This window comes from Salmo salar, chromosome ssa05, assembly GCF_905237065.1.
Source record: "Salmo salar chromosome ssa05, Ssal_v3.1, whole genome shotgun sequence".
NCBI lineage: Eukaryota > Metazoa > Chordata > Actinopteri > Salmoniformes > Salmonidae > Salmo > Salmo salar.
Genome location: NC_059446.1, coordinates 36,450,209 through 36,501,372, shown reverse-complemented (window position 1 = coordinate 36,501,372; position 51,164 = coordinate 36,450,209). Strand labels below are relative to the sequence as shown.

At 42.3% G+C, this 51,164-nt stretch overlaps 2 protein-coding genes across 6 annotated transcripts; one reads left to right on the top strand and one right to left on the bottom strand.

Moving 5' to 3' along the window:
* Positions 1-4,985: 4,985 nt before the first annotated feature.
* Positions 4,986-8,175, top strand: cd40lg (CD40 ligand). Of its 2 annotated transcripts, none has more exons than XM_014199851.2 (5): positions 4,986-5,406; positions 6,101-6,235; positions 6,364-6,385; positions 6,523-6,594; positions 6,743-8,175. In XM_014199851.2, the coding sequence occupies exons 1-5, from the start codon at positions 5,224-5,226 to the stop codon at positions 7,108-7,110; spliced, it is 780 nt and encodes a 259-aa protein (XP_014055326.1). In that variant the 5' UTR covers positions 4,986-5,223; the 3' UTR covers positions 7,111-8,175. The 2 variants fall into 2 exon arrangements, with proteins under 2 accessions (XP_014055326.1, XP_014055325.1); XM_014199850.2 differs by having other exon boundaries at positions 5,002-5,406; positions 6,523-6,606; positions 6,743-8,173.
* Positions 8,176-17,192: 9,017 nt separating this feature from the next.
* On the bottom strand, positions 17,193-48,500 carry LOC106604746 (rho guanine nucleotide exchange factor 6). Of its 4 annotated transcripts, none has more exons than XM_014199721.2 (22): positions 48,191-48,500; positions 46,879-46,962; positions 44,480-44,564; positions 39,059-39,171; positions 38,682-38,886; positions 38,515-38,567; positions 38,276-38,370; positions 37,968-38,063; positions 37,552-37,674; positions 36,228-36,366; positions 34,412-34,471; positions 32,500-32,646; positions 31,119-31,205; positions 30,932-31,013; positions 29,911-30,026; positions 29,422-29,610; positions 28,279-28,299; positions 27,067-27,160; positions 26,142-26,228; positions 21,519-21,618; positions 21,043-21,097; positions 17,193-20,824 (listed from the first exon to the last, which is right to left on the bottom strand). In XM_014199721.2, exons 1-22 carry the CDS (start codon positions 48,353-48,355, stop codon positions 20,702-20,704), a joined length of 2,319 nt encoding a protein of 772 aa, XP_014055196.1. In that variant the 5' UTR covers positions 48,356-48,500; the 3' UTR covers positions 17,193-20,701. The 4 variants fall into 4 exon arrangements, with proteins under 4 accessions (XP_014055196.1, XP_045574083.1, XP_014055197.1 ...); XM_045718127.1 differs by lacking the exon at positions 48,191-48,500 and adding an exon at positions 47,130-47,221; XM_014199722.2 differs by lacking the exon at positions 28,279-28,299.
* Positions 48,501-51,164: the final 2,664 nt, after the last annotated feature.

Below are 51,164 nucleotides of genomic sequence, written 5' to 3'. Positions count from 1 at the left end.
AAGAATTTGTTCTGTAAGGTCCTATTATCTGTAAGGTCCTACAGTGAATTTCAAACACAAAGACCAGGGAAGTTTTCCAATGCCTCGCAAAGAAGGGCACACATTGGTAGATGGGTAAAAATACAAAAAAGAAGACATCGCTTTGAGAATGGTGAAGTTATGACACTTTGGATGGTGTATCAATACACCCAGTCACTACAAAAATACAGGCGTCCTTCCTAACTCGGTTGCCGGAGAGGAAGGAAACCGCTCAGGGATTTCATCATGAGGCCAATGGTGACTTTAAAACATTTACAGAGTTTAATGGCTGTGATAAGAGAACTGAGGCTGGATCAACAACATTGTAGTTCCGCCACAATACTAACCTAATTGACAGAATGAAAAGAAGGAAGCCTGTACAGAATACAAATATTCCAAAACATTCATCCTGTTTGCAACAAGGCACTAAAGTAATACTGCAAAAATGTGGCAAAGCAATTAACTTTTTGTCCTGATCACAAAGTGTTATGTTTGGGTCAAATCCAATATAACACATTACTGAGTACCACTCTCCATATTTTCAAGCATAATGGTGACTGCATTGTGTTATGCTTGTAATCGTTAAGGACTGGGGAGTTTTTTAGGATAAAAAATAAACGGAATGAAGCTAAGCACAGGCAATATCGTAGAGGAAAACCTGGTTCAGTCTGCTTTCCACCAGACACTGGGAGATTGTCCTGCAGAGATGAGTCTGCAGGACAGTAACCTAAAACACAAGGCCAAATCTACACTGGAGTTGCTTACCAAGAAGACAGTGAATGTTCCTGATTGGCCGAGTTACAGTTTTGACTTAAATCTGCTTGAAAATCTATGGCAAGACCTGCAAATGGTTGTCTAGCAATGATCAATAACAGATATGACAGAGCTTGAAGAATTTTGAAAAGAATAATGTGCATATATTGTACAATCCAGGTGTGCAAAGCTCTTTGAATTACCCAGAAAGGCTCACAGCTGTAATCGCTACCAAAGGTGATTCTAACATGTATTGACTCAGGGGTTTGAATACTTCTCTAATCAAGATGGTGTTTTTAGTTATTATTATATTTTTTATTTATTTATTTTTTACAAATGTTGAAGTGTTCTTTCACTTGACAGAGTATTTTGTGTAAATGGTTGACAAAAAATGACAAATCCATTTTAATCCCACATTTTAACACAACATGTGGAAAAAGTCAAAGGGGTGTGAATACGGTACAGTATATACAGGCTCATGTTCACTTGAACTGAGGGCACCACTGGGACTGTTCTACCCGGAATCCCGTTGGAATTACATGACACTCTGGGTTAATTCAACTGTGAGGCTTTGCCAGTAGTGAGGATTTTTGTATTCAAACATTTCCAATCTTACATCCACTGTAGCTCTAGCTCTTACCTTAATTTCAACCTTACTTGAACTTTAACCTTAACTGTAGCTCTAGCCTTATATCTTCATCCTCAACCAAGCCTCATGTCAGACTCACATCTTTTGCTTTTAATGCCTGCCTAATGTAAGCACATGGATTTCAAGTTAGAATGCGGCCCTCGCGTAAGAGTGGCATGCCACCAGAGAGATTAATACTTACACCACTAGGGGAAGCCCTACGTCATATTACATTACTGAGAGCCACATAACATCTAAGTGTTTTTTGTTGTTATAACTCTCAAAATCAAATCCAAATGTATTTGTCACATATGCATAGATAATAAACAGCGAGTAGCAGCAGTGTAAAAACAACCGGGGAGGTCAGTGTAAATAGTCCGGGTGGCCATTTGAAACCGCCTAGTATATAGGTCCTGGATGATAGGAAGCTTGGCCCCAGTGATGTACTGTACCGTACGCACTACCCTATGTAGTAACTTACGGTCGGATGTCTATACTGTAGAATGTATTGCTTGGGCAGTTGTGTATTGCAGGACAGCTTGCCAGTCTGTATGTAAATATGCTTCAATATTAGTCTCAGTATTGTTATAATACATGACATTGTTGAGATATTTTTTTTATTCAAGTTTTTACATAACCAAGCTGATGCCAATACAGTGTTTTTAGTAGTTGTTTTAAAACTGTTGCCAATGCTGCACTCCAAATTGTGTGTCGTTTCTCTGCTTACCAATGTGCATTATGAAAATAAAAGTTGAGTTTATTTGTAGTTTGTCTAAAGTCCTCTGTTACTGCTGGTGCAGAGTGAATGTCAACTCAAGACATCCTCTATGTCTGCTTCTCAAATGGCACCCTATTCTTTTTATAGTGCTCTACTCTTGACCAGGGCTCTAGTCAACATGAGTGCACTACAAAGGGAATAGGCTGCCATTTAGGACGTAGACTAACACTACAAATGAACCGGCAGATGCCCTGTGTTGACGTTCTATGGAAACTGCTTGACTCAATAGAATTAGTAAATGGAAAGAATCTTGTCTGAGAAAGCCCCAACTTGACCATAGTCTTCCCCTTCTCTAAGTTCCACATTGTGATTCCTAAGAGTGTGTAGGAGTGCACGTGTCTGTGTGTGCATGCTTGCGCCTCGTGTGTCTGTAAGTGAGAAAGGGAGTGAGAGAGAAATAGTAATGTATGCCAGCATGAGGGCGGCAAGTAGCCTAGAGTGTTGGGCCAATAACTGAACGGTTGCTGGATCGAATCCCCGAGCTGACAAGGTAAAAATCTGTCAGGCAGTTAACCCGGTAGGCCGTCATTGTAAATAACAATTTGTTCTTAACTGAGTTGCCTAGTTAAATAAAGGTTACATTTAAAAGATTTGATGGATGAGTCATGATACCTGCTGATGCACTATAGAAGTCCTGCCCCCTCACGCTGATGGAGAGAAGTGTCATTTGCACCCAGGGGTACAATTTCAGGGAGAACCAAGTAGAAAACGTTAGTTCTTTCTCTATAACCTTGGTTCCATGGGGGATGTCAGATCCTGATCTGACATCGGCTGCTAAATGTTTAGCAAACGGCAGCTAAATGTTTTCCCACAAATTTAATGACATAATTAAGGTTTGAATTAGCGCAAATGTATAAAGATGCTCATTCCAAGCGCTGGTGTAAAAATATACATTTTAACAGAGATTAATTAAATTAGTCTGATTGGCTTATCCTGCCGATGATGACACAGGTGCTGCATAGACATACAGTACAAGATTCATAAAGTAAAAAGTCAGAGAGCGAGAGCGTGTGTGTGTTTTTGGTTTTACCGTCCTTGTGGGGACCAGAAGTCCTCACAAGAATAGTAAAACAAGGACAATACATTTTGCCTGTCCCCACAAGGAAAAAGTTTATTTTAGGTTCAGGGGTTAGGGTTAGAATTAGGGTTAAGGTTAGGGTGTGCGTGTGCGTGTGCATGTGCAAGAGAATAGAGATATGAGAGAAAGAAAGTGTCGTTGTATTTGCCAAATTTAAATAAGTTTATTCATATGGGTGAAGAACAAACATCTGTCATGTTAAAAAAAAAGCTTCACAACAACTGCAGGCCATCAAGCCATCAGGATCTAAAAGGTTGTCGTCACCTCTTTGAGGTCTGTTTCAAGGCAGGCCACAGTGGATGACTTTGTGCCCACAGCCCCTCTTTGAAATCCTGCATGGGAATGCAGAACACTGTTGCATTTTCAGTGACACCCTTAAAACCCTGTGTATCTTAACACGTTGTCTTCAAGCTAGCAGTCTTTCCATTCTCGCTAGTCCTACGGTCCAAATAAATACTTAACTGTGAAAAGAGGCTGGTGTCACCCCCTGACCTTAGAGATCCCTTTCATTCTCTATTTTGTTAGGTCAGGGTGTGACTAGGGTGGGCAATCTATGTTTTCTATTTCTTTGTTAACCGGGTATGGTTCTCAATCAGAGGCAGCTGTCTATCGTTGTCTCTGATTGGGGATCATACTTAGGCAGCCTTTTTCCACCTTTAGTTTGTGGGATCTTGTTTTTGTACTGTTGCTTTCCAGCCCTACAGAACTGTTGCGTTTTTTTGTTTGTTTTGTATTTGTTGTTTTTTCGGTGTCATCAATAAAAGTAAGATGTACGCCTACCAAGCTGCACCTTGGTCCTTCCATCGACGAACGTAACAACTGGGGGTGGCTCTTAAAGCAACATACATCATTTTAAAGAAAACCAACCATCCAGCTTTTTTTAGGTGTGCCAACATTGGCCACACAAGCATTGGTGTGGTTGATACTGACTAATTCTGCAACCTCAGTGGAAATCTCATGGACAGATAGAGCTAAGGAAGGCAGGAAGAAAGCTATGCATCAAATAAGTAGACTATTAAATGAGTGTACGTTGACGTATCAAATGTGAAACCTCTTTCTGTAACCAGGGCAAACAGTGCGGGTTTTGGAGCACCTGTAGATGAAAGAGGGGCTGATTTCCACTTAACACCAATTTGATGACACAGTTCAAATGTGCATAGACATTGCTTTTGTCTATTAATTTGGATTGCATCCGATCAACTGATTCAGTGGTGTAAAGTTTCAGCTTGTTATGTTGTCCACTGTGAATCATGATGGTCGCCTAAAGTCTTTAGGACGTTGTCTCATGGTCCCGAGGAGGTTTTGTCTAGTTCCTAGTTTGTCCCGAGGACGTTTTTAGGACGTTGCCGAATTTCCTCAGGACATCCCCTGTTTGCTGGGTAGATGTGTCTTTAGGTGCTGTTACCCTAGTTGCATTTTTCTTCGGTTACATGGACAAATTTCGGCCACAATACCGTGCTCAGCAAATTCATTGATTGCGCAACATTCAAACAATTCTTCGGGAGATTTTCATGGGCATTTCTGATATGCTGTTATCATATCACACACCAACCACTTCAAGAAGGGAACTGTTTGGAGTTAATCCTCAGGGAAACCTGGACTTGAGAAACCAACAGGTGAAAGGTCAAGGAATGAACACTAAATATAAAACGGGGTTGTCTGGGGTTTTTCTCTCTCTGCATTGTTGGTAAGTAAGCAATTTCACTGTTTGTCTACACCTTTTGTTTACGAAGCATGTGAAGAATAAAAGTAGATTTTTTTTGAGGGGTTGATGCCTTCAAGTCATACACACTGTACAGACACACGCATTCAGAGACACACACACACATCTTAAAGTTGAGAGATTCCAGGAAGTGAACTCAGAAAAATACACTAGCTAGTGACAACTGACGGTAGCTGTTCAGATGTGTATGGTGTGTGAAGGCAGTCAGATCTCTCCTCTCTGTATCTAGATCCCTCTGCACCAGCATGATCAACACTTACCAGACCAGCATGCCTCCACCACCTATTCCCCCACGGCTAGGCTCTGTCATGTCGGCACCAGGACCAGGCCACAGCAAACCTCTCCTCAGGTTCCTCATTGGCATGATAGTGCTTCAAATGGTTCTGCTACTGGGGGGATTCGCCTACCTGTACCACACGGACAACAAGGTAAGAACTCACCTCTCTTTAAATATATAGACACAGTTATACGTCTAAGAGTTGGTCTAGCTTTCAGGTTCATTGGTGTTGGGCAACGTTTCTTAGTGCCAAGTTCAGAACTATCATAGATCTTGGATACAAGTCTATTTTTGTTATGCAGCCTATTTGAGAATAACATGTTTCGCTGTAGTTACTTAAAAAACAATAAATTATAAAAGACAGTAGGCCTATTTTCCTAAAGTTTAATTTTAAAATATTCTCAAGAATGTGCGCGTAAGTGGCAATGATATAAATGTATTTTGTTATGTATAATAACTATGTTATAGCGGAAATCTATCCTGGGGTGTCTTACAGAGTGGAATATTGTTTGACTACAAATAAGACCTCTTGGATCACTCTTCAAAAGCGATGGGGTTTAACGAAGAGCATCTTTTCAACATAAAAAAAATATTTCAGTGATAACCTATGCCTATTCTTCAAGCACAGGGGGTCTATCAGGAAACTTCCCAGGATCCGAATAAAACTTCAACAGAAACATTTAGAAACAGCAAGTGCACAACAACCGCTTAGTCCTAACGTTTCATGACTTTGTCCCGATGTGAACTTGAAAGAGTGAAATATGATCATCCTTAAGCAGTGCCAATATTAAGATACATTTAGCTAGAATAGAGTTAACGTTTATTCCTGCTTTGTTGGGGCTCAGTATCACGAGGACCTTGAACGCAAGTACCTGGATGATATGATCGTCCTGAAGAGACTTGAAGAGTGTGAGAAAGACATCCAGTCGGTGCTGGACTGTAAGAAGCTTGTGGAGAAATACAAAAGCATCCTGGCAAAGGTAGGCCGAGGTTGCCGAGACTCAAATTAAGATATCTGAGGTTTCATGAGTACATTTTGTAGAAGAAAAAACATGCAGTATTAACATATGATTAAGCAATGCTGTGCTTTCCTGTCTCTCCTCTCAAGGTCTCACAAGAGGAAGGAAGAGGTATGTTCAAATCTTTTATAGCATCTACGTATGTATAATTTTACTTTACTTGCTACTCTACCAAGCTCACCTTCTGTCAGCAGAGAACCTTCTCTTCTGAGAGGGTGAAGACTAACTGTTTGTCTGTTCTGTTTCAGCTGCTAAACTCACTGGGGATGGGCCCTCGAATGGAGCCATGGCACGCATGGTAGTCAAGCAACCTGTTTCTGGTACGCCCCCAAGTAAGAGATGTTACTTACCACAATAATTCTAGGTTTGTTTTGTAGGAACATAGTGGCCTATGTTCCTACAAGATATACGTGTTTCAGTATAAGGTTTTAAAATGCACTTAAACATGGAAATTGTCTGCTTGAACAGCAAAGTATCTGGAGTGGAACATAGGCCACTCAGTGCGGAGGAACGTCCAGTACTACATGTCCAGCTGGCTGAAGGTGCTGCAGCCTGGAGACTACAACATCTACTCCCAGGTGGCCTTCTCCAAATGGCACCCCAAAACCCCTCTGGCCAGCCGGGTGAAGCTGAGGAAGGGGGAGACGGGAGAGGAGAAAGACCTGATGACAGCCTACTGCAGCCTGGGGGACCAGGATCATACAGACGTGTGTACAGCTTTCCAGGGAGGAGTGTTCAGTCTGGAGCCAGACGATCAGCTTAGTGTGTGGGTGACGGACCCCAGCCTAGTCAACTATGAGGAGGGGACTACCACTTTTGGATTGTACAAACTGTAGGCTGGTCATCACAATGGACATTGCCTACAGTATGGAGATGATGGACTGCGTTACTTTGGATTATGCATGTTTTTGGAGCAATGAATGGAATCAAGGCCATGTGAGTGGTTGGAGTGGGACAGGACTGAATACAATCTGCTAAATGGATCTAAACACGGACTAGACCAGTGGTTCCCAAACTTTTTATAGTCCCATACCGCTTCGAACATTCAAACTCCAGCTGCATACCCCCTCTAGCACCAGGGTCAGCGCACTCTCAAACATTGTTTTTTGCCATCATTCTAAGCCTGCCACACACACACTATACGACACATTTATTAAACATAAGAATGAGTGAGTTTTTGTCACAACCCAGCTCGTGGGAAGTAACAAAAAGCTCTTATAGGACCAGAGCATAAATAATAATAATCAATAATTTTGCTCTTTATTTAACCATCTTACATATAAAACCGTATTTGTTCATCAGAAATTGTGAATAACTCACCACAGGTTAATGAGAAGGGTGTGCTTGAAAGGATGCACATAACTCTACAATGTTGGGTTGTATTGGAGAGAGTCTCAGTCTTAAATCATATTCCACACACAGTATGTGCCTGTATTCAGTTTTCATGCTAGTGAGGGCCGAGAATCCACTCTCACATAGGTACGTGGTTGCAAAGGGCATCAGTGTCTTAACAGCACGACTTGCCAAGGCAGGGTACTCTGAGCGCAACCCAATCCAGAAATCTGGCAGTGGCTTCTGATTAAATTACATTTTCACAGAACCGCTTGTTGCAATTTCGATGAGGCTCTCTTGTTCACATATCGGTCAGTGGACTGGACTCAGGGCATGAAAGGGATAACGAATCCAGTTGTTTGTGTCATCCATTTTGGGAAAGTACCTGTGTAATTGCGCACTCACTCAGCTATAATCACATTTGACATTGTCTGTAAGCTTGAGTTTATTTGCACACAAAAAAATCATACAATGATGGAAAGACCTGTGTGTTGTCCTTGTTAATGCAGACCGAGAAGAGGTCCAACTTCTTAATCATAGCCTCAATTTTGCCCCACACATTGAATATAGTTGCGGAGAGTCCCTGTAATCCTAGATTCAGATCATTCAGGTGAAAATTACCCAGATATGCCAGTCGTGTGAGAAACTCATCATCATACAAGCGGTCAGTCAAGTGAAAATTATGGTCAGTAAAGAAAACTTTAAGCTTGTCTCTCAATTCAAAAAAACGTGTCAATACTTTGCCCCTTGATAACCAGTGCACTTCTGTATGTTGTAAAAGCGTTACATGGTCGCTACCCATATCATTGCATAGTGCAGAAAATACAAAAGAGTTCAGGGGCCTTGCTTTAACAAAGTTAACCATTTTCACTGCAGTGTCTAAAACATTTTTCAAGCTGTCAGGCATTCCCTTGGCAGTAAGAGCCTCTCGGTGGATGCTGCAGTGCACCCAAGTGGCGTCGGGAACAACTGCTTGCACGTGTGTTACCACTCCACTATGTCTCCCTGTCATGGCTTTTGCGCCATCAGTACAGATACCAACATGAGCAGCAGCTACGTTTGGCTACATACGGACCGTTAGTGGAAGTCCCACAAGAGAGTAACGGTTAATGCGATTGGATGTTAATTATTTGACTAGGCTAGCTGCATTTGACATTGTTGTTATTTCGCTGAACACTAGATGGTTTCATTTTATTTTTGGCAGTGAAATGAGACTACTCAGGTGAGGAAAAAAACCTCACCCAAATGTATAGCCCCTTTGGAAAATATAAATGGACTGTTTGAAAATGGGAAGAATTTTTTTGTATATAATAAAGGGAATCACATTTTTATTTGGCGTACCCCCCAGTTTGGGAATATCTGAACTAGATCAATTTAAAAATGTGAATCTTTTTACCAAGCCTGCGGTGAAACCCACAAATCCCTGGAACTGGAATTTATTGCTGTTGATTGGATAACTTACTATTAATATGGCAATGACTGTGTATTTATTGTGACGTATGGTGTCTGTATAGATAATAAATTATTTTTTCATTGAAAACATTCTTGATTATTTAATGAAATATAAGCGCATATCTCTGTGCTAAGTTTCCACTTGGTTTATCACATACAGTATGTCTGTGCTACGTTTCCACTTGGTTTATCACATACAGTATGTCTGTGCTACGTTTCCACTTGGTTTATCACATACAGTATTGGCTCAGTGCTTGGGTTGGAACTGATGCAGCCTGTGAAACCTTTAATTTCACAAGACCTCCCATCTCCCTGCAGTTTTGTGGGTTGCTAAGTGTAATGATCAAACCAATGGTTGGTTGTTTGGCTCAAGAACACCACCAAATAGGCTAATCAAGAGCATGAGACATCACCACAGACATATCAAAGGTCATGCACTTTGTAAGGAGGCATTACGGTGCTCCACAGAGCAACAAAGTTTATGAAACCAAGTTGCAGCCTTGCACTCAAACCTTCTGCATCCTTTTGCATCCCCTCACATCAAACATAATACAGTGACCTTCCAGAACTATGCACCACAGCAAGAAGATCTGTGCAGGAAAACCACAGACTGGAAATAGATCAGTGCATGTGTGGAAGAGGTTCTTCACCAGACCATAACATGATGATGCTTTGGCAGAAATGTGAGATCTTAACACTGACAGTAAGCCACTTTGGAAAGTAACATCTATTCAATGACTATCATGTGTATAAAAAAAAGGTAAGTGTGGTACAAAGGTTAAAACTCCACACAGCCCTGCTGTCATATATACCATTCCACTCCAGAGATCGAGTGAGTGAGTTGTTTAACAGCATGGAAAGTGTGAGTCTACAGCACAGAGGTGCAGAACACCCTGCCAGAGGTGTAGAGGGGAGATGGCATTCACAGGATGTCATCTCTACTCACCCATGTCATCTCTACTCACCCATGTCATGGGTCTCTCAACATAGAATATGCTACAGTGACTAGCCTATGTACCTGTAGTGCAGGGGTCATCAACTAGATTCAGCGGTGTAACCCATTTTTTCATAAATTCATAAATGTTTTCATAATTCATCCAGCCACCTGAACATAATTATAAATAATTTGTACTCTGCAAATTGACAGAAGAATCCCGAATAGATATTGTATTGGACAAAAACATGATCATTTAAAATATTGATTACATTGGTAAACGATTATGTCTCTCTGTGAGTGGAAATACTTGAATAGATTTCCTGAATTAAAATTATTTTGAGATGAATTCCTGTTGATTTTACAGTATTTTATGTCCAAAAATATAAATGCAAAATGCAACAATTTCAATGATTTTACTTGAGGAAATCACTCAATTTAAAGAAATAAATTAGGCCCTAATCTATATATTTCACGACTGGGCAGGGGCACTGCCATGGGTGGCCCTGGAAGGGCATAGGCGTTGAGTTTTTCGCCACAAAACTGATTTATTACCTACAGAAATACTTGTCAGTTTCATCAGCTGTCCGGGTGGCGGATCTCAGACCATCCCGCAGGTGAATTAGCTGGATGTGGAGGTCCTGGGCTGGTGTGGTTACACGTGGTCTGCGGTTGTGATGCCGATTGGACATACTGCCAAAATCTCTAAAACGACATTGGATGCGGCTTATGGTAGAGAAATGAACATTACATTCTCTAGCTACATATCTGGTGGACATTTCTTCAGTCAGCATGCCAATTGAACACTCCCACAAAACTTGAGACATCTATGACATTGTGTTGTGTGATAAAACTGCACATTTTAGAGTGGCCTTTTATTGTCCCCAGCACAAGATCCACCTGTGTAATGATCATGCTGTTTAATCAGATTCTTGATATGCCACACCTGTCAGGTAGATGGATGTGGACACCCATTCAAATTAGTGGATTAGGCTATTTCAGCCACACCCGTTGACAGGTGTGAAAATTGAGCACATAGCCATGCAATCTCCATAGACAAACATTGGCAGTCTTATTCTAAAGTGGATTACATTTGTTTTTTCCTAATCAATGTATACACAATACCCCATAACCACAAAGCAAATATTTTTTACCAACATATTAAAAATTAAAAACTGATATGATATTTACATAACTATTCAGACCCTTTACTCAGTACTTCGTTGAAGAACCTTTGGCAACATTTACAGCCTCAAGTCTTCTTGGGTATGACGCTACAAGCTTGGCTCACCTGTATTTGGAGAGTTTCTCCCATTCCTCTCTGCAGATCCTCTCAAGTTCTGTATGGTTGGATGGGGAGAGTCACTGCACAGCTATTTTCAAGTCTCTCCAGAGATGTTTGATTGGGGTTCAAGTCCAGGCTCTGGCTGGGCCACTCAAGAACATTCAGAGACTTGTCCCGAAGCCACTCCTGTGTTGTCTTGGCTGTGTGCTTAGGTTCGTTGTCCTGATGGAAGGTGAACCTTCTCCCCAGTCTGAGGTCCTGAGCGCTCTGGAGCAGGTTTTCATCAAGGATCTCTCTGTACTTTGCTCCGTTCATCTTTCCCTTGATCCTGACTAGTCTCCCAGTCCTTCCCGCTGAAAAACATCCACACAGCATGATGCTGCCAACACCATGCTGCACCATAGGGGTGGTGCCAGATTTCCTCCAGACATGACACTTGGCAATCAGGCCAAAGAGTAAATCCTGGTTTCATCAGACCAGAAAATCTTGTTTCTCATGGTCAGAGTCCTTTAGGTGCCTTTTGACTGAGGAGTGGCTTCTGTCTGGCCACTCCACCATAAAGGTCTGATTGGTGGAGTCCTGCAGAGATGGTTGTCCTTCTGGAAGGTTCTCCCATCTCCCCAGAGGAACTCTGGAGCTCTGTCAGAGTGACCATCGGACTCTTGTTCAACTCCCTGATCCTTCCCTTCTCCCCCGATTGCTCAGTTTGGCTGAGCAGCCAGCTCTAGGAAGAGTATTGGTGGTGCCAAACTTCTTCCATTTAAGAATGATGGAGGCCACTGTGTTCTTGGGGACCTTCAATGCTTTGGTACCCTTCCCCAGATCTGTGCCTCGACATAATCCTGTCTCGGAGCTCTACGGACAATTCCTTCAACTATGTGACCTCATGTAGACAGGTGTGTGCCTTTCCAAATCATGTCCAATCAATTGAATTTACCACACATAGATATACGTACATATATATACACACACACACACACACACACACACACACACACACACACACACACACACACACACACATATATATATATACACACACACACACACACACATATATATATATATACACTGCTCAAAAAAATAAAGGGAACACTTAAACAACACAATGTAACTCCAAGTAAATCACACTTCTGTGAAATCAAACTGTCCACTTAGGAAGCAACACTGATTGACAATAAATTTCACATGCTGTTGTGCAAATGGAATAGACAACAGGTGGAAATTATAGGCAATTAGCAAGACACCCCCAATAAAGGAGTGGTTCTGCAGGTGGGGACCACAGACCACTTCTCAGTTCCTATGCTTCCTGGCTGATGTTTTGGTCACTTTTGAATGCTGGCGGTGCTTTCACTCTAGTGGTAGCATGAGACGGCGTCTACAATCCACACAAGTGGCTCAGGTAGTGCAGCTCATCCAGGATGGCACATCAATGCGAGCTGTGGCAAGAAGGTTTGCTGTGTCTGTCAGCGTAGTGTCCAGAGCATGGAGGCGCTACCAGGAGACAGGCCAGTACATCAGGAGACGTGGAGGAGGCCGTAGGAGGGCAACAACCCAGCAGCAGGACCGCTACCTCTGCCTTTGTGCAAGGAGGAGGAGGAGGAGCACTGTCAGAGTCCTGCAAAATGACCTCCAGCAGGCCACAAATGTGCATGTGTCTGCTCAAACGGTCAGAAACAGACTCCATGAGGGTGGTATGAGGGCCCGACGTCCACAGGTGGGGGTTGTGCTTACAGCCCAACACCGTGCAGGATGTTTGGCATTTGCCAGAGAACACCAAGATTGGCAAATTCGCCACTGGTGCCCTGTGCTCTTCACAGATGAAAGCAGGTCCACACTGAGCACGTGACAGACGTGACAGAGTCTGGAGATGCCGTGGAGAACGTTCTGCTGCCTGCAACATCCTCAAGCATGACCGGTTTGGCGGTGGGTCAGTCATGGTGTGGGGTGGCATTTCTTTGGGGGGCCGCACAGCCCTCCATGTGCTTGCCAGAGGTAGCCTGACTGCCATTAGGTACCGAGATGAGATCCTCAGACCCCTTGTGAGACCATATGCTGGTGCGGTTGACCCTGGGTTCCTCCTAATGCAAGACAATGCTAGACCTCATGTGGCTGGAGTGTCAGCAGTTCCTGCAAGAGGAAGGCATTGATGCTATGGACCGCCCGTTCCCCAGACCTGAATCCAATTGAGCACATCTGGGACATCATGTCTCGCTCCATCCACCAACGCCACGTTGCACCACAGACTGTCCAGGAGTTGGCGGATGCTTTAGTCCAGGTCTGGGAGGAGATCCCTCAGGAGACCATCCGCCACCTCATCAGGAGCACGCCCAGGCGTTGTAGGGAGGTCATACAGGCACGTGGAGGCCACACACACTACTGAGCCTCATTTTGACTTGTTTTAAGGACATTACATCAAAGTTGGATCAGCCTGTAGTGTGGTTTTCCACTTTAATTTTGAGGGTGACTCCAAATCCAGACCTCCATGGGTTGATAAATTGGATTTCCATTGATTATTTTTGTGTGATTTTGTTGTCAGCACATTCAACTATGTAAAGAAAAAAGTATTTAATAAGATTATTTCTTTCATTCAGATCTAGGATGTGTTGTTTAAGTGTTCCCTTTATTTTTTTGAGCAGTATATATACACACACATACATATATATATTTATATATACATAAATACATATACACACATACATATACATATATATACACACACACACACACACACACACACACACATATACACACACACATAAATATATATATACACATACATATACATATACACACATACATATACATATATACCTAAATATCTATACACACATATACATATACATAAATATATATATATATACACACACACACACACACACACACACACACACACACACACACACACACACACACACACACACACACACACACACACATATACATAAATATACACTGCTCAAAAAAATAAAGGGAACACTTAAACAACAAAATGTAACTCCAAGTCAATCACACTTCTGTGAAATCAAACTGTCCACTTTGAGCAGACACATGCACATTTGTGGCCTGCTGGAGGTCATTTTGCAGGGCTCTGGCAGTGCTCCTCCTGCTCCTCCTTGCACAAAGGCGGAGGTAGCGGTCCTGCTGCTGGGTTGTTGCCCTCCTACGACCTCCTCCACGTCTCCTGATGTACTGGCCTGTCTCCTGGTAGCGCCTCCATGCTCTGGACACTATGCTGACAGACACAGCAAACCTTCTTGCCACAGCTCGCATTGATGTGCCATCCTGGATGAGCTGCACTACCTGAGCCACTTGTGTGGGTTGTAGACTCCGTCTCATGCTACCACTAGAGTGAAAGCACCGCCAGCATTCAAAAGTGACCAAAACATCAGCCAGGAAGCATAGGAACTGAGAAGTGGTCTGTGGTCCCCACCTGCAGAACCACTCCTTTATTGGGGGTGTCTTGCTAATTGCCTATAATTTCCACCTGTTGTCTATTCCATTTGCACAACAGCATGTGAAATTTATTGTCAATCAGTGTTGCTTCCTAAGTGGACAGTTTGATTTCACAGAAGTGTGATTGACTTGGAGTTACATTGTGCTTTAAGTGTTCCCTTTATTTTTTTGAGCAGTGTATATACACACATACACATATATATGGTCAGAAACAAAGAACTTTCTTCTGAAACTCGTCAGTCTATTCTTGTTTTGAGAAAAGAAGGGTATTCCATGCGAGAAATTGCCAAGAAACTGAAGATCTCGTACAACGCTGTGTACTACTCCCTTCACAGAACAGTGCAAACTGGCCCTAACCAGAATAGAAAGAGGAGTGAGAGGCCCCGGTGCACAACTGAGCAAGAGGACAAGTACATTAGAGTGTCTAGTTTGAGAAAGACGCCTCACAATTCCTGAACTGGCAGCTTCATTTAATAGTACCCGCAAAACATCAGTCTCAACGTCAACAATGAAGAGGCGACTCCGGGATGCTGGCATTTTAGGGAGAGTTCCTCTGTCCAGTGTGTTCTCATTAGCCCAACTTAATCTTTTCTTTTTATTGGCCAGTCTGAGATATGGCTTTTTCTTTGCAACTCTTCCTAGAAGGCCAGCATCCTGGAGTTGCCTCTTCCCCGTTTACACTCACACACACAGAGGGAAACAAGTATTTGATCCCCTGCTAATTTTGTACATTTGCCCACTGACAAAGAAATGATCAGTCTATAATTTTAATGGTAGGTTTATTTGAACAGTGAGAGACAGAATAACAAAGAAATCCAGTAAAACGCATGTCAAAAATGTTAGAAAATTATTTGCATTTTAATGAGGGAAATAAGTATTTGACCCCTCTGCAAAACATGACTGAGTACTTGGTGGCAAAACCCTTGTTGGCAATCACAGAGGTCAGACGTTTCTTGTAGTTGGCCACCAGGTTTGCACACATCTCAGGAGGGATTTTGTCCCACTCCTCTTTTCAGATCTTCTCCAAGTCATTAAGGTTTTGAGGCTGACATTTGGCAACTCGAACCTTCAGCTCCCTCCACAGATTTTCTATGGGATTAAGGTCTGGAGACTGGCTAGGCTACTCCAGGACCTTAATGTGCTTCTTCTTGAGCCACTCCTTTGTTGCCTTGGCCGTTTGTTTTGGGTCATTGTCATGCTGGAATACCCATCCGCGACCCATTTTCAATGCCCTGGCTGAGGGAAGGAGGTTCTCACCCAAGATTTGACGGTACATGGCCCCGTCCATTGTCCCTTTGATGCGGTGAAGTTGTCTGGTCCCCTTAGCAGAAAAACACCCCCAAAGAATAATGTTTCCACCTCCATGTTTGATGGTGGGGATGGTGTTCTTGGGGTCATAGGCAGCATTCCTCCTCCTCCAAACACGGTGAGTTGAGTTGATGCCAAAGAGCTCCATTTTGGTGTATGTATGCATGTATGTATGTATGCATGCATATATGTATGGGAGAAACTCTCCAAATACAGGTGAGAAATGTCCTCTGGTCTGATGAAATAAAAATAGAACTGTTTGGCCATAATGACCATCGTTATGTTTGGAGGAAAAAGGGGGAGGCTTGCAAGCCGAAGAACACCATCCCAACTGTGAAGCACAGGGGTGGCAGCATCATGTTGTGGGGGTGCTTTGCTGCAGGAGGGTCTGGTGCACTTCACAAAATAGATGGCATCATGAGGTAGGAAAATTATGTGGATATATTAAAGCAACCTCAAGACATCAGTCAGCAAGTTAAAGCTTGGTCGCAAATGGGTCTCCAAATGGACAATGACCCCAAGCATACTTCCAAAGTTGTGGCAAAATGGCTTAAGGACAACAAAGTCAAGGTATTGGAGTGGCCATCTCAAAGCCCTGACCTCAATCCTATAGAAAATTGGTGGGCAGAACTGAAAAAGCATGAGCGAGCCAGGAGGCCTACAATCCTGACTCAGTTACACCAGTTACACCAGGCCAAAATGTTATTGTGGGTAGCTTGTGGAAGCGTTTGACTCAAGTTAAACAATTTAAAGGCAATGCTACCAAATACTAATTGTGTATGTAAACTTCTGACCCACTTGGAATGTGAAATAAAATAAAAACTGAAAAATTATTCTCTCTATTATTCTGACATTTCACATTCTTAAAATAAAGTGGTGATCCTAACTGACCTAAGACAGGGAATTTTTACTAGGATTAAATGTCAGGAATTGTGGAAAAACTGAGTTAAAAAATATTTGGCTTAGGTGTTTGTAAACTTCAACTGTATGCATATATATATATATACACACTTTTGAATAAAAATAAAAAGTTATCGGCAAACTTTAGGTGGCCAAATAAAATCAGCCACGGGTCGCCAGTTGATCTCTGTTGTGGTGGAATAGGCTTAACAATGGACTTTCACAACATGAATGAATACTGTTAATAAAACTATGGTTTGCGTTACATTTTTATTAAAAGAATGAGCATACTGAAAGCATAACATGAAAGTATGCAGCCGCTACAAAAAAAAAAGACTTACAATAACTTCTAACAGTCATATTTTTGCATAGAATAACTTTTTTTAAACAATACATGTGGAGCAGTCTGACAAGTCTGGATGAGCAGGATGGGATAGGTTATATCCCTCCAAGTGCTCACTTAGGCTTTCAGGCATTAAACATTATAAGACACTGTATGAAAACTATTCAATACAAATATTGATGTAATAATAATAATAAACGATAATAATAATAATCATCTTAGCAATAAAACATGAACAAATGATAATGAATGACATTTGTACAGGTGACAAAACATGCAGAACTGAGCTGACATTGACAGTGGGACCTGAACACAACAGAGTGTTCCAGTATGCTGCTGTCCATCCTGACTAAAGAGAACACACTGCTGAGACAGGCCCATTTTGGTTAAGGGGCAAAGGAGGAGTCATCACTGCACATTATTTCTTTATACATCCTGGGCCTACTTTGCCCAACTGACCGTTTCAGAGTGACACTGTAAAGCAGGGATCATCGACTAGATTCAGCCAGGGGCTGATTTTTTCTTGAGTGTCTGGTTGGGGGGGGCCTGAACTTACTTACAAATAATGTTTAGACTGCAAATTGACCGTAAGAAGCCCAAACAGATATAATATTTAACCAAAACATAATTTAAAACCTTACATTTGTATACGATCACAGGTCTCTATTATACGTGAGAATACTTGGGAACAGATATCTAAAATGTTTATCAATTGGTGCTGATTTCATGGTGTTTTTACAGTCTTATGTACAACAATGAAAATTTGAATAATAAAAAATACTTGGGGGGGCCAAAATAACCCAGTTGGGGAACCCTGCTGTAAAGTAAAACAGTCAAACTGAAGCAGTAACTTATTGCAACTTTTTTACTGTTACTATTGCTCTGCAGTGCAGTAGGAGGTTGGCATCAGGTGTTACAGTGTATGCACTACATATAATCCTGGGATGAAGTGCTGTGATTGCAATGAATCATTTCTCACCTAAGGCCTTGACACAAGGCAGGGATTCCCAAACTCGGTCCTGGGGCTCCCCCTGGGTGCACGTTTCGTTTTTTTGCCCTAGCACTACACAGCGGATTCAAATAATCAAATGGTTATTTGAATTAGCTGTGTAATGCTCGGGTAAAAAAAATAAATGTGCACCAAGGGGGGGCCCTATGACAGATTTTGGGAAACCCTGCCATAAGGCACCAAAGTCCAAATCCACATTGAATTGTTATAATACCCTTACCTGTCCCCATGAACATCTAACCAGTGCCATCAGACGCATTGAAATGTGAAAACATGACATAAAAACCAACCTGGGAAATTTGCTAGAAAACCCATTTAATCCCTGTCACTTAATTTATCCCTTCATCGTAAAGAGGATCAGGAGGCACTTGATGACTTCCTCTCCTACACTACTCACACTGTCTCATTCTATACACTCTCCAACAGCACAATCAAAGTAGGGACATCTTTCCATCTGCCTGGATTAGCTCCAATATGGGAAGGAAGCATGATAATGACTATGAGACCAGACCGGTATTCCTAATGCGTCTGAGAATAGAAGTGCTGATCTCGGATCATTTTTTCCCCCTTTTAGATCATAATTAATGTGATCATACGGACAGGAGGGGCTTGATTATAGATCAGCACTCCTACTCTATGATGCTTTGTGAATACGGGCCCAGAACACTGATGTTAAATGTAATGAGACTCGGGAATTTCTACCAAACTCACAATGTGGGAAATAGCCTACTACATACAAATAAGAATGTTCCTGTAGTACCAAATTCTGAAAAATCAAACTGGGTTGTTTTGTCTTCCCCAATGAACAAAGGACAATGTCCAATAAATAAGATCACTTAAAAACTTTTTTCCCCTTAGCACCAGAACAAGGTTAACATTCTGTAGAGGTGGTTTCTGCAGTGCGGGTTGGATTGAATTCCAGCCCAGTTTTAAAAAAAGGCAGAAACCCATAACGACCGCCCCAAGTGGGTTCCCAGTACCATATACATACACTTTTCTACACAATTAAATGTTTTAATGGAAAATAAATAAGCAATATATATTATTTAACCCCCGAACAAAGCAAAGCTATGAATTATTAGTACATGTATTGAATTGTTATTTGTATATTGTTATTTGTATTTTGTTTCGGTAAGAAAGTATGTGTGTATTCTATACACAATACACTTTTAAGAAATAAGGCACGAGGGGGTGGGGTGTATGGCCACTATACCACGGCTAATGGCTGTTCTTAGCACGACGCCACGCCTGGATACAGCCCTTAGCCGTGGTATATTGGCCATATACCACAAACCCCAAATGTGCCTTATTGCTATTATAAACTGCCTACCAATGTAATTAGAGCAGTAAAAATAAATCTCATACCCGTGATATACGGTCTGATATACCACGGCTGTCAGCCAATCAGCACTTCAGGGCTCGGACCACCCAGTTTATAAATATCTATATCCCTGATAGCTTGGACTATATATTGATTAGCATGTCTAATGCGTAATACTATCTTAGAAACACTGTACATCCATGCAGATTGTAAGGTACACAGTCAAGGACCTTATTCGATAAAATGAATACCAGCTTGGAGCAGTTTTGAAATCCACTCTCCATGAGCTAGAAGACCGTTTTGATAGTCTATGGAAAGGTCTCACCTATCTGAAATGAAAAGCTAAAGCCTACAAAATATCTTGGAGATGCAGAGTCTCACGTCTAGAATGTGCAATCGCAAAATGCCAATCGTGTTCACTAAAGCTCGATGCAAGCTTCTCTCTTTTCCCACAAGGCTGCGGGGGTGTCCTCAACACTAAACTAAACAAACAAACGACAAACAATGCTGTAACAGATGTAGAGTGGGACAGATGAGCCCTAGTTATGGTGGAGGGAGTCGCTCTCCCGCTGAAACAAGTGCATGCAAGAAAATTCCCATTGTACCTAAAGAAGGCTTCTCGCACCCATTAGATTTCCTATTGAAATGTAGACACAGTAGTCCAGAGTGGCAACGCAGCTGGTGACACTGCAGTACTAGTTATTTATCCTTTGTCCAAAATGGTTCCATCAGAGTTGACCAATTACAGTGGCAGCAGAAGGGATGCAACCAATCAGAATTTTCGATTCTGTTTATTTCCCTCCCATTGGTCTCAGTTAGCTTTTCCGGGTGCTTGAGTAAGACCCATGGTCATGACTTTAAAATCCTCCAACAGGGTTGGATCAGGAAGACAGATAATGAATAGTTCAGCATGTGAGGCCAAATATCAGAACAGAGAGTTGTTCCAACCAGAGTCCAGCTAAATTAATCCAACCCTTCTGTGTTGTAGAGATGGAAGCATGGACACACTGCACACAGTCACACACTGCTCACTCACTCACACACACACATATGCGGGATAGGTAAATGGATAGGTGTGTGGGGTTGTTCAGTGGTCTCCATCCTCCCAGGCACAGTCGTTCTTCTGCTTGGCCAGCTTCCTGACCACTCTCTCCAGCTCCTTACGAGACTTCTGCTCATCCTCCAGACATTGCTTGATCCACTTACTCTCCTGGCGAGACACATACACAAATATCCATTGAACCTCAGCAAAGACGTGAAAACACACGCATTCACACACACCTACAAGCAGGAACCCACAATCACAAAACATGTACCTGCAGATAGACAAGCACGCACCCACAAACCACAACACCAACACTACTGAACAAAATGGCTTGTCAGACTTTAAATGTGTCAGAGTGAGTTTTAAATCAACAGTTATTTTACCTTCTTTAATTCATGGACCTCATCCTTTAAAGCGTACACCGCATCAACCAGACTCCTGCAAGTCAAGAAACAAAAGGTTATCAGAAAGCCAGACAATAGCATATTATTTTCATGTTACAATATGTACAATATGATAAAGGCTTTGGAATTTGAGTGTTCGAGGTAGTTGAACATAATTTCACAAATATTAAAGTCCCAATTTCATGCTTTTCAATGTTGACCACAATTTATTGCTATTCAACGTTCAAGACAAAACCCCTGTTTCGCCAACACTTCAAGGTCATCACGTAAAGACATTCATTTCTCAATTTTAACTGAGAAATAAAATACTAGTGTCCTACAGCATCCTTGAAAAAGCTTCGGATTAGATGTTTTGAAACGACCGGCTGAACGATAACTAACTGCAGATCCATGTGCATACACAGTAATGGAATGGCCTTATAAGAGTCTATTCTCCTGAGTGATGGCAGTCTTACTTTTCCTCTATGATGGTCTGACCGTTGTTCTTCATCTCTTCCACCATCATCTTCTCTTCCTCCGGCAGCAGGACCTGAGGGACAGAATCTTTCCTCACCGCTGCAGATACACACAATAATACACACACACACACACACACACACGAGTAAGCCTTTGTCATTGCCATGTCTATCTATCGGCCATTAAAAGGTGCGGTACACACACACATCTTGGACGTGTTGAAGAAAACTGTCTGTATCACACACACACACACACACGTATTACGCGAGCCTACCAGACTAGCTAAATGCCTTTTATGCTCGCTTCGAGGTAAGTTACTGCAACACTGAAGCATGCATGAGTGCACCAGCTGTTCTGGACAAATTTGTGATCATGCTCTACGTAGTAGATGTGAGCAAGACCTTTAAACAGGTCAACATTCACAAGGCCGCGGGGCCAGACGGATTACCAGGATGTGAAATCAAAACATGCGCAGACCAACTGGGAAGTGTCTTCACTGACATTTTCAACCTCTCTCTGACCGAGTCTGTAATACCTACATGTTTCATGCAGACCACCATAGTCCATGTGCCCAAGAAAGTGAAGGTAACCTGCCTAAATGACTACCGCCACATAGCACTCACGTCAGTAGCCATGAAGTGCTTTGAAAGGCTGGTCATGGCTCACATTAACACCATCATCCCAGAAACCCTAGACCCACTCCAATTCGCATACCACCCCAACAGATCCACAGATGAAGCAATCTCAATCGCACTCCACACTGCCCTTTCCCACCTGGACAAAAGGAACACCAGGATTGAGGAGTAACTGATTACACAATCTGTTACATGTAAGGGATTACAAACAACAACAAAAACAGTAACCGTTACGTTACCAGCAAAAAAGTTGTAATCAGATTACAGATACTTTTGAAAAACTAGAATACGTCGAGGATTACTTTTAAATTCAGAAAGGATGTTTGAAAAAAATCTTTGACACTTCTCTGTTTTCTCAATGACATTCCAATCAACATTGAAAAAAGGCGCAAGTATAAGTTTGTTCCACCTGAGCGTGTCTGACCACAAGTCAGAGACCACTATGATGACACACCAAATGTGTTTGATGGATCAAACTCCTTATTGATTTACCTCAGCATAACCCAAAAACTTTGGGTAATCTATACTTCCATATTTCCAAGTCCTATTCTTGAAGATCAAGGGGTATAACATTTATTGGAATGACTGGAATTCTGATAGATCTTTACATTAAAAACCAAAGTCTAACTTAATCGTATTACTATATGTAGTAGAAGGCGATGGGTTAGAAGAAGCCTACATAACCAACCCATAAAGTCAAATTTAACATCCATATATAGCCAGCTATGTAAACTTTAACATTGTTTTATCCTGCAATAGATGTTGTTCAATTGGTAACATACATTGTCTTCTTCTAATGCCTCTTAAGGGGAAAGTAAAGTAACTGAACGTAATCAGATTACGTTACTGAGTTTGGGTAATCCAAACGTTACGTTACTGATTACAATTTTGGACAGGTAACTAGTAACTGTATCTGATTACATTTAGAAAGTAACCTACCTAAACCTGAGGAACACCTATGTGAGAATGCTGTTCATGGACACTGAGCTGTAGTCAAACACCATAGTGCCCACAAAGCTCATCACTAAACTAAGGACGCTGGGACTAAACACCTCCCTCTGCAACTGGATCCTGGACTTCCATGATGGGCCGCCCCCAGGTGGCAAGGGTAGGCAACAACACATCTGCCACGCTGATCTTTAACACGGGGGCCCCTTAGGCGTGCGTGCTTAGTCCCCCCTGTACTCCCTGTTCATCTATGACTGCGTGGCCAAGCACGACTCCAACACCATCATTAAGTTTGCTGACGACAACAGTGGTAGGCCTGATCACCAACAACGATGAGACAGCCTATAGGGAGGAGGTCAGAGACCTGGCAGTGTGGTGCCAGGACAACAACCTCTCCAACATGAGCAAGACAAAGGAGCTGATCGTGGAACACAGGAAAAGGAGGGCTGAACACGCCCCCATTCACATGGACGGGGCTGTAGTGGAGCGGGTCCTGTAGTGTAGCAGGTCCTTGGTGTCCATATTACCAACAAACTATCACGGTCCAAACACATCAAGACCGTCGTGAAGAGGGCACAACAACGCCTTTTCTCCCTCAGGAGAGATTTGGCATGGGTCCCCAGATCCTCAAAAAATTATACAGCTGCACCATCGAGAGCATTCTGACCGGTTGCCTGGTATGGCAACTGCTCGGCATGGCAACTGCTCGGCATCTAACCATAATGTGCTAGAGAGGGTAGTTCGTGCGGCCCAATACATCACTGGGGCCAAGCTTCCTGCCATCCAGGACCTATAAACTATTGTCAAAAACTCCAGTCAACCAGGTCATAGATTTATCGCTGCTACTTTAGGGCAAGCGATAGCGGAGCACCAAGTCTATGTCCAAAAGGCTCCTTAAAAGCTTCTACCCCCAAGCCATAATCAAATGGCCACCCAGATTATTTACATTAACACCCCCTCCCCCCTTTGCTTTCACACAGCTGCTGCTCACCGTTTATGATCTATGCATAGTCACTTTACCCCTACCTACATGTACAAATTTCCTCGACTAACCTGTACCCCCACACACTGACTCGATACCAGCACCCCCTGTACATAGCTTCGTTAATTTTATTGTGTTACTTTTTAATTACATTTTTTTGCTTAAATGTATTTAGTAAATATTTTCTTAACCAACAATGCAGTTCAATAAATAAATAAATAAATAAATAAATAAAAGTTAAGGGCTTGTAAGTCAGCATTTCACGGTAAGGTCTACACCGGTTGTATTCGGCGCATGTGACAAATATATATATACAGTTGAAGTCGGAAGTTTACATACACCTTAGCCAAATACATTTAAACTCAGTTTTTCACAAATCCTGACATTTAATCGAAGTAAAAATTCCCTGTCTTAGGTCAGTTAGGATCACCACTTTATTTTAAGAATGTGAAATTTCAGAATAATAGTAGAGAGAATGATTTAATTCAGCTTTTATTTCTTTCATCACATTCCCAGTGGATCAGAAGTTTACATACACTCAATTAGTACTTGGTAGCACTGTCTTTAAATTGTTTAACTTGGGTCAAATGTTTTGGGTAGCCTTCCACAAGCTTCCCACAATAAGTTGGGTGAATTTTGGCCAATTCCTCCTGACAGAGCTGGTGTAACTGAGTCAGGTTTGTAGGCCTCCTTGCTCACACACGCTTTTTCAGTTCTGCCCACCAATTTTCTATAGGATTGAGGTCAGGGCTTTGTGATGTCCACTCCAATACCTTGACTTTGTTGTCCTTAAGCCATTTTGCCACAACTTTGGAAGTATGCTTGGGGTCATTGTCCATTTGGAAGATCCATTTGCGACCAAGCTTTAACTTCCTGACTGATGTCTTGAAATGTTGCTTCAATATATCCACATAATTGTCCCACCTCATGATGCCATCTATTTTGTGAAGTGCACCAGTTCCTCCTGCAGCAAAGCACCCCCACAACATGATGCTGCCACCCCCGTGCTTCACGGTTGGGATGGTGTTCTTTGGCTTGCAAGCATCCCCCTTTTTCCTCCAAACATAACGATGGTCATTATGGCCAAAGACTTTATTTTTGTTTCATCAGACCAGAGGACATTTCTCCAATAAGTACGATCTTTGTCCCCATGTGCAGTTGCAAACCGTAGTCTGCCTTTTTTATGGCGGTTTTGGAGCAGTGGCTTCTTCCATTCTGAGTGGCCTTTCAGGTTATGTCGGTATAGGACTCGTTTTACTGTGGATATAGATACTTTTGTACCCGTTTCCTCCAGCATCTTCACAAGGTCCTTTGCTGTTGTTCTGGGATTGATTTGTACTGTTCGCACCAAAGTACGTTCATCTCTAGGAGACAGAATGCATCTCCTTCCTGAGCGGTATGAAGGCTGCGTGGTCCCATGGTGTTTATACTTGCGTACTTTTGTTTGTACAGATGAATGTTGGTACCTTCTTTCTTGGGAGCAATTTCCAAATGCCTGAACCAGACTTGTGGAGGTCTACAATTATTTTTCTGAGGTCTTGGCTGATTTCTTTTCATTTTCCCATGATGTCAAGCAAAGAGGCACTGAGTTTGAAGGTAGGCCTTGAAATACATCCACAGGTACACTTCCAATTGACTCAAATTATGTCAATTAGCCTATCAGAAGCTTCTAAAGCCATGACATTTTCTGTCATTTTCCAAGCTGTTTAAAGGCACAGTCAACTTAGTGTATTTAAACTTCTGACCCACTGGAATTGTGATACAGTGAATTATAAGTGAAATAATCTGTCTGTAAACAAATGTTGGAAAAATTACTTGTGTCATGCACAAAGTAGATGTCCTAACCGACTTGCCAAAACTATAGTTTGTTAAACAAGAAATTTGTGGAGTGGTTGAAAAACGAGTTTTAATGACTCCAACCTAAGTGTATGTAAACTTCCGACTTCAACTATATATTTTTTTGATTGACAGGTTGAAAAAAAGACATCAATCACACAGACACATACAAACACGGTGGCGTGTGCTCGAACACACACACACACTATCCTTCGTCTCACCTGTGTTGTTCTGATGCAGGCTGGCCCCTGTGCAGTAGGACTCGATCACCTTCAGAATCTGTGCATCCTCCTCCAGAGCAGCTGTACCTGTCAATCAAAGGCACGCAGGGGAACAATAGGTCAGGTGCCTTCTGAACCACAACTGACTTTATATTCAAACCTTCAACATTCCACTGACAGTCAGGTCCAACAGATTTAGCTGCAGCATCGCTATGGGTTTATGCTACCATTTCCCTCTCATCATTCCATGCAATTTAAAGTTACTGTCCAGTGTTTCCAGATGTCTATGAAATATGACCTTTATTTCATTATAACATGAGCAAAACAGTTTTCCTTCCAAGAAATGGCAATTAAGCATATTAAAAAGCAGCTTTTCTGTGTTGGAACGGTGTGGGCGTACCCAAACAACAGAATTGTGTGGGTGTATGCCGGTCATAAAAAATATATTAATGACAACAAGTAAACAGCTAATTGGCCAGCTCAGCCAAAGAACCAACGTTACGTCATGTTAAACCAGGAAACAGAAAGCATTTTTGAAACAGTGTGTTTGAGATACAAGGTGGTGTCCCCCCCTCTTATTTACACTTTGGCCACAAATACGAGTTTAGGACGAGTCAACAACATTATTTGGGTACGAGTTCAACTTTAAACACTAATAAGAAGAAGCTGGATGTGTTTGATGAGTATCTGACTTTAACTCTCATCTTGAGAAGGTGCACCGACTGCGAGTTACCATCAACCACGAGATACACGTTTGAGCTAATATGCAGAGAATTACATTGTGTTGATTCACAGAGCTAGAAATTGGTCATTGGTTAGGCGGCGGGTGGAATTTGTCACAGAGTGTGAATCTGTGCTTTCCTAGGTGGCAACACATTTGGACACTAGGAAATTATACATAATAGTGTGTAATGATCAAACCTACTTTTCCGCAGGAGGAACTCATCGTCGGAAGGTTTTCGGTCCGTTTTGCGTTTCGGGAGGAACTTCTTAATGGGCCTCGGACTTTTACCGGAGTCCTGTAGGAGTCGGGGAGAAGTGTTAGCAGGGTAGAGTACACAGTGACAAACGTCGTCAAGCCAGGGGAAAAAGACCACGGTAACTGCAAGCATACAGTAACACACATTGCCACCGTGGACAAAAACAAACAAGGTCGACAAAGTCTTACATATTGCATAAGCATGGGACGGTAATAACCAAAGAAACCTGGGTCGTGTTCAGTAGGACACGCAACATGAAAAGAAAATGTGTGTTTCTTATTGGACAAGTCTAAGTATCACTCCCTCTTTCAGTCAGGTTTCTTCCATTTGGTGGCTAATGAACATGACCCTGGTGTCATTTTAAACAGTTTACTTTTAAAAACAAAAAAATGGTCCTCTCTGAGTCATTAATTAACGTGATTTTCCAGCACACGCGTCACACACTTGGAACAAACCGTGTGGCCTATGATGTCATCGCGTCACCTAAAATGGATCCCCTTCACCCGTAACGAGCCAAAGATGAAGATCCTCATTGAAACAATGAATAATTCAATGTAATCCTTTCATTTGTAAACAATTCTATTTTAAAACCTGGAAATTTGCTTTCTTGGCATTATATTTAAATAATGGCATTTATTCATGCTTATTTCATCACATACCTGGCAAAGTGCAACAAGAAGCTGCCATATTGAAAATAAAGCATGCACACAACAGTAAATAGCATGTACAGTAAATCAATGAATTTATGCACGTGTCCAGTTCAATACAGCCCCTAACAGACTTTAAAAAAACACGACTATATTGTTCACATTTTCAAATGAAAGCCTATGACAAATTCACCATGATTATTTTTTTAAAGCTAAGGGAATGAGTGTTTCTGCGTCAAATTCCACTTGTACAAGTATGGCTTTCTGTTACCTAGAAATCAGGCTTTGTCGTTACCTAGAAAACAGATAGAGATCTCAGGTAGACCGTCTGCCAGAGGTTTTGGGTGACTACGGGGGATAAAAGACAGACAAGGCAGCAGAGAACACAGGAAACCAACAGCTTACAGCAGAGGAAGAGGAAAACAGAGCAATGTGTTGCCACTTCAGCACAAGGGCGCGCACACACACATATCCACACAGTAAGAGAGAGATAGATAGATCTAGCCTTACCTTCAATATATAAGACATTCTCTATAGAAGCCAGTTTGGGGGGAGGGAGAGAGAGAGAGAGAGAGAGAGAGAGAGAGGTGCATAAGAATTTTATTTGAGAATTTTGATAGAAGTAGATGAACATTTCAGTACCCCACCCCCCGTAGTGTGAAGAAAATAGATGAAAATATAACAGGGTAGAGGAGAGAGTTAAAGGGGAGATGGATGTATTCTCCAAAAGGGTAGAGAAGGACACCCAGTTATTAGCTGCTTTAACCCCGGGGGCAGAGAGCATGGTGGGTAATTTTCAGTGATGAACTGTCGCACTCAAGCGCACCACACATAACCAATTTTTGGTTATTGCATGTATGTAACGTCTTTTGTCCGTTTTTTTTTTTTATGGATGTCAGGACTCACAAAACTATAACAATTTTTAATAAAAATGACTATTCTGGCTAAATAAATGGAAATGGAATGAACTAGAGAGAACTTTAACACCTGATCATTCTAGCTCACCCTCATCTCACAATGACCACAGCTGTATCCGGTGTAGCCGACCACCAGGTCAAACACCACTCAAAGACAAGTCTTTACGAGAACGAATGTGGTTACCGTGTGGCTGGGTCCCGTGTGGCTCAGTTGGTAGAGCATGGTGTTTGCAACGCCAGGGTTGTGGGTTTGATTCCCACGGGGGACCAGTACAGAGAAAAAAAAATGTATGCATTCACTACTGTAAGTCGCTCTGGATAAGAGCGTCTGCTAAATGACTAAAATGTAAAAGTTACTTAACACGAATACACTCCCCACTACACAGTCATCCTATAGCTTCCAGGAGCACCGTTTGCCTACTCATCCGCTAAGCGCTCTGTCCACACAAACAGAGCTATATCCCAGAGGGTTTTTCCATAGTCCTATTAGAGTGAAGTTACTGTGAGACGTAAAGCAGTGTTCTGTACCCCAGCTCCTGAAGAAACCTAGTGTATGCAGGCGTTTGTCCTAGCCCAGCCCAACATCCTGATTCAAGTAACCAACTATTCATCCAGACCTCGATAAGAACAATCTGGAGGGTTAGTGCTGGGCTAGAGAGCTGCACACACTGCAGCTCTCCAGAATCAAGAGTGAAGAACCCAGAGATAAATGGACTATAAATCTGGGTTGGCCTACCTCCTTGTAGCCCAGTGCAGCAGAGGGCTTGAGGGGCGGGGCAGGACGCAGGCAGCTCAGGGACCAGGGTTTGGTGGTCTTGGGGGGCTCCAGTGGTCCCCGGTTGGCCTGGCTGGGGGTGCTGAAGATGGGCAGGTGGGACTGGTGAGTGGGAGTCCCCACCATACTGACCGGTTTCCCCCCCTCGTTCTATATCATCCATACACAGAGATAAGCCACAGTCAGGAAGAGGGGATGTGTGAGGTTCAATGGAAGTTTAATGCAAGTGCCAGCCATGTGTGAAGTGCAGTGGTAGTTCATAGTTCAGTGCAATGCGAGTTCTAGCTACGTGTGGACTGATGTGCATGTTGTCACACCACTGGCCATGTCTAAAGGGAAATACACCATTTTGTTTAGTGTACATTCTCTACACACAACAGCACTTCCTGTATCTTTGAAACAATAAATAATGCAGTGTGCTCTCCTTGCGTGTGTGAGTCATGTATTTACCCTGATTATGGTGCCCACAGGGCTTCCGCCTTTGGTGTAGGCATTGAGATGGTCCAGCCAGTCCTGCAGTTCCTGGGGGTTACTGCAGAACACTGTGACACGATCAAACATGCTCCCTGCAAAACACACACACACACACACACACACACACACACACACACACACACACACACACACACACACGTGTTGCTGGGAAGTTCCAGGCTAAACTACCTAAAGTTAGGTACGGGTAACACTTTGTTAGCGAGATGTTTCATTAAAGCCCACAAGTCTGACATGAATCATAAACGCCCACCATGGCACAGTGTCGTGACTGGATGACAAACTGGATCATGGTGTCATGGTTACAAAAAAAGTAAGCCTCAGTACAAAACCACTGGCAACTCTGAAAAATACGAGGTCAAATCATGACGTCAGTGATTTTCAGGTCGGAAAGTTGGAGCTCTTAGAAAGAGGCCCGAGTCCCAGAGTTGGAATTCCGAGTTGGATCAAATAAAATTTTCCCCAGTCTGAGCTTGTTTATTTCAGAGTTTCCAGTTGTTTTGAACTCGGCATATATCATATCATGCGTCAAGTGGCAAGTAAATAAGACAACTCTGATGAGTGGTTCTCCCAGCAGTCTTGTCATGTTAAATGATAGCATTACATAAACACCATAGTTCACATAACTCACTTAGTATCGTTTCCTTTCCCCCCTCAGTGAATTTCATAAGTCTTAAAATCGTTTAACCAGACATTAATCAAGGTTTACACAGCCATAGTTTGTACTGAAGGGACTGGAATAAGAATGACTGCCAAAGCAGCTTGATATTATTTTTATCAAAGGAATGCTTAAATGAGGCGCAAACGACCATTAATAGCCTACAACCCACTGATGTAATAGGAATATGATAATGGACCCGTGACCTCAAATCTACTCAACAGGACCTGTGCGTTATGATACGGCCCTTTCAATAATTGTGCCGCAGATTACAGAGTGTTCCGGTCTTTCTCCATCTCCTCTGAGATTCATTTACTGTACCTGTGATATCAAAGGCATAGTGGCCGTTCTCTGTGTCGTCTGACTGTCTGGAGACCGTGGAGCCCGTCAGTGGCAGCCTTCCCTGTCGGGAAAGAGAGAGGAGGAGAGGGGGTGACACACTGCCACAGATACTCGGGAAACACCTGGGACACATTCAGAGGGCGCACATCTGGTGCTTGTAGGTTACCTGGTATATGAAGCCGCTCATCCGCGGACTAGCAGACAGCATGACCAGCACACTGGGAAACATCATGAGATAGCGCTCCTCTTTCTCCTATGGAGAACACACATTTAACACAGATACGGCATGAAAGAATCAGACATGGCTGGGTGTCAAATACACACACCGACACCCACACTGACACCCACAGACAGAGATGAGTGTCTGAGAACTCTGGCAACGGGACGTGAAAAATCCGTTGCGTCGATGATATTTGGGGAGAAATATCGTAGTTTGAATCCACAAATCATATTTCAGCTAACTTAAAGATGCACTATGCAGAAAATGCTCTGCCATTTCCCGGTTGCTAAAATTCTAAATCATTCGCCAAATTTCAGTTTGTGTGACAGAGCAAGCGAATATACCGTAGAAAATCATTGTACCATCTAAACCGCTGTGAAATAAAGTATTTTTTTCACACAATCAAAAATATTGTATTTTCAGCTGTTTGAAGCTAGTTTACAAAACCGAAAGTAAGATGCAAAAACTAAACATAAAAAAAGGGAAGCATAGAAAAAGCGCACATAGAACAGATCTACCACTTCTTATAATTGCCTTCAATGAGAATGAAAGATTTGTAACTCACATTTCTATGTGAATATTGTCAGGTCGCCCAAAAAGTTACATATTGCAGCTTTAAAAAGGTAAAGAAAACAGGTTATCTGTTTGAAAGATGTTAGATAGATGTTGGTTGGTGCTTCAATAAGACCAAAACAAAGCCAGACATTTGTTCCCCTCAGCCCTCAGATCCTCATATTCGACCCCCTACACAGAAACCACACTACAGGGGGGATGACTTTTCACTCTACAGTCTGTGGTTTCTGATTCATAATGAATTCAAATATTTGAATAACATTGGCTTAATGTGGGAGAGGCGGTGGTGATCACAATATAGCACTCTTCTCCAGAACGTGTTGGACGGAAACAAACTTATCTGCTCCGAATAAAGTCGTCAGGTGCTGAAATATTACAATTCTGAAAGGGGAAATAAGTCCTTGGATCGATTCTAAGCCTGTGAGTGAACAAACAAGCAACAATTTTACTTCCTGTTTGTCAAGCATAAAAAGTACCTGGTCCACCTCACGTTTCCCATTATTTGCTTTGCCCAAGCACACATTCAATGCTGCTCAAAACATTAATATCCATTCAACCACATGGCTGTGAAAGGTGCCATTGGAGTCGTTCATTTGAACTTTGACCTTCTCGGAGGTTGCCTGTAGCGCTCCGTCTGGATAGTTACCGTTACACACAAATCTATGATCAGCTTACCGCCCCTAATCCTAAAACTGATCTTAGTTCAGCATATCTTAGTTCAGCATATAAAGACACCTGTATCTGTTGCTCTCACCTCATTGGTCCCGTTCTGCATGTGCACCTGGGACATGTAGGCCACGTGACCCAGAGACTTCATGCCGTCTCCCTCCCAGCCTCTCACTGGCTCTGACAGGATCTGTAGTTCCAGGTTCTTACGCTTCCGCAGGTCCTGACACTGGGTCTGAAATGAGAGGGAGAGGTGCGGCTTCCCTGTGGCTCAGTTGGTAGAGCATGGTGTTTGCAACGCCAGCATGGTGTGTGCAACGCCAGGGTTGTGGGTTCGATTCCCACGGGGGGCCAGTACCAATTTTTTTTCACACTTTTTTCTTTTTTTAAATGCATGAAATGAAATGTATGCATTCACTACTCTAAGTCGCTCTGGATAAGAGCGTCTGTTAAATGACTAAAATGTAAATGTAATGTGCCAATTAATGTATAGTGCATATGAGACACTGTTCGTGTGTGGTGGAAACAGACAGACAATAAGATAGCCATTTTAAGCCTGGGTTAGTAAGCATTTGCACTAGTGCAAAGCTAGTAACTCTGTAATATAAAATGTCCATGATACGGCATTACTGCAACAGGTATAACTGTGCCTCACGCAAAGGCGAGTTACAGAGAACAGTTTACGCGACCAGAAGGGGGATTCCCCCTCTCACAAAGACAAAATGACAAAGCAACATCCACCAAGTTCTGACTCAGACATAAAGAGCAGGAGCGTATGTAAATAGGCCTGGCGGACCCAAAAGAACAAGTTAACCTTTGGGAAGCACAAACACACGCCCCAGCACACCTCACACAGACACCTCAAGGGACTACAGTACTCTCAGCCACAGTGGAAACTGCCTCTCAAACTATTTCTCCAACAGACACCTTGTATAGACTCTCATCTAACACTTGTCTTCAAAATCTGTGCTGCTATTTCAGTAACAACCCACCTTAGGAAAAAGCTTTTCACTGAGGACATATTACACAGGAAGCAATATATTTTCTTCATTAAAACCGCCGAGATGGGCGTATCATAAGCACCCCCTATTTGACCTTTTTTATGCAAGGCTGTCTCGTGTGATGCTCCTCCCCCTCAGTTTGGCAACATAAGAACTTGATATAAAAAACATTGACCCATCTTCAGATAAGCCTTTTTAATTTCATGCACTGAAAATGTGCTTTCATGAAGACACCGAGCGCAGTTATATGCACACAATAATGCGATTATTGTGGATAATAAGGTTAATATAATAGTTTGTTTAAAACGTTTACATGCTTTGCAAGAATAACGATGTCCCTAATAATCCTGTTTACATGGACACATCTGAAATCAGGCTACCTGATGGGACTTGAGAAATGCAGAAAATCGCCAATCAATCAAAATAAAAAGTTCTACCACAGTGACCATGTTATTTTTGCGAAAGCTTTTTGATTCGGAGTTCCAGACATTCTACGTTTGTATGCGAAAACTATTTCTAAGATGCATATTTTCAGTTTTTCTGAACTCGCTTCACTCGCGCGTTAGAGGAAGGCTCTGCGCTACTGGTCCTGGCACATGCACAGATCAAATACACCGCTGGAACGCTGATGAAGCCGTTTACATGTCCTAATCATTCAAAAGACTGCAACAACAAACAAATAAATTGTATTTTAATCGGCGTATGCTTACTTCGATTTTGACCTTACGCCGATTAGGATAAACACCTTACCGTGATAACATGACTATTTAATAATTTGCCTACAGCCATAATCAGTTTAATATTCAACTATTATTGTATATGTATATGTACTCACTGATCATTTTCAGTGACTTGTCTCTCCCTCTCTGTAGTGTGTTAGTAATATAGAATAGATGATGCTACTATAGACTAGTAAGATTCCACAATGCGTGTGGATCATCTCTATGGACCATGCCAACATTAACATTGCACGAGGAACCACAGGGGTTCTGTACCTACCACCAAGCTCTTAAAGGCCACCGTTGCCTTCAAGATGTCACTGTAGTCCGGGTGGGCCTCCTGCAAGACAGTCAACAACAACAAAAACTGTTAAATAACTTAGATTTTATACACAACACCTTATAAAAAGGCAGGGGTGAAAGTAAGCCGGTACGGAGTCAATGGAAAAGAATAAGAGGGTTACATAGTGGTTCGACGAGAACACTTCCATTTTGCCAAGGCGGAGACGAGTGGCCGAGACAGAGACGTGCGCAGACAGCAGTGGACGCATCCATCGTGTAGTCTAATGTGTAGTCTAATGACCGTCGCAGGATGTAATTACAATACACGTTTAGGTGTTTTGTAACAGAAGGCCCTTTTCATTCATCAAATGGCGGGCGCACAGTGCAATGTTTCGGATGCTGGGATTATTTTGTGAGTGGACGAACGTGCACGGGTAGCCTACAGGAGAACCTTTTTCAAGTGATTGTTCGACAAGCAGATGAAGACATCATGGCTGGTTGTGTTAATGCCACATTAAAATGTAATACATGTCAAAAGTTATGACAATTCATTACTACTGTAATTTCAGGACTATTAAGCGCACCTGAATATAAGCCGCACCCACTGAATTTTTTTTAAATTATTATTTTGAACATAAATAAGCCGCACGTCTATAAGCCGCAGGTGCCTACCGGTACATTGAAACAAATCAACTTTACACAGGCTTTAACGAAACATGGCTTGTAACAAAAATAAATAGGCTTTAATGAAACACGGCTTGTAACAAAAAATAAAAAAAATTAGCAGTAAACAGTAGCCTACCAAGAAAGTCATTGGTCACCATCTTCCTCCTCCTGTGCACTGAAACCATCTCCTTCGGTGTCGGAGTTGAATAGCCTCAGAATTGCTTCATCCGATATTGGATCGTTTTCATTGTCGCTCTCGTCACTTTCATCCGGAGGCAAATCCCCCGCTGAGCCCTCTTCAACACGCAGCAGTCCAGCCTTTCGAAACCCGTTGATGATAGTGGATTTTTTGACAATGCTCCACGCTGTCAGGACCCACTGGCAGACTTGACCATAAGTTGCTCTTTGCATGCGGCCCGTTTTAGTGAAGGATTTCTCCCCACTTGTCATCCAAGCCTCCCGCTGAACACGGAGCGCCACCTTAAATGCACGATTTACACTGATGTCGAGTGGCTGCAAATTCTTAGTTGTACCCCCAGGAATCAGGGTGACAAAATGACTACCGTAATCAGAATGATGGGAAGTTTGAGACCGCTCGATTTAATCTAAACAGTAAACAAAAAAGATGTTTGACCTTAACCCGTTCGGAAATTTCATTGGTCTAATGAAAGCTTCATGCCACCAAAAAACCACGTCATTGTTTAAGCCGCGACGTTCAAAGCCTGGGAAAAAAGTTGCGGCTTATAGTCCGGAAATTACGGTAAGCCTACTAGGCCCAAAGAGATCATATGAAATGAATAGGGATACTATATGTAATTCTATGATTACACCTAAGCTATTACACACACACACACACACACACACACACACACACACGGAGTACCGTACCAGTTAAGAAATGAAATATATACTTTCACCCCTGAATAAAGGTGGATGTAAAAAAAAATATTCAAAGAAATCCAACTACATTAAGACGTTTGGGAGGGATATCAAAACATGTTATATCAATGGTATTTGAGCATTGAAGAGGAGTGCCATCTGGGACAGTGGAGGTGAGTTAAATGTCAGTTGCATATGGTTCCATAGATGGGCCTATAGAGAGTTAAGCAACTGCCCTCCATGTTGGCTCTAGATGAGGCCTACTGTACCTCCACGTGTCTCTCCAGCTCCTGCAGCAGGACGGGGTACTTGTCCAGCCTCATGAAGGGTTTACTCAGGCTGGTGGTCAGGGTCAGGATGCCCGGCGTACTGGCCCCCTGGCTCTCCATAAACGTACCCAGCTCCTCACTACAACACACAGTTATACTGCTGGCTGACGATGTAAAGAGATAAAGGGGAAAGATTCTACCAAGATCTTTTTTAAAAGACATTGATTTTGGAGTGAACAATCAATTAAGTCAATGTTGAATTTGTTTGATAGTGAAAGGACAAAACTTAAAACAGATCCCACAGTATGAAAGATGCTAATTAGTTTAGTGTGAAATCGAAAGGGCCTCATCTGTCTCAAACAACAACCACAACTATAGATATCCTGTGTGCAGCTTCCTGTACGTGTGTGTTCTTTTCTCTGCAGTGCATCTTTTCACATTAACAACTGTGCAGCAAGAGACAAGGGAGGGGAATAAACAACAGTTGCAAAATAGCATACATGATTAATTTGCTAAACTAACATAATAATTACACAACCGCTTGATTCATTTCTTGGTTTTAATTACCCCTACCGTGTGTGAAGGACAGCAGACGAACCATTAAGAGGTGCTCAGAGGCTCCGGGCTGATTGTAGTGAATGACACAGTGAGGATATAACGAGGGTTGGCTACACACTGAAGGTCACTCACTCACTCATAGTTACAACTGATAAGTGAGAAACCCCTCTGTCGCGCCCAATGATGTATATGAACCCTGGATTTGTGACGATATGCATTGGCCATTGAAGCCACTGGTCAGCCATTTTGGCACTCCCAAGTAGGAGGAGTCCTCCATAGGAATGAATGAAATTCTACAGTATTTCAATTAAAATGTTTTTGTTGTTGTAGCGAGCACAAAAAAAAAAATACTTTAAAAGGAACATTTTATAGATATATATTTTTATGTTTAGCTCAGATAATATAATTTAACACTATGCATTAAAGAGTCTGTAATAGAAAAACAAATGCAGATATTAATAAATGCATCACCATAGCTTCCAAAATCTTTTTTACAACGCAGGAGGGGTACCAAGATGGCTGCAAGGTGAATTCAACACAAGCCCCCTGTCAGTCATCCAGGGTTTATACACATCATTGGTTACACCTCTACATTTACAGAGAGAAAGTATGACACCTAGTGGGTGAAAGAGAAACTCCAACTAATCCCAAAGTTATCCACAAAAACATGCCATTTTACATTATTATACTGACTGTTAAATGCAATGAAATGTGAATCAAATTTAGATTCATGTCATGCAGAACTGAGATGCCCATAAGGCCTGACCTGTGGTCAGTGAGTACGCAGACAGCCGAGGGGTGACTGGAGCAGTAGGACAGGTACAGCATCCTGATCTGACCAATCAGGTTGAGGTAGCAGGCAGCCACTCGCTGCTGGCTCTCTGGAACCCTGCAACACGCGCAGAGAGAAGTGGGTGAGTTAGTTGGAGGACAACAGTTGGTTTGTTCCTGTATCTTTGGTTTCAGATATCGGTCACTAGAGGGTGCACGTCGTCAGAGGCCATCCAATCTAGATCTACATCGCGACAAATCTATTTCTCTCCAGAATATCTGATAGAAACAGTCCGGCATGTAAAACGTCTAGTGGCAGATTTGACGTGGGGTTAGGGTAATGTGATTTGATTCAGTTGCCTCAAATTAGCAGTGCCTCCACCACAGCCATTAACACTCTCACACACTTACTTGGTACACTCCTCCAGAGCCAGAACCAGGCCCTGCTGGAAGGTGAGGATCTCCTCCAGGTTAGCGCCCAGAATGCCACTGTCTGTAATGCTCAGCCTGGACACCACACAACAGAGAACATAGAATTATAATGAGTAGAATGAATATACTCATAAAAAATAGAAAATAAACGTTTTAAAACAAGGTGCATGGGTCATTCTAAGAGAGATTCACAATGATACAAAGTTCTTTAGCAATTGGTATTTTAAGATGAATTAAAACATCTGAATGAATCCTCCATGTCCCCCATCCTTGTTCTTGGAGCTTACTTGTCGCTTGCCAGTAGGGGTCGTAGGTAAGAGCTCAAGACTGTCTGCAGCTCCTTGACAAACTCCCGCTCGTGCTCCTGGATGTCTTGCACCACCTGAGAAAGATCATTGAAATAAGCCACATCCCATTGGAAACAGGCATGGTGTTACAGCCTACAGTTCCCCTAAGCAAAGCTGTCGTGGCCCAGTGCATACAGAGCTGTAGAAAAGGGAGATCCAATGGGAGAGGGCCCACTCACCACACTGTAGTAGTTCTTGGTAAGTTGAGTGGCTTTAGGAGACACAGGCTTATCTGCAGGACATAAAGGAATTAGAACCAGAGTTTTGGAGCAGCAAGTGACATGCAAAATGATCTAGTCTAAATCCATTCCAGGTACTACATAAACTCTTCCCTAACCCTACCCACCGCAGGGCTTGACCTCGCGGACATAGTTGCTGGGGAACCATCCCGTCTTGCCGTTGAGCGAGCCCTCCCACCAGCCGCCCTCCTCCTGGCGCGACACACCGATCAGGTCTCCCTTGTTGAAGGACAGCTCATCCTCGTTATTCTGCTTGAATTGGAAGCGCGCCTTCACCAGCAGCAGCCCGCCCCCGCCGTTCTCCGACATCTCCTGGTTGGGTAGAACGGTTGTCAGTTTACTGAGTGGTAAACAACCGCAGCCGTTAAGACCAGTGTTGGGGTCCATTCCATTTCAATGCAGCCAATTCAGGACATAAACAGACATTGTTGAGATGGAATTGACATGAACTCGGTGTGCTGTGCGTGTGTTTGTGTGACCCTACCACTGGTTTGGATTGTCTGCGCAGGGACTTGGATGAGGATAGTGTGTGGGAAGAGGCGGACTGACTAGGAGCGGATGTGCCGGACTGGGGACATGACCTCTCAGTGCCACAGTCTGTGGAGCAAAAAAAACACAGACCGAGACTTTTGAATATTTCATTATTGATCCACGAAAAAAAAGACACATTGCGAGTGCAAGGACTCAAATAACTTAGGAGGTTATATAGATGTTTGTCAGTCAGTTGTGAATACAACAACTTACATCATTCTTATAATCAAGTACAAAAATCCCTGTCACATTTATACAATTACACATTACTCATAAGAGATGAGACACAAATATCTCGCACTCTCATACACGTCTGTGTTGCTTCAGTAGTTAGGTTAAACAGCATTGGGCTGTGTACTGCACAGTGCTAGCAGCTTGTTGATGAGAAGGTGTTTCAGAGCAGGCTGTTGGCTCTGGAGCACTTGACAGAATCACCTCAACTCTGCTAGCTAGCATTGATCCCTGGCCGGCTCAGAGCAGCCATCTAACACAGACAAGCCGAGAGACCTTGTTGTACATTATCAATGACCAACATCAAAGAGGGCAAAGGCCTAATGATTCATACCTCTAATGTGCTTACACTCGTATTTATTGGATGGTGAAGTTAAACATTTAATTCGGTTCTACAACATTTTGGATTAGTTGCGTTTTATATGAAGCGACAGTACAGAATGTCACATTTTATTTGAGGGTATTTTCATACATACAGTACCAGTCAAAGGTTTGGACACACCTACTCATTCCAGGGTTTTTCTTTATTTTTTACTATTTTCTACATTGTAGAATAATAGTGAAGACAACAAAACTATGAAATAACATATGGAATCATGTAGTACCCCAAAAAAGTGTTAAACAAATCGAAATATATTTTATATTTGAGATTCTTTAAAGTAGCCACCCTTTGCCTTGATGAGAGCTTTGCACACCCTTGGCATTCTCTCAACCAGCTTGATGAGGTACCTGGAATGCATTTCAATTAACAGGTGTGCCTTGCTAAAAGTTAATTTGTGGAATTTATTTTCTTCTTCTTCGTGTGCTTGTGCCAATCAGTTGTGTTGTGACATGGTAGGGGTGGTATACAGAAGATAGCCCTATTTGGTAAAAGACCAAGTCCATATTATGGCAAGAACAGCTCATATAAGCAAAGAGAAACCGTCCATCATTACTTTAAGACATGCAGGTCAGTCAATCCAAAAAAATTCAAGAACTTTGAAAGCTTCTTCAAGTGCTGTAGCAAAAACCATCAAGCGCTATGACGAAACTGGCTCTCATGAGAACTGTCACAGGAAAGGAAGACCCAGAGTTACCTCTGCTGCAGAGGATAAGTTCATTAGAGTTAACGGCACCTCAGATTGCAGCCCAAATAAATGCTTCACAGAGTTCAAGTAACAAACGCATCAATATCAACTGTTCAGAGGAGACTGCATGAATCAGGCCTTCATGGTCAAATTGCTGCAAAGAAACCACTACTAAAGGACACAAACAAGAAGAAGAGACTTGCTTGGGCCAAGAAACACAAGTAATGGACAATAGACTGGTAGAAATCTGTCCTTTGGTCTGATGAGTCCAAATTTGACATTTTTGGTTCCAATCGGCATGTCTTTGTGAGACTCAGAGTAGGTGAACGGATTATCTCTCTGCATGTGTGGTTCCCACCGAGAAGCATGGAGTAGGTGTGATGGTGTGGGGGTGCTTTGCTGGTGACACTAAGTGATTTATTTAGAATTCAAAGCACACTTAACTAACATGGCTACCACAGCATTCTGCAGCAATACGCCATCCCATCTGGTTTGCGTTTAGTTGGGACTATCAGTTGCACTGAACGCAAGAGAAGTAACACAATTTCCCTAGTTAAAAGAAATTCATGTTAGCAGGCAATTTTAACTAAATATGCAGGTTTAAAAATATATACTTGTGTATTGATTTTAAAGAAAGGCATTGATGTTTATGGTTAGGTACATTGGTGCAACGGCAGTGCTTTTTTCGCGAAAGTGCTTGTTAAATCATCACCCGTTTGGCAAAGTAGGCTGTGATTCGGTGATAAATTAACAGGCACCGCATTGATCATATGCAACGCAGGACAAGCTAGTTAAACTAGTAATATCATCAACCATGTGTAGTTAACTAGTGATTATGTTAAGATTGATTGTTTTTCATAAGATAAGTTTAATGCTAGCTAGCAACTTATCTTGGCTCCTTGCTGCACTCACGTAACAGGTAGTCAGCCTGCCACACAGTCTACTCGTGGAGTGCAATGTAATGTAATCAGCCATAATCGGTGTCCAAAAATGCTGATTACCGATTGTTATGAAAACTTGAAGTCGGCCCTAATTAATCGCCCATTCCGATTAATCGGTCGACCTCTACACAGTATATGTGGGAACTCCTTCAAGACTGTTGGAAAAGCATTCCAGGTGACTACCTCATAAAGCTGGTTGAGAAAATGCAAAGCTGTCATCAAGGCAAAGGGTGGCTACTTTGAAGAATCTCAAATAAAATATATTTTGATTTGTTTAGCACTTTTTTGATTACTAAATTATACCAGTGTTATTTCATGATTTCGATGTCGTCACTATTATTCTACAATGTAGAAAAATAGTAAAAATAAACTTGACTGGTACTGTATCTGTTTTACTGTTTAGAAATGAAAGCACTTTATGCATCTAGTACCTCCATTTGAAGGCATCATAATTACTTGAACAAATTCACTTATAGTGTATTAAAGTACTCAAAAGTTTCATATTTAGTCCCCTATTCCTAGCACACAATAACTACATCAAGCTTGTGACTCTACAAACTTGTTGGATGCATTTGCAGTTTGTTTTGGTTGCGTTTCAGATTTGGTTGTGCCCAATAGAAATGAATGGTAAATAATGTATTGTAGGTTGATTTAGACAATAACAAAATCGTCTTCAAAGAGCTGACTAACAAACTCTCCTTAGCATTCTCAGACAGGAGGACAGCCTTGTAGGACTACCAGACTAATACTGGAAAACACCTGGCAGCCATCATGCGAGAGGATTCCCTTGAAGGCTCAGTGATGCATCAGCTCCTTATGATTCACATAGAGATAAGACAAACAGCCATCCAGCCACAGCAGTACCAACAGACCTGGGCATGTCTCTGCCACAGCCACACTCTTTCCCAATGCAAGCTGCTAAAAATAAGCCAAATATGGACCCATAGCCATCCTTTACAACTGAGCCAACACAGTATTAGATCAATACTTGTATCGGTGTCGGGAAGTGACAGCGAATCCTCTTTTAATGAGCTAACACATGACTTTACATGATACATGTGCATCCTTGTTGGCTGGTACGGAGTCTAAATCCACTTTCCAAGGAGGGACAGTGTCCCGGAGTAACACCTTTGTCTAATCTCCTTTCATTAAAGGAGTGGATCATCGCTAAGCTATTCAGACATGTTTTGATAGAGAGCCAACCATCTGGAAGACAGGATTAGCTAGATATCCTCTTAGTTATACAGACTGAGACCATTGTAATGAGGATTGATAAAGAGAGATTGGCAGAGCCGGTATCTCTGCCACTGATCAGTGAGTCATGTTATTTACCATATTGCTACAGTCTGGAAATGACTCTGGAGGAAAAGACACCAGTATCATGTCTTTATTCAACCTTTTAGACCTGAGAAAAACAAATCCATGGGAGACCTGGCCATGTATGCTACAAGAAAGACACATCCAGATATCAAATTACAAAAGGTGCCTCTGGGGTTCTGAGTTCCTCTTTAACAATTAGGCCTACGTACTGTATATCCATGTTGGTTCAGCCAACAATTTCTAGGGCACTGCCAAGAGTCAAAGCCAATCTTGACCTCACCCCCATTCCCCATCACTTTGCAGCTGCAGATGGGCCAAAAGAGCAAAAACGACAGGCCAGTATAGTAGAAGTGGTTGTGTTTCTCTTAGGGCTGTGGGGGGGGGGGTTATCACACGGATTCCACATGCTTCTGCACGTGCAGCGAGACGCCCAAACAAGCCCTGTAGTCAGCAGCTCCCTCCTTGTGGCCTGGCCACCACTGCTTCTTGCAGCTGCACTGTCAGATCATGCACACAAGCACACAGAGAGACGAGAGAGAGAGAGACAGAGAGAGGACACTCAGTGCCGAGGCCTGCCAGAAAATCACGGGCAGCAGAGACAGAGATGCCTCTTCTTGATCACGTTAAAGCGCGTGTGACTAATTCAGCCCAAATCAACTGCACTAGATGTTTTGAAGATTGGCAAAAAGCTTCTGGCCCTCAGACTCCATTAGATGATTTGCATATCAAGCTGATCACATCATTGAGAGGAGAGAGGGCAGAGCGAGAGCTTTTGGTCCAGTTTTCATGCTGTGGCCTGTACTATCCATGCTCTCTGATGAGGACTGGCGCTAAGACAACTTCAAACTGATAACGAGACTGCAACGGATACATGGAACTAATGGCTTTGAAGACATTGAAAGCTTTTAGACTTAGCAGCAAAAGCTTCGCACTAGCAAAAAGACAAACACTGGTTCGATTGGTGTGACAGTATCGGGTTGCCATTTAGCACATGCACGTCTTAGAGCCTAGCTGCACCGTTGCTTTGACTTAAAATACAATTTCCTCATATTGACAATGAGACACTGTACCAGCCAAGTAAATTCCAGTCATACCACTGAACTTGCTGCAACGAATAAAGCCTTATTCAAGCTCAGCCAGGTGTCTTTCGAATGCAATGTGACAGAAAAGAGCCAGGCGGTTTCAGTAGGACATGAGAGCCAAAGCCACGGTAATCATCATAGTAAATATGGTACTCCGCAGGAGGCCCATAGAAACAGCGAGACACAGCCATGCTAGCTGCCTGTGAACAAGACACCGTTCATGATTCACAAGGCCTTCTGGGACCAATCCAGGCAACAAAACAAAAAAAAAATGACACACAAGCATATTTACACCCTCACAGACACGGCAGAGTGCGTTATAAACGACAACGCTACACGTGGTCATTAGGAGTCTCAGCGGTGCACAGAGCACACGCTAACAAGTAGCTGTAAAATGATTCACTCCACTTGGTTCCTCTTTTAGAGAGGGCAGATTAGTCATGTGGCATACATGTGTATTATCTTTAGTGGCATACACATCAATGATTACAATGTTACATTGCATGATAATGAAGGCGAGTAAATATTATTTCAGTCTCAACCTTAAAAAAAAACCATGATGGTCTTATTCAGTGGGGTGCAACGTTTACAACCTTGAAGATAGAAGTATAAGCTAGTTGTATAGAGTGAGAGTCATGTCCGTTTTACACAGTGCATTTCGATCTGAACGTTTTGTAGCTTTGCATCCTCCTGAATAAGGCCCAGAGAAGATCAATACAGTCATCAGACTGACCTTGCGTGGCAAAGTTGACTCCCAGCAGAGTGGTCAGCACTTTGTTAAAGTTCTCCCCAGTGTACAGGCACTCTGGTTCAAATCCCTGGCAGGAGAGGAGAAAAGACACAAAGAAGACACTTTCAATTCAAAAGCAAAATGCCTAGCTGCTCATATGACTGACTAAAAACAGCAGAGGAAGAGAAGTAGGTCAAAAATCATTAGCAGCAGAGAGGCTTTTCACTGATAACAAAGAAGTAGGAGATGCTGACTTGCTAACTATCACACTGAGAAGCCCGACTGCAGCCCAGCAACAACACACAATGGGATACGACTTGCACACAACAAGACAGAGGCATGTTGAATGTGAACCATATTTTTCGTGGCATAGCGGTTTTGGTAATGAAACAGACGGTTCCCTCCTCATTTGCCATTCGATGCACACTGAGCACTCGCTCGCTCTCGGCCTCCCGGCCTCACAGACAGCCAGCTATCCACTTTCCTCTAGCAGCTATAGTTTCACATTTTAAATAAAACATCTTAGATGTGGAGTTTGGGTAGCAGGGCATGAGGAATCTGTTGACTATCTAGCCCTTCAGAGTCAAAGCTACTGTGACTCAGGGGTAGTGCATAAGCCACGCTTCAGCTTTGGTAAGACTATCACGACACATTTGGCTCTCTGTTAACCATGTCAAGATGAAAGACTCCTGGGGCAGCTTGTAATATTGACATGTGTCAATCTGTTGCTTGTTCATTTTTGACAACATCCACAGAGAACTGAAGCATGGATCAAAAACAACGCAGTTACATGAAAGCTAAACAATCTGACATCTGAGGCTAAAATATGACATATGAAACTCACTTGTCCGTCTTTGTCAAAGAGCCTTGAGCAGGGGCTGGGCAGTATGTGACTCACATATGTTATAACTGTATATTACTGTAGATGTCTATGAAAAAAAAAATACTGCAGGCTCAGGCTCTATAAATTCAACTATACTGTAGTCGACTAGAACTGGTCAAGTTAGCCCTCAATCCGTTGCTGCTGCTTCCCCTTTCTGCATCTCTGCGCAGAAGGAAAAGTTGTGAGAGTGACTGCTCTCTTTCTCTAGTCACATGACAGCCCCACGTGCCCATTTTGTCTGTAGTTAAGAAAAAGAGAGAGGGTTTCAGCATCACATCACTGACCAGAGCATGGGAAGGGCCGAACTGCAATGGTCCGGAAAAAAAAAGTCAAGATGACATTTTACTGGGGCTCTCCAAATCCTTACGGCCGTGAGCTACTGCACTGCCGCAAAGGCTCTAATTATGGAGGAGAAGTGGGATCGCTGCATGAAAGCAGAAGGGACCTCCCAAAAACAAAAAAACAGGCCAGCCAGCGTTTCTCTTCCTCAACCACTTGACTTGCAGCAGCGAGCCTGGCTGATTCAATTACTCTTTTTTTAACAAACCAACTTATGTGGTTCAAGACCAGAAAGGACTATTTATAAAAGGTTGGGGAGTGAGAGGCACGACTGTCCAGCACGGCAGTCACTATACTGCATAGGGAAGGAAAGGACTTCCATCACCCTCTTATTATCTGCATCACCACTCATTGTGCTGGAAATATGTTAGGCCTGAGGGAGAGACTAGTTTAGTGCGGATTCTGCTGAATATGCTACATGCAGACATAAATATCAATGTAACTTCTTATTGTGGCTGAAGGGGGGGGATCATTTTCACTTGAAAGGTAGAGAGTACAGCTAGATTTCCGATTTCTGTTTAATTGCATTGCTGCTCAATGCACACTGCTCAAACAGTGGAGCCTTATTCAAGACAGAAGCAGTCTCAGTTGAGACCCATCAACAAGCCGCTGTCTGTCTGTGTGCTCTGTGGGAGTGACTGAAAGCATGCCTACTTAAGAGGGTAGCCCATTCCACAAGGCAATCAAGAGACATGTGACAAAAACATTCTACATGCAGAAGAAAACAACCTGTGCTGAAATAACAAAAACCAGTTCTAGGCAAGTTAAGGCTAACCTGTGTTGAATATATTGCCACAGTCATGCAGTATTATTTTCTAACCATGGCTTCACATTTCTCAGCTATGACACCAGTCCTCAAATAAGTTTGTAGTTAACTATTTGCTGGAGCCTAGAAACAAGAATTCGGCAACCAACTCAAGTCAAAATGTCCAACAACAACAAGCACATTATCATATAAGGACTCTTGGAAGATTAGTCCAAATGGGGACTAAAAGAGATCCAAATAAAATAAAATCAAACATAAGATGTGTTAGAAAAGCATTTCGCTACACCCCCAATAACGTCTGCGAAATATGTGTATGCGATCATTAAAACGTGATATCATATAAGAAAGCAAAACATTGCAACATAAAATAGATTAAACAACCACCACAAACAAAAGATCTTTGAAATGACTTGCCTCTACTTTCAAGGATGTGCATCCTCTCAAAAACTCCTTGATATTGGCGATGCAGTCGGGTTCGTTTCTCGGATCCTGACAGTACTAAAACCAGACATGAAACAAATATATAATGACATAGCATACCTTGGAGATAAAGATAACGGGTTAATTTAGTTTAATTATAGGCGTTGACGCAAATGACAACTCAAGATGGGAAAAGAAACAAAGTAACAATCCACTGTATCCTTTAGAATGTTGGTATATCTTACAGGTTACAAAGCAACTGTGGATTCTTCCTACGACTGTCTCATTCATGTATACATAAACCCACCAGGTCATAAACCCACCTCTCGCTCAAGGGGGCAGTCGCATCAGGAAGCGAGCCTTTGAGGAGGAAGTGACGTGCGGATGACCTCTCGCTTCTCCGCTGCGTTGCGTCTTATTTTTTTGTCCAGTCAGTGACGGTCATCAGTTTTAAATTGGATTCAATTAATGTAGAAGAGTGCCTACAGCCGATGTATGCTAAATGAATCATGTATGTTTTCCTTTGTTTTACGGACTGCATTCAGTTGGCCTGTACAAAATACAGTGAATGTCTGGTGCCCCAAATAAATCAACCTGCTAAAAGTGCAACGCTGCATATCGATATGCGTGCATGTTGATTGTTTGTCATTCTGTCTCGGAGCCTACTTTTTGTATTACAAAATGCACGTGGAACTACTATACATTAATAAGACCACAATTAAGAAACGTAATATCTTCTAAAAGTTTAACTTGTAGCCATCATATCATTCTAAAATTGTACCCTAGATATTCTTTCAACAATAGATGCAAATGCATCTAGCACAGGTGAGAAAAAGCATTGGATAGCAGAATGTGCATCAGTTTGAATATATATGGATATTTGGTTACATAATGTGTTTTGGAACGTTATGGTTACTTTTAAGACTAAACCACAGAACAATAACAACTCTTTCCGAGTCGTTAGTGAACTTCAGAATGCGGAACACTTTTTTCACTTCACAGGAAGTCAGCAAGTTATCCTATACAAATTTAACAATATTTTACATTATTGATAAATGGCTCATGTAAAGTTGCATGTGGCACATTCATTTATTCCAAATGATTTAACTAAGACATGTTACATTACATGTCTCGAATGGAGATGAGCAATTTGATCAAACTACCCCTCCCTTCCTCTCCAGAGGCGCTGCCAGTGTTTTTTTCCCCCTTGCAGTTGAAAAGCGTTATGGCTTTGTAAATGACTTTTTCCGTTATCACTTACTGTTATGTTGCACTTATAACAGTGCAGTTACAATGCTGCGCTTACCTTTGGAACCGAGCCGGGCACGAGCCGCTCCATAAGTTTGCACAGGACGACCCCATCTTTCAGAGATGTTTTCAGAAATTCCTCTGGGTCAGCTATGTTCTTCTTGGGTGAATTAAGTACCCCTAATGATATCAGCCACGTAACCGTCTGCTCCTCTGGGTTCATAGCTCCAATTAACCCTCCTTATTATGCATCCCCAACGAATGCGCGAAGTTCCAGAACTCTGTATCAAAATGTTGTTACCCACATCCGTATCACACTTCTGCTTGTAAAAACTCCGTTAGCACTAGTATGGGGGTAGCCCTACTGGTTAATAACAAGCACTGTACAAAGACATATTGCCATTAACCCTTGTGTGGCGTTCGGGTGTAAGGGACCCATTTTCAATGTTTACCTTTAAAAAAATTATACAAATAAATAATCTACTTTTTTAAAACTTATTGGCCTTGGCTCATTTTCTGTGAAAAACATGTAAAAGAACACATTTTCATTTATATTATGTACAGTACCAGTCAAAAGTTTGGACACACCTACTCAATCAAGGGGTTTTATTTATTTTTGTATACTAATTTCTACATTGTAGAATAATAGTAAAGACATCAAAACTATTGACACATGTAGTAACCAAAAAAGTGTTTTGTATTTTATATTTGAGATTCTTCAAAGTAGCCACCCTTTGCCTTGATGACAGCTTTGCACACTCTTGGCATTCTTTCAACCAGATTCATGAGGTAGTCACCTGGAATGCATTTCAATTAACAGGTGTGCCTTGTTAAAAGTTTATTTTTGGAATTTATTTCCCTCTTAACACGTTTGAGCCAATCAGTTGTGTTGTGACAAGGTGTATATGTGTGTGTGTGGGGGGGGGGGAATCTGGAAAATGTCTAGAACTTTGAAAGTTTCTTCATTTTCAGTTGCACAAACCATATCTATATCAAACTATATCAAAACTAGCTCTCATGAGGACTGCCACAGGAAAGGAAGACCCCAGAGTTACCTCTGCTGCAGAGGATGAGTTCATTAGAGTTAACTGCTCCTCAGATTGCAGCCCAAATACATGCTCCACAGGGTTCAAGTAACAGACACATCTCAACATCTACTGTTCAGAGGAGACTGCGTGAATCAGGCCTTCATGGTCAAATTGCTGCAAAGAAACCACCACTAAAGGACACCAACAAGAAGAAGAGACTTGCTTGGGCCAAGAAACACGAGCAATGGACATTAGACCAGTGGAAATCTGTTCTTTGGTTTGATGAGTCCAAATTTCTGATTTTTGGTTCCAACCGCCGTGTCTTTGTGAGACGCAGAGCAGGTGAACGGATGATCTCTGCATGTGTGGTTCCCACCGTGAAGCATGGAGTAGGAGGTATGATGGTGTTTTGCTCGTGACACTGTCTGTGATTTATTTTGAATTCAAGGCACACTTAACCAGCATGGCTACCACACCATTCTGCAGCGATAGACCATCCCATCTGGTTTGCGCTAATGAGACTATCACTTGTTTTTCCACAGGACAATGACCCAACACACCTCCAGGCTGTGTAAGGGCTATTTGACCAAGAAGGACAGTGTTGGAGTGCTGCATCAAATTAAATGGCCTCCACAATCACCCGACCTCAACCCAATTGAAATGGTTTGGAATGAGTTGGACCGCAGAGTGAAGGAAAAGCAGCCGACAAGTGCTCAGCAAATGTGGGAACTCCTTCAAGACTGTTGGAAAAGCATGCCAAGTGAAGCTGGTTGAGATAATGTCAAGAGTGTGCAAAGCTGTCATCAAGGCAAAGGGTAGCTACTTTGAAGAATTTCAAATATAAAATATATTTTGATTTAACACTTTTTTCATTACTACATGATTCCATATATATTATTTAATAGTTTGTCTTCACTATTATTCTACAATGTAGAAAATAGTAAAAAATTAAGAAAAACCCTTGAATGAGTAGGTGTGTCCAAACTTTTGACTGGTACTGTATGTGCTGTTTGGGTCCTGCTGTTTCAACATAGCACCAAGAACCTCCCTTTTTCCCTGTTTTCCAATGTCTTGTGGGAACCTGCACAATGTTATTACAATACATTATTTTGATACATCAGTATTTTCTCACACTCTACTCCAGCCAGGTGCAAATTGGGGGAGGGACACAACAAATAAATAGCTTTGCATGTGTGGCTCCTTACCACAATCAATCAATATGACAAAAATAATCTCTGCTCAGAGGGCCTTAGAAATCATTTTTGCAGAGAGAGAAACTAGTGTGTAAGAGCGTATTCCACTTTGGAAAGATGAATTTTCCGAATATTATCATGTCTCTGTCAATTCTGAGTCTGACAGTGAGTTGGAAGAAGAGGATAAGATTGACCCTCAGCCAGCCACTGGACCAGCACGTCAGCAACCAGCTCATCAGCAACCTGCAGGAGGAGAAATATGGATGTCAAATTTTTGTTGGGATTGAATGGTCTTCTTGCCCAAGGAATGAGCCACCTCACCATGGCTGCCAATGTGATAAGGATGCAACCAGGGCCGACGTGGATGGCGGTTACTCATGTGCAGGACATAGTCTTCTTTTGAACTGTTCATCCCAGACACCATCCAGAAAATCATTCTGGACTGCACTAATTTGGAGGGTATTTTTGGAGAGATGGACCAAACTCATTTACATGCATACTTTGGTGTTCTTATCCTTGCTGGTGTTTTCAGATGCAATGGGGAGTCCACAGAATCCCTGTAGGATACAGAAACTGGCAGAGAACTTCTGTGTAACAATGTCTCTGGAAATCTTCCAAAATCCTTCCAGTATTATCCGCTTCGATAACCGAGACACCAGACCAGCTCGGCAGCAGAGACAAGCTAGCCGCAATCAGGTCAGTGTGGGACAAATGGGTGGACCGCCTTTCCGTTTTCCAGCCCTGGGCCCAACGTTACTGATAACGAGCAGCTTATGCCATTTAGGGGCCGCTGCCCCTTCAGGCAGTACAT

Coding starts and splice junctions, on each gene's coding strand:
- cd40lg (XM_014199850.2), top strand. CDS start 5,224: ATGATCAACACTTACCAGACCAGCATGCCTCCACCACCTATTCCCCCA. Junction 6,386..6,522: donor CTCACAAGAGGAAGGAAGAG/GTATGTTCAAAT, acceptor GTTCTGTTTCAG/CTGCTAAACTCACTGGGGAT. Junction 6,607..6,742: donor TGTTTCTGGTACGCCCCCAA/GTAAGAGATGTT, acceptor CTGCTTGAACAG/CAAAGTATCTGGAGTGGAAC.
- LOC106604746 (XM_014199721.2), bottom strand. CDS start 48,355: ATGAACCCAGAGGAGCAGACGGTTACGTGGCTGATATCATTAGGGGTA. Junction 37,675..37,967: donor GCTCTGGAGGAGTGTACCAA/GTAAGTGTGTGA, acceptor CGCGTGTTGCAG/GGTTCCAGAGAGCCAGCAGC. Junction 21,619..26,141: donor CCTGCATCAGAACAACACAG/GTGAGACGAAGG, acceptor GTGTATCTGCAG/CGGTGAGGAAAGATTCTGTC.